The sequence below is a fragment of the Egretta garzetta genome, unplaced genomic scaffold, assembly GCF_000687185.1.
Source record: "Egretta garzetta isolate BGI_Z169 unplaced genomic scaffold, ASM68718v1 scaffold151, whole genome shotgun sequence".
Lineage (NCBI taxonomy): Eukaryota > Metazoa > Chordata > Aves > Pelecaniformes > Ardeidae > Egretta > Egretta garzetta.
In genome coordinates this window covers 5,735,297-5,799,230 of record NW_009258615.1, presented here as the reverse complement: position 1 = coordinate 5,799,230, position 63,934 = coordinate 5,735,297, and the positions used below count along the sequence as shown (strand labels likewise).

Below are 63,934 nucleotides of genomic sequence, written 5' to 3'. Positions count from 1 at the left end.
GTTCGGAGTGATGGTGTTTGTCTTCCCAAGTAAACACTGCGCCTGATGGAGCCCTGCTTTCCTGGGGCTGGCTGAGCACCTGCCTGCCCATGGGAAGCAGTGAACGAATTCCTTATTTTGCTTTGCTTGTGTGCATGGCTTTTGCTTTACCTGTTAAACTGTCTTTATCTCAACCCACGCGTTTTCTCAGTTTCTCAATTTTACCCTTCTCATTCTCTCCCCCAATCCCATGGGGGGAAGTAAGCGAGTGGTTGTATGGGCCTTGGTTGACGGCTGGGGTTAAACCATGACAGAGACCCATTTTTCCATAGCTGATACTTTTTTTATACAAATCAAAATACACAAACTAAGAGTGTCTTCAGATTCAAGGACTGTACTTACTTCCTCTTCCATTTCTCAGGATTTTTGTAAACAAGCCTCTTTTTTTTCCCCCCTCAGTCTAAATTGAATGGATGGTGAGCTAAACTGAGCGTTCCCAGTGGCTAAAGATGCCTATTCTCAAGAGGAAAATGAAGAAAGATAAAACTTAATGGCTTTGAGTAAGGATTACATGAAAGGAGAAGCCGTAATCTTTTTACTACAGCATCAGAGACAGAGTGGTAGAGAGTATAAAAAAAAGTTGGGATTTTTGGGGTTGGTTTTTGGTTGGTGTTCTTTTTTTTTTTTTTTCACAAAATGTCTTGCTTTTCCATTTAAAATATGACACAGACTGATCAAATCACACTTCATTCAGATGTGCATGTAGGTCAGCAGTTTGCTCGCCCTCTGACCATAGTTTTCCTTTCCATTTTTTCTATATGCATTATTTGTTTCTGTTGAACTCCTCCAGCTTTTTATGCACAATTCATCCCTGGCTTTTCTCTTATCAGTTACAGCCACATCATAGGAATGTGTGTCTTAAAGATACTCTGTGTAGGTGACATATAAAAGGACCCATTTCTAGCATTACCTTTATATTTTTTCCTCCTGCAATGCTTGTTAGGCTGCCTTCGGTACCTGCTAAAGAAAAACAAAAATGCAAAGGAAATGTCTGTGAATGATAAAGCTCCTGCTTTGCTTGCCTAATGGCAAATCATTCCTGGTAGGAGTTATTAGTCTGCATCTCTACCGATAATTATAGCGTGATGATTTTTCATTGGTCTCCACTCCCAGTTGTGTCCAAAAAGCACTAATTTTGAGCTAGTGAGATGTCAGTTGTCCACTGTACTGGGAGACAAGAAGAAAACGTCTTCATGAGCATCAGCAGGTAGCAAACATCAGGTAGGACTCATCCCCTATGGGGTAAACGCCATTTAATTGATTCCCTGCTGTTTTGGCAGTTATTAACAATTTTAAAAATATCTCCTGATAGAATGAAGAAATGCAACTTATATACCGAGTTTGATTTAAAACAGTGGACAAATCACTGCCTAGTTCCTGTGAATGTCATACAAATACCGGTGTTACGAAACAAGCATGAAGAACAGTCCCACGTACAGAACCTAAATCCATAGGAAAGAAAAGGGACTGCTCATGCTCTTGGCTGGCTGTCAGAGCCAATCTTTCTTTATTATTTTTAAATGGACAGTAGCTTAGGGCCTTGGTCTGAGAATATTTAGCAAGTGATAAGAGGCCTCATTCATGACCAAGTGAAGGATGACACACAGAGGTGAAACCACAGGGGCAACTGCAATAAACAGACAATATCCAAAAAACAACTGGCCTGTCAGCTAGGAACTCTGCATTGACTCTTACAAACCTGCTACGGGCCTTCTCACACCCAAGATCTTCAGGATTTCATAGCTAAACTGAAGGTAGATGCAGAGTAACCAGAGCTGCTTCCTTGCTGTGAAAGTGGCTCACAGCTCAGCCTCCATCCCTGTGGTGGCATTCTGGCAGCGTTGCTGTGACTGGCTTGCTATCATTGCAAAGGAATATAAGGGTGGTAACGTCACCCAAGACACTCTGTCTTTGGACTTGCTTTTTCTGGTAGCTTCCCAAGAGATGGTCCTGCCAGAGTCCACATGCAAGGAGGAAAAATCACGCTATGGTTATGGCACTGAAACTAATTCATGGTATCAGAGAGGGTGCAGCTGCTGCCTCTGCTGAAACCCAACCTCACGTCCCTTCCAGCTTCCCAGCATCCTACAATTAAATTAACGCACCCCTGATCACCTGATGGGGAAGGACGGAGGCCATCGCAGGACAAGGAGGCTGCCGCGTCTTGAAGACAAAGAGCTTTTTATTTGCAGTCCAGATGTGGTCAGCGTTCAACCGAGTTACAAGAAAATCAGTAGTGGCTAAAGCAAACTTGGGGCTGTAGGACAAGTTCTCGCAGCGGATTTCTAAGAAGAAAGTTCTGCTAATAGCGAAGTTCTCGCTTCACTGGGATTGCAGATCTAGGAAAAGGATCCAGAAAACCTATCTCAGTGCCCTTGTGTTTATTAAATAGGAAACCTGTTTAAATAGCCTCAACTGACTGAAGCAAAACAATATAGTCCAGGAGAGACTGTCAGGCATAGCAGCGTGTTCCCTGGTATTTTTCAAACTTTTTTTTTTTTCCCTCTTGTATTTATTTCCTTCCTTTTTTCAAGCAGCGAAAAGTAGAAGCTGGTGGAAATTCAAAGAACGTTCGTGGAAAGGCAGGGTTTTCCACAAGACACCAAATGTTTATTAACATCCAATGCGCTGCGTTAATTTGTCAAATATTTATTAAAACCAGCAGAGACTTTCTCTGCTAAACACTTTCCTTGCCTCCAATTACAGAGGCTGCGTAGAGAGGTGGGGGAGAGCACGGGCAAGCTGGAGGTGTACAGCTGTGTCCTGGGCTGCTGTTGTGAGGTTTGTACGAGATCAATGAGCCCGTCAGAAGAGCAAATATTCAGAAAGATGCAACCGAAGACAAAGCTGAATCTGATGCACTTTTCAGCTGGAAACGTGGTTCTGCAGAGCCCAAACATAGGGCTGTGGGAGGAATGGAAGGGAAGGTGAATGGGAAACATTTTGGCCTTGTAGAGTGGGGGGGAAAAAAAATTATAATACGGAGGAAAGGCCAATGTGATCTGATCTGTGGAGAGAGAAAAATCAGTGCAAACACTTTTGGTTTTGGATTGTCAAGACCCTCTTGAGAGCAAAAGAAAAGCACGTGGGGGGCAGACAAAACTTTCCCTAGGCAGCAAGATGGAAGGAAAATCAAACTTCATTTCGGGTGTGAAAGCACTCATTTTAGTCATGGTTGAAAGTAGAGATTTGTAAAGAAAACAACCATCCTGGAATGAATTTATTTTCTCCAGGCTCTGCATAGGGTTTTGCTGCTGAAGGGATTCCAACAGCAGGGCGGACCAGGCACGTGAAGCCAGGGATCTCTGCAGCATGCCCCAAGCGGAGAAGCCAGACGGAGAAGGGCTCGCAGGGCCATGGAGAACCTGCTGCATACTGAGTACAGCTAAGCAAGCAGAGCGTGCCGTATCACAGCCCTACAAGTTGGGCATCTCTCACGTGAGGAGTTTAAACTATGCTGCCACAGTGTATTTACATTAAAAGGGTTAAGAGAATACAATGCGGTGTTGCTCTGCCCCCAGAGCCAAACACCCCAGAACACGGCGCATCCATGGGACCTCCTGAGAGCTGCACCTCCACCTCTTGCCCGCCAGCCCAGCCCGCGCCGCGCCCGGTAGGAGAGCACCCAGAGGAACCCTATATTCCATCAGAGCGAGCCAGAAGAGACAAAGGTTTCAGAAACCACAAAACGCAGTTGCAGTCAGGGAAGTCCCAACCAACCAACCCCCCCGTTCCCCCCCTCCCCACATACACACAAAATGGTGCTTGCATTAATAGCCACCAGTAATTGAAACGGTCTGCTCTTCACTAGCATCCTGTAAATGAACTTAAAAAGAGTGGTACTCTCTGCCAGGAGGAAATCAGTGCTGCCCCTCCTGCCCCACCTCCAGCTCGCTTTTGCTACAGCTCTTATTCACCGCAGAGCTTCTGCCTCCCCCCCTCCCCACATACACACAAAATGGTGCTTGCATTAATAGCCACCAGTAATTGAAACGGTCTGCTCTTCACTAGCATCCTGTAAATGAACTTAAAAAGAGTGGTACTCTCTGCCAGGAGGAAATCAGTGCTGCCCCTCCTGCCCCACCTCCAGCTCGCTTTTGCTACAGCTCTTATTCACCGCAGAGCTTCTGCCTCCTCCGCCTGACGATGGACAGCAGCCGCCTGCTATGCATCTCAGTGCTACCAGTTGGCTTCGCTGATAGTAATTTCCAAATCTACGTGCCTGCTTAGACTACAATGCCTTGTACATCCAATTATTCTCCTAAATCTACCAAGAGCCAACAGGCTTCTAAATTAATATAAACTTACCTAAATGCAATTTCATAACTGATTCATGTTGCATCTGCGCTTCCTCCAAATTTAGTTTGAATAATGTTTTCTAATCTACTGCTACATAAAACAAACTGAAGAACTTTGATATTATTTCCATACGCCTGTGGGCTCAAATGTAGCCATCTGTGCAACTTCAGGCTCTGCTGCTGGGCCAAGAATTATTTACTTACATTTGTCCTTGGTCCTTTCTGGAGGAACATATTTGTGCAAGTGCTTTTGAACACTTGCCTTTGTCTGTGGGACTCCCTCCACCTGTGTGACCGGTTATCGCAGATAGCAGTCGGCAGGGCTTTTGAAGAAGGGGCACTTGGAAGCACCTGCTTTTTAGCTACATGAACAAATAACTTTATTTCCAAATTTTTTTTTTTTTTTTTTTTTTTTTTAATACTGCAAAATTTCATGTCTGGCCTGAGTTTGCTTTACTCTGTTTCATAGCTTTAATATGAACTTTTCTCTTTCACCTCCTGTGACTGATCTCTAATTCTGGCAATTCCCCTTTTCCATGTGGAGTATGCCAGGTCTAACGCTCTCCCACACAGGCCAACAAGACTATTGTTGTTTTGTATCCAGAAAATTAAAGCAATTTTTGATTGCTCCTCCTGATGCATTTTGGTTGGCTTCATCAAACTCTAAGCTTAGCTTTATTAGTATTTCAGGACTTCCGCGTCCCCTCTGACAAGTTACCTTTCAAAATTGTTGGACCAGCTTGCACTTTTTTTTCCTTGCATCTGGGCCCTTCAGCGCTTTCTGTGAAGTGAGATGTGACAACTAATTGACCTCTTACGGAGCAGCCTACCAACGGCTCTGCACAGATGCATTTTCTAGGTTTCACTCTTTGCCATACATTTTAAGGACCGACAGCACATATATATGCATTTTTAAGGGAGGCAGCGGTTTGGGCAGCAAGGTGAGAGTGGATTAAAATTTTTGGCACTTGGTGAGGTAGGAGCAGTGTTTTCATACCACTGAATGAGTACGTAGATTGTGTCTGTATTGTAATGAGGAAATTAGTTAAAAATGTAGACATTTAAATGTCTTTTGGCCTGGGTGAGCAGATGAGGTAGTTTACACCTGCAGCAGAAATCTTCACAAAGGGATAAATCCTGCAAGAAATGGCCTAAATAAAGGTGCGGAATACCTGAGATGCTGCCGGTGACTTGGAAACCTCAGATACTTCATCAGCTGGTTCTGCTTCAAACCCCATCTGGGGACAGTCCCATCTAATCTTTTTTGTCCCCAAACAGCAGCTGCTGCAAACAGTTTTGGGCTTACATTTGTGGATTCTGTTGTCATCAGTGAGAGTTTGTCTGGGTAAGCATGTCAGAGCTTGGACCTCTGTGGAAGGTGGCATGGGGCTGGGGAGGCCACTGAACCTGAGAGTCTCCATCCCGCCAGTTGAAGTACAGGCTGTCTTTTTTTTTTTCCCAGGTTATTTAGAGCAGATAGAACAGTTTTAGCGTTGCAGTAAGGTGCTAGAGGGTTTGTATCATTTACAAGAAAACAATTCTTCTTTCACCTTCCTAATGAATTGAAATTTTAGCTCTAAGCTGAGATTCCCGTGTCTCTCCACTTGAAAGCTCAGCTGATTACCAGGCTGACTTATTTAGGTGGCTTAGCAAGTAGAAACCCAGCACATTATTGGCATATTCCTCATCAAAAACCAGCCAGTGAGGGTTTTCTGGGCAGCAGCCACAGTTTGAAGTCCAGTAGCCCCATTTCCCTTGTACACAAATCCATTCTTACCCCTTGGATTTTTGTCTATGGTCTGCTGTGCCCAGATCCTTACCAAGGACCCAAAAGTACTGAAGGCAATGTTTCTTTAGCACCCTCAGCTAACACGACTTTGCTTTTCATTTGAGAGCATCAAATCACTCTTATTTCTCCATCTCAGGGATATAATTCACTCCTTGAAGAACTTTACAGTTCTACTTCAACTGGGAAGTTGAGAGTTCATCAGGAGCTTTCCTATTAAACTATCTAATAAAAATCTTTTTGATGGAGATGAGCCAGTCAGAGTGAACCCTTCTTGGCAGGGAGAAAGCTCCTCTAGTCCAAGACCGAATTTCTGATTTAAGATGAGAGAGAATCAGGATTTAGTTCTTCCTGCTTCAGAAAAGGGATTTAAACCTCAGATTGCTCCATTCCAGGTGAAATGGACCCACTAAACGGTTACCTGGAAGACAGACTTTACAGCCTCTCTGGTCTTCTGGGGTTTTATCAATGCCTATAAACTATTCTTAATTGGAAAAACAGGGAGAAGAGATTGTAAATCCCTAGAGAAACAATTACTGTACTTCAGTGGGATGCAAGAGAGCTACTCATGTCCCAACTTTGCAACCAAAGCAAGTATCTTGACCAGACTTCTTTTTTTCCACATTTTTCCACTTTTTTTTTTTTTTTAAACTTGCTCTATGTGGCCCTGTAACTTACATCAAATTGGATAAGATTAGGTAAATTCAAGATGATTTCAACTTGGATGGCACACATGCCTGAGTTTTCCTAGTAGATACCTTGTATGTGATTTGATATTTTATACCTGAGCTCTTGACTCTCTATCAATGAGAATTAATTAATTGCTGGAGAACAACAGATTGTAACTCAATTCTGCTAGAGTCTAGCAGATTACTGAATTGTCATTATCATTCGTTATTTGATTTTTCCCATTTTACATTGTTAGGTTTTAGAATAAAATTATTTGTTAAGTCCTGGCCATCAAAGCAACACCTTAACCTGTACTCGACAGAGGGACTGCATGCATGACCATTTCATCCTTCTGAGCCAACATCACTGTTGGCTGCTGGAAGAAAAGCCCTAACAAACAGCATAGCCTCCTGGCCTCGATGACAAGCAACGCTCAGACTTTAATGACTGCATCCATTACAGGACTCATAATTCCCATCAGCCCCCAAATTTCCAGCAGTCTGGCTTAAAAACTAGCGTTCACCTTTGCTGTTACCTCTCTCCTTCCATCTCATGTAGTAATTTGGCAGTACTTACGTTTAACTTAAGGTCGAAACTCATTTTTTCTGCCCCCACCTGGGACCTGGACAAGCGTCCTTTGCGTCAGGGTACTACTGTGCCGGGACCATGAACTCCCTGCCTCAGAACCTCAAACACAGTTCAATCCGCGCTGACAGGCCATTGTGCTTTTGCAGAGAACACTTCACAAGCTGACTAGCATTTAAACCTGATTTTTAAAAGAAAGGAATATTTTCATAGGCACATAAATAATTAATTGAAACCCAAGATAAATATAATTAACATTAAAAATTATTAGTGTTCACTCTAACATGACCAGCTGCAAAGAATTTACTTGCTAACACAGGATGAAAGTACAGAGTGAAGTCAGATTGTAATATAATGTGAAACTTTTCTCAGATCCCAGCAGACAAATGGCAAAATTCTACCCATATTTCGTAACTGTATTCCTCAAGGTAGCTGGAGAAACAAGCTGCAAACAGAGAGATTCACATATAATTTTTAAAAACCATGACTGCATGACATATTTTAATTTCTTTCTTGCTGTGAAGGTAATTCCAGGCAGTAAGCCTAGTTTATGGTTTTGCCATCCTACCATCCAGTGAGAGGAGATGGATTTTCTTGTTTTCAAATTTAACACATTCATATTTGCAGCTGATATCTATTTTCTATACACTTACCTGTAAGCTGACAGTAAAGAGTTGTGCAAAAGTATAATTTTATCAAAATTTACCATTTCAAGCTCTGAATTTTGAAGAAGTCCAGGATATAAAGACACCTAGATTGTAAGTTTTAGGATGAAACACACTTGGCTCATGACAGCTCAAGAGCCAAGGTATCTGAAGGTAGAAATACAAAACAATAAAAAAAAAAGGTCACATTACATGCTTCATTGAATGAATAGCATAAAATTAACTTGAAAAATGAACCGCTTGGTGGAAAGAGCAGATGTATTTGAAAGCTTAAACACTCACCGATGGCATTTATCCTCCCAAAATAAGGGATTTTCCTTATCAAGATTACTTGTAGATTAAATGAAGAATAAACCAATTTTTTCCAGACCATTGTTTGATTTGTATGCCTATTAAATCCCCAAGGTAAAACAGTTTACCGAAAATTGATTTAGAAGTCCAAAACTTTCTGAATGTGTGAAACTGGGAGGATGACATAAACATCAGTCTCATGACTGACGTCACCACATCACGCGGAGTCCAAAACCCAGATGGCTCCTTAAAGCCAGGCATGCTGTAAAAAGCAGTACGGAGCAGCAAAAGGACTGTCAAAACAGATACACATGCCCCCACAAATGTTAATCCACATCAGGCCCTTCAGAAATAATTGAATTTGCTTGGAACTCTAATTCTGAAATTTGTAATAACTAAGCAGTAATCTGCACAGCACTGCCACAAGACATTTGCGTTTGGAAAAAAAATAAATCAATCTTCTACTTCATCAAGAATTTTGTGTTAGTTGCCTACTATGTCAATACAAGATTTAACGCTTTTTTTTTTAATGGTTTCATACGGCATTCTGTTTGGTATTACTGCAGATTGCCAGACTGTGCCACCTTAGCAAATATTCTTAATTGCAATGCTTGAAAAATCAGGCTGCAACACCCATAAAACCTGAGCAGGATAAAGGAATGACAGCACTGCTTACTTTCTTCCCTCAAAAGAAGAAAGCAGATGCTGCATTAGAAACTGCACTGACATCAGGAGGCAAATCTGCAGTTGCCTTGTCTGCATGTTGAGGTGCTTGTTTTCTCAATCTTGCAAGCAAAGAATTCCACAGAATTATGTTAAACTGTGAAAGATTTACAGTTCTTGCTTTCAAAGGCAAAGCATAGAAACACCTCTCGTTAAGACCAAGATATGAACACTTCAAAAAAATCAGATATACCATTTCATATCCTAATGATTTCTTTAACGTCAAAATCCAATAATGTCGCTGAATCTGTGCTTTTGGGGTATTCCCAATTCTATTTTTTAAGGAGTAAATTCAACCACTATGAATTCTCTACCTGCCCTTTCCCAATTTCCACGAAGTAAAATTGTTGTCAGGGAGAGAACTGAAATGGAATTTGAAGCACACCTAACTGAGAACAAACAGAGAAAAGTACAAGAACAGGAAAAAGACATAATTTAAGACTTTATAGTAATAGATTACCGAGGTCAAAAGGGAACAACAGAAGCCAACAAGATACAAACCAACCATTCGTGTCTTTAGGGTTGTGTGTGTGTCTACATGGTGCTGTATGTGATGTGTTTGCACAGGTAAAGAAATATTTAGAGCTCACACTGAATTGAAGTCTGCAACTACATGCACACACAGACATATCACGCAAAGCGATCTTGGATAGAAACCAAAAAAGCCAAGTTTGAAGTCACTGCTGTCACATTTGCCATGTGTAAGGAACACACTGATGTGGATCTCAGGATCATATCCCATTGCACAGCACAGATCCCTTGGCTGGATTAGCTACCAACAGATTATGTACAATTCTATCAGAATTATGAAAATCAAGAAGAAACATTAGAGCAAACGTCTCAAGAAAAAAAAAAAAAAAGTCACTGGGCTCCAACCAGAATTAAACTCACTTGGAGATTTTAAGAACGAATTACACGTTTGTGAGCAGTTAGCTATTAAAACAGACAATTTCAAGACAGAAAATACCGTACATATAGATCTGTGCTTCCATCTTAAAAAGATTCTGATTATATGGTCTGTAAGGCTGCAGTTTCTGTAACAAAATCCTTCCTCTGTAAACGATGGCCAATGGATAACTATTTATTACAAATGCCTTAATGTACTGGTATAGCAATGAACGAATGCATGCAGTTGCTATTATTTATTTGTACGTCGAAGGCCTCAAAGTCCAGTCATTCAGGAGGAAGTAAGAGATGGAGGTAGGGCACACGAGTAGCTTGAATGGCACAAGGTCCCATCTTGCCTGTGGAACACATCTGTGAGGATTGCCATCGCAGAGGTGATGCGGTGAAGCGGATGAATTTCCCAGAGAACAGATCAGGTATTTTAGTTAAAATCAGAGATTTCAGGTCCTAATGAACATAGATGAGGGGGCAACATGACAGCCAATAGAACTACAAGATAAATGATAAGCAAAGAATTTCTAAATTCAGATAAAGATTCACAGGCACCTTTATACGGTTCCAAATTATGTGTGTCACCTCCAGATAAAGACCTACAGATCATCAAGGCCAGGTCTGTAGAAGCTTCCATTCAATGTACCTATAAGCAGCTTAAAAACCAACCAGCCAACGCGTCTTTCTTCCTCACCCCACAGCACAACGGTGGAAGCAGCAGAGAGACGACAGCACGTAGTCTCAGAAGTTACAGTTCACCTAACTTAACACTGACTCTTCTCTCCCAAATTATGCAGCAAAATTTACACGTTGTGAGAAAAAACTGCGAACTAATTAAGGATCTGGAAAAGCACAGATGAAAAGTAAGGGAACTGAGACTAGAATACAAAGGCAACAGTGCAAGGAAAAGACGACAGCATACTTTTAACCATCCTTTCCCATACTTGAAGGAGATGCAGAACCTGGAAGATGTCAAATTCAGGCAGCTTTATCAGATCTTTTACAGACAGCACTTAGCTCCCAAGTTTGCTTCTACAGAGAATCAAGGCCTCCTCAACTTTCTTCTGTTCAGCATACATAATTATTGTTGACATTCAATACAAAAGTATTTTTAAATAGATAACACGGGCTGTTCATGCTTTTGGCCTCACACTAAGCATGTGCTACTGTATATCAGAAATGAATATCCTTTATGGACACACTAACTGAGCACAGATGGGCTTTTTTGACCTTTCTCAGATGCACGCAACTCCAGTCTAAACAGGTAAACGACCTGTCCCAGTTCTGTAACAGTGAATGTTCTGAAATGGCATATACTGCATGTAACCCTCCAAATGAATCCCTTCCTCTAGCCAAATAATTTCACACCATTCTCCTTTTAATCCCCTACTCTGGATTTTAACCGGATTTATTATTGAGACTATTTATACAGCCAACTGCCAAGGTTTAGATTAAGAGATTTTTTTTTTTTATATCTGTACTTCCACATCTAAGATCAGCACCATCCCACGCAGTTTCTTCCAACAACCAGCACTAAAGTTTAGCAAGTGACTGTTCCCTTTGGCAAAACCTCAGATCTAATTTCTATTCTGTTCCAGAAGAATCAATTTATCATTCCAGAAACAGACTGCAAGAGTCTTTAAAATAATTTTGAAGTGTGATCTGCTCACACTGTCCCTGTTTTCAACCAGCAGAAGCTCTACCAGTATTGAGTTTCTGGCTATTTTACGTGTCATAGTAACAACAGCATTCACCTTTGCAGATGTTTCCATAAAAATCTGTAATGCTTCCTTATACTCAAATGATCTATTTTTTTCCAATCAAATATCTCTCTCTCTTGCTCTTACCACACCTTCTTAACAACCATGTCTGGTCCCTTCGCAGGCTTATGGATAAACTAGCAGTTCTTGTATTAGTTTAATACAAAACTAGTACTGGTAGGTTTCTGCCAATTCCAAGTTCTCTGCTTCCCAACTCAGAAAGTTTTTTTCAAGTGACGGTGGCGCTTGTGCTTGCAAACTTTTAAAAGAGCGCAAAATTTCTAATTGTTCCTTATGGCCCTATGAGAGTATTCTGTCAAAGCAAGAAACAAGCTAGCTTGCCACATTTCTAGTTCTAGTAACCAACTGAAAGAAGTCCCAGTCTGCAACTGAGAAGAGGATGAAAATAAGTCAGGTAGACTAGGTGCAATGATAAAGTTGCTAAAGTTAAACAACTAAACACAGTTCATTTTTTCTTATTTAATAAATAATATAAAAAGAGAACCTTTTTTTTTTTTTACATTATTGGAAAAAACAGTTTCTTATCTAACTCCAGCAATAATACAAGCAATAATGAAACCGATTTAGATTTTTGGTTGGACATTCCATATCCTGTTTAAGTGGAGTCCAGTGTGCATAGCCTCACAACTACTGATGATTTTTCCACTCCTGGGGTTGGTCTTCTTTTGTGTTGTTCTGGTTCCACAGATGACCTCACTGTTCATTCGCAAAAAAAAAAAAAAAAAAAAAAAAAAATCATATTCCTTTGTTAACATTGAAAAAAAATTCCACAAAAACTTGGCAAGTTTCAATACCTGATCAAATCGTAACTACTTTTATGATATCATCATACAGATGTCCAATTGTTTGTCACATGAACAGTAACATGGCATTTTATCTTTAGCCTTGTAGAAAAAATGAAACCCAATAGCATATGCACATACACACACAGAGTACACTTGACAAAAACACTTTTATGTGGTTTACATTTCACTTTTATTTAATCCTCAAAACTGCCCATATCGCAGGGTTTTTCTTGATGAAATATGGAACTGAGCAATTAATTCTACAAAATTATGGTAAAAACTTGCTCATTTTTCTACCTTATTGCTAAGAAACTTTACAGGTGCACAGTTTGTAAAAATAACCCTTTTAAGACTGAATGTATACACATGCTACAGGATTTTAAAAAAATGACATTAGCATAGCACCTCCAGATGGGGCAAACGCAGTGCTGAACACAGACAGAATGTTTACAAAGTTAGAACTGCTCATTTATTTTACAGCTTCTAAAGAAGAAATTGTTCAGTCCTAAAAGGGTTAAGTAGAAACCCTAATATACTTCTTTTTCTAACAAAGCTGCCACTCAATCCCACAGTACAGTGCTTGAAAACAAAGTCAAAAGTCTGGCACAGGAAAGTATACACAATTGTTCAGTACTCATAAACACAGCTGCTTTTGAAAGAAAGTAAATAATATGGTTAATAATTGAAGAGCATCTTGGTTTCAAGATGGACACCTCTCTGGAGTCATTTAATCTGCAAGTGGGTAGCTTGCTTCCAATACATAATTTCTTTCACTTGGCATTAATATTTTGTATATGGGGAATTCACTGATTTATGCCTTGGGTTCATGTCTTTTCAGGTAACCATTCTGATCTCATAAGTCTGTGCAATGAAAAGAAGTACAGAATACCATTATTAACACGGTTGTGGGATGCCCTCAGGGCAAATAATTAGGAAAAACATCAGCAGCAGATTATTAAAGACTACGCTAGTGTTGAATTCTGAAATGCAGTTCCAAACAAAAGAGAACAAGAAAAGGCATAGCTAGATTTGAGCACTTAAATTTGCTTTTTCTTCCTATAGTTGGAACTACAACAACATTCTGAACATAGACTCAATTTCTATGTATATAGAATTAACAGCAGACTTAACAGCTAGACTTGAACAGTTATAATAGTTTCATACTGAAACATTCTAAAAGTAGTTTTATCAAAATCTTGAGATATTGTTAATATAATGAAAATTGATTAACAGCTCACAAGGCTAATAAATGTAACAGTATCACCCCACAGGAAAGAGTTCAGGAAGATAATATATCTGAACAACTGGACATCTTAACAACAGTAAGGACCTGGAAGACCATTTCTGTACTACAGAGTAACTACTGGCAACAATGGAGCCAACAAGCCCAAGGGAAAAAATGGGGTTTAAAATGGTCTTGTAAGCAGAACTTAATAGTCTTTTTTTCACCCACTTGGCTGTAGTGTGTAGAACAGCAGAAATTAGGCTAAGTCATTAGGTTCTTTACAAGTCAAGGAATATTATATTGGGCAAAATTATTGCAAGTAAAGAAACAGAATATAAAAAGTATTGCATTTATATGTAAAATTTTTAAAATAATGAGTATAAAAGCAGGTGTCAAGTTCTGAAAAGCTATTTTAAATAGTCTTTGAAAGTTAAAAGGCTTGTTATGGTTTGCCTACTGTGAGTATACCATGGTTTGTTCTTGAATACCCTCTGAATCTGATATATGTATCGCTTATTTCAATTCTCAGTCTAATTAGTGATGAAAATCTGTGGCTCTTGAATTAAGCCGTACTGTCAGATACTTATGTGCTTCCAACAAAAACACTGTGAAATGATTCCTGCCACAACACAATTAAAATGAAATTTTATAGCACATACAAAGGTAAACAGATTTGCAAGTAAATGCCAGTAAACAGTTTAAAACAGAGATAAGGCCACAATGAATTCTGCCCTTGGTCACTGAAACGGAGATGAGGTGAGGCAGTATTCACTAGTGCTAACAACCAGCATTGCGACTATGTCATGGGAATAAGTTTCGTAATACAGAATAGCAAATATGAAGGCCTGTCGTAGAATATAAGCACATTTTTGACGGACAGTGGCACTGATTTTACTATTAGCTAAATATGCTTTGTAACCGGTTTCTTTCTTTAACCACACTGTTTTCACACATACAACGGAGCACTGAAGCAAACAAGTAGAACGGAGCATCAGAATACACAAACACGGTGCGGAGACAATGCTTCAAAACGGCCATGGGTGTTGAAACTGGAGTAAGTGGTCAGAAATAAAAACCCTATGAAAATGGTCAACAGATAAGCTTGTAAAGCAATGCACTGTAGGAAGCCACACGTTCACATTTATGTAGCAGTTGTGGCTCTTGCTTCAGGGTATAGAAAAGGCTGAACACACGGTAGAATTTGTGTTTTGGCTTTTAAAGAGGAAGATCACACTATCAGAACTTGTCCTACGAGTCTATGCCTAGTTCTGTGACTACAAATGAACTACTGGGGTATACTTTCAAATACAAATGAAGCAGGCAGGTCTACAAGGAAGGACAAAACATTGCAAAGTCAAAATGAAAAACAAATGCAACAACCAACAAAGTCAAAGTGCAAATGAGCCTTGAATTTATGATGGAGAGAAGACTTGAACGTTGCACAAGCTGTTGGCAGGGAAAGAGAAACCCACAGGAAATAAGGATGGGAGGAGTTGACATCTTCATAGTGCTTTTACAATTTTCTATTTGCCTGTTTCTAAGTAATAAAATTTACTTCTAGTTATTATGGTATGATCACTTCACAATGAAAGCACGTTCTCAATACAAGTGTTACACCGAAGTCTGGCCTAATTTACCGAACAGTATGAAGAAAAACATGCTGCTTGTGATTCTCAGGTGATGAAGGGCACCACCTACCAATCCCATTTGTAGCACATACTTCTCATGGTATTTTAGTTACATGCCAACAAGACAGAAGACATGCTGCCAAATGAAGTTATTGGGAACATTCCACTTTCGAAATAAAACATTTAACTTACACTTAATACAAATTATGTACAAGATTAGAAAAACCTGAACAGATCCTGAAACATTTTCAGATGCAGTATGACTGAGCAAGGAAGAGGGGGAGTAACCCAGTAACAACCCTTCAAAAACACCAACGTATGCCTGTGACATGAACAATCATTAACATGACTGCTTGAGATGCCACTTTAAAAAAAACTCATGTAATGTTAGAACCTCATGAATTATCACTATAAATACATATTTAAAAAAGGAAAACAGAAATAACTATTAACAATGACCGAAAACAGAGCACTAAAGTTAACATACATTGCATGTATTGCAGGCAAGGCAGAGGCATTTTTTAAAGCTTTTGCACAGACTTCATATAATCTTAAAAAAAATATGCTGGCCTTTACAAGGTTCTACTTGCTGAAATAAAAACAATTTCAGTTCATAAAAAGTCACAAGACTTCAGTTTAAAAAAAGGAACAGTTCCAGCCACAGACCAAAAATATATATATTTTTTTAAAACTGGAAGAGTATGGTAATTAGATTATACAAGCATGGTCAGGCTTGGAACCTGAATATACTTCAGAGCAAAAGCTCAGAGGAAAAAAAAATATAAACTATTTGGTAACAAAAGTGTACTATATGTTGTGATACAAAAAAGGTATGGTGAAAATGTACCTTTTATACTAAAGCTTATACAAGTTCCTTGGTCCATAAAAACTATGTTGTGTTCATGTTTTCTAGTTTGCTCAACATGTATCCCAGCCACATTTTTTGTTTCTTGCCCATTAAAAAAAACAGCTGAAAAATAGATTTTCAATAAAGTTCTTATGTTTCGGATGTATTTTTTTTTTTTTTATTGTGGCTTCTATATTTAAGATCAGCACTTGCAGGTAACAAGGTTCCAATAATATCACCTAAAATGGAAAGGTGTTTTCCCAGGAAACCACAAAAATTGTTCAGTTCTCTTGAATGTAGCACTTAAAAGTCAGTTAAAGTCCATACAAACAACAGTAGTTAGGAAACTACAGTTGCTGTAGATGATGTGACATTGGTTGGATTTGTGCTGACATTTGTGTAACTTCCCTCGCTGTTTGTATTTGTTTCACTGGAAGCCATGAGGCTTGAGTTGGCTCTGAGGATTGCTCCAGCAGCACTGCAGTGTGGTCGTGGCCCTGGTTCCGGTGTGTACGTAAAGGTAAGGCTGGTGGAGTAAATTATGCCATCGTTACGGACCAAAGTTACTGGAACCTGGACTGGCTGACGGACCCACCTCCAACCCTCTCGAAATGCAGAAATGTCTGGAACAACACATAGCATGCTCTCTGCACATCTGAAAAAAAGGAGAGTCAACTAAGACTAGTAAAACTTAAGCTTAAAGAACAGAATAGAACAGAACAGAATAGTTCAGTTGGAAGGGACCTACAACAATCATCTAGTCCAAATGCCTGACCACTTCAGGGCTGACCAAGTATCATTAAGGGCACTGTTCAAATGCCTCTTAAACACTGACAGGCCTGGGGCATCGACCCCCTCTCTAGGAAGCCTGTTCAGTGTTTGACCACCCTCTTGGTAAAGAATGCCTCCTAATGTCAAGTCTGAACATCCCCTGATGCAGCTCTGAACCATTCCCATGTGTCCTGTCACTGGATGCCAGGGAGAAGAGCTCAGCACCTCCCTCTCCACATCCCCTCCTCAGGAAGCTGTAGGGAGCAATGAGGTCACCCCTCAGCCTCCTTTTCTCCAAACTAGACAACCCCAGAGTCCTCAGCCGCTCCTCATAGGACATGCCTTCCAGCCCTTTCACCAGCTTTGCTGCTCTCCTCTGGACACATTCAAGTACCTTAACATCTTCTTAAATTGTGGGGCCCAGAACAGTATGCAGTACTCAAGGTGAGGCTGCACGCTTGCTAAATACAGTGGAATAATCACCTCTCTTGACCAGATGGATGCAGTTTGTCCTTCTGGCTGCCAGGGCTCACTGCTGACTCATATTGAGCCTGCTGTCAGCCAGCACTGCCAGATCCCTTTCTGAAGTGTAGAAAGTATACACTTGAGTATATGCTCTTTAAAGCATCCAGTAAAATGTAACCACCATACAAGTAATAGGAAACACTGTACCTGTACATGGTTTCAGCTTCCACATCCCCAAACCAGACACGTAAATTCGGAGTGAAATTCTGTCCTGTAAGTTCCAACATTGCTACATCCCCACCACCATTCAACTGGAAAGGCAGTGAATGGAAAAAAGAAAATCCACAAAAGAACATGCATTAATAAAAATAAACACCCCCCTCCCAGAAAAAAAAAAAACAACCAAACAAACCAGAAAAATGTTCTGTACATGCATACAGGAACTGTAAACAGTTCTGTTTCTATCAGCTGGATCAAAAAGAGAAACACACCTACACAACTGAACTCTAAAGAAGTAACACATCTAAAAGATACTGCCAATTAATTTGATATCCTGAAGGAACTTCTAAGTTTTGGTAGTGGCCACTTAGAATGGAAGTCACCAATGCTTTGAAAACAAAGAACAAAGAATCCTTCAGAGAATGTGTTAGGAGAGCTTCAAGTTTTTCCACAGGAAAATGTTGATTTTCTTAATAGGGTTTCAGTCTGGCTCTCTTTGATCTCTAATTGCCTGGTTTAAGAGCCAAAATCAATTTCTAAATAATCAAACAGAAGTAGAAGTCCTAACGATATCACTACCGTAGTATTTTAAGAAATAAAATTCTTAATGTATGGAACAATATTAATATTATTCCTGTGATAGGTAGACTCGTATTCTGAAATGGAGGTAAGAAAAAATATTGCAACATAAGTAATTTTCCTATTTATAAAGCTAGTAAGAATGTTTTCTTACAATATTCCACAAAGGTACCATGAAGGTTAAATCAGTATGACAAAAACAATCTCACATAAAAAAGTTTATTAAAAAAAAAAAAAAAAAACTTACTTGAAGACTTTCTACAACAGGCACAGGTGTCACTGGAGCATGGACCGGTCCCATCCCCTCATAAAATGTGTATTCTGCTTTATCTGTGCTAATGATTGTCCAAGAAGCTCCATCATTAATCATTTCTTTATTTGGTTCTTTTGGGCATGGAGTGGCCTTAGAAAGAAAGAAAAGTTTTAAATCCGACCTGTAGACTTGTTTGCCAAGTCACAAAGCTAAAAAACAACTCAGGCAGTAACAATGCTTATTATTTCAAAAACATGTTTCCTTATGTTTTCCCTCTTAACAAAATGAGCTAGAGAAACAGCCACATACATTTCAGCAAAACTAGTAGAAAACTAAAACTTGTGAGAACACTGTAACTCTTACCTATGATATTGTCACCTCTCCAACCTTCTGTTTATTATTTTAGTTCAGCTTTTGAAGTTTTTCATGTCATTCAATAGCCATTAACCAACAAATGACAGCAACTAGAAGTAGCTACTTTAAAATAGATCTTGGTTTATTAATGCAAAGTGACTAAAATATCTACAGACTGAAGTGGAATACTTTTAATTGGTTATGATTTACATGTGGCCAACATTTTTTTTTCCTTTTTAGAGAGTTCTTCGCCATCCACAAAATGATGGAAAACACAAGCTTGTATTTCAGGTTTTGTGCAAAGATATGGGAGAGAAGCTGAAATGACAATCTTGCAAATTAGTTAAGAAACTTTCACTCTCTCCTTGTAAATATTACTAAATATTAGTAAATTAGTATACATACATATATACATAGATAGAAAACACACTGACAACTAGTTTTTTATGGCAACAGAAGCCTCTCTGAACAATTTTGTCATCTAGAAACCAATAAGAAAACTGTGTATAGGTTAAATACAGGCACAGAAAAAAATGGGACTCAAAAATTCTAATTTTACTACCTAAATTTTGTTGTCTTCCATTAAGCTATAAGGATATCTAGGTATGTAACCATAACCTTCACTCTTCAAAACTGTTAGATAAACTTCAATTAGCATGAATTTACCAGTTCAGATGAAAGGAAGTTAAGATCAAAGCTGCATTCTCATGTGGACTCTTCATTCTGGTATGATCATGTAAAAAAAGCACTGAAAACAGCTTGCAAGGGAAGTGTGCAACAAGGATAGTAACTACAGATCTTCCCCAGCTGAAGACCCAATTAGTATTTTTATTAGAAACATATGGAGCTTCTAAATTACTAGCCCAACTTGAAAAGAGGAACTGTTGTATACCGTTTTGATGCATGACATTTTTCTTACTGGTTGACTACAATTCCTATTAGCATGGACTGTCATACTTCAACTCATGGCAAATAAACCCATGGATATCAAAAATGAATGACCCTGTACAAAACCCTTGACTGGCTTCTTCAGATCTGCTAAACCCCTGCCACAAAGTGTAAGGCAAATGCCACAGAACTTGTTCTGAAAGCCGTACTATGTCAAGAATCACTTCAGGAACACATTACTCCTTCTGTCACAGAAATCCTTGAATTATGATTCCTCTTCTAGAGAAGCATTCCTCCTTGTCACTTACAAATACAGCAATTTGCCTCCAGGCATTTTTCTCCCCCCCTCTTTCCTTTCCTTTTATAATTAAACTTTCTCAACAGGTAGCACTGGAACACCGAAATGCCTGAACACCATGCTTAGTATCTCATGTATGGCTTCACATAGAGACAGGAAAGGAAACAAACAATTGCATAAAATTAATGGATAAAGGACAAAATTCCCCAAGAACTGGTAAACACAAGGACACAGACAAAAGGAATCCAAGGAACATGATATATTTGGATTTAAAAACCAAAAAGAACCAAACACCACTAACCCTGCCCTTCCAAAAAACGTCAAGAAAGCTCTGTATCAAAGGATATTAAAGAAATTAAATTATAAAGAATTAGAAAAAGTTGTGTTTTTTTTTTTTAATAGAAAGCTAATTAAAGGAAAGCGAAAAGCAAAAGCTAGAAATTAAGTCATTCTCCTTTCAAAACGCACAAAAGCCAAGCGCAGTCCCCTCCCTGAGACTGGTGTTGCAATCAGTTTAGTCAACATCCCCACCAGTGTGCTGGTAAAGTCAAACCTTCAAACTTCTGCATGATCCTAAGTTTTTCAGGTAGTTAAATGCTGTTACAACTGCAAGGATTTTATGTCCAGAAGGACATCAAAATGAACATAGAGGGCAAAGAAGTGGTAGTAATCGTCAATTTAGATAGAAGTGAGGTTTCTAAAGAAAAAAATCTGTAAATGATGCCCACAAAATACTGAACTTGGAACTGGTAGTTACAACTCAGGATCCCGGAGTCACCACTGACAGTTTCCTGAAATCACTATCTTAATGTGCAGTGGCAGCCACAAGTGGCAACACAACGTTGGACACCGTCAGAAAAAAAATGCTGAGAACAAGGTATCAGGTATCATTTTGCCAGTGTAAAACCTTTGCTTACCTAATTCTGGAATACTGTGTGCAGTTCTGGTCTCCCCATCTAAGAAAGCCATGGTGAAAAAAGAGTAGGGGGCAACTAAAGTCACCAAGGAGCTGCTGACCTTATGAGAAGAAATTGAAAAGACTGTGACTCTCCAATTTGGAGAGAAGAAATTAAGATGTTGATGGGTAAGGTGAATGCAGAACTATTGCACGCTAAATCCTGCACAACTGGAACTAGGAATCACTCACAGAAACTATTAGATCATTCAAAACAAATAAAGCAAAAGTTTACTACACAGAGGGCAGGAAACATCTCAAACTTTCTGCCACAAAATACTGCAGAAAAAGAGCATCAACACATTCAAAAGGAATCAAACTCATCTACAAAATGATACTAAAAGATAAGAGTCAGGGATGCAGCCATTAACAACCCTTAATACAAGAAGTGTGGATGCTGGCAGAGTACAACTGCATTGGACTGCATAAAGTGACCAGGTCTGCCTGCTTCCTGTAGGCACCATGTCCTATTGCTGCTGTTAGACATAGATAGAGACTATGCTCTGATCCAGTAAGGCATTAATTATATTCTTTCTGTATTCTCCAGAATACACCAGCATCTTTAGAGAGAGATCTGTCTGGTATTTCAGCAAATGAATTTCAAGGGTTTTGTAGGTTCATGCTGACCTGCTGACTTTTCACAGCCTTTTTTCAGCATTGCTTTAAGCCTCTAAGGTCTCTATATTGGGCTATTTCCATTCACCCAAGAGAGACTTGTCACCCTAAAGCAAAGTTTGTGGGGGGGTTTTGTTTTTTTTTTTTTTGTTGTTGGGTGTTTTGTTTTGTTTTTACTGTGACCACAGTCTGTCTAGACTCCTACTATAGGAACTGTATTCAACATTAAATGCTTAAGAGTGGGCAGGTGAAAGACACTACACATGCCTGTTTATCTGGTCTTGGTCTTCTGGTCCAAAGGAAATGACAGATAAAATGGGATTTCTCTCCTGCCACTGGTAGAAAGTTTATTTTCCACAGTGATTTCACTCACCAAAGAGCAATAACAGCCTGATGTGCACATTAATACATTTTATTCCACAAGTAGAATCAGCAAGTCCCCTACTCCACTACAAGAATTCAGAATAGCAGGTTGTCCTTTTATCTAAGCCCTATCCATGTGGAAAGTTCAGAGTTCTTATCAGATTGGGTTCCACGGGTGCTCCAGAAACTGAAGAGTGGGAGGATGTCCTGGTAGCCCCACAGGCAATTCCAGGATGTTGAACTAGGGCAGCTGTCAGAAGAGAAGCAGGAATTGCTTCTTCATTCAGCCCTTCCCATAAAGTACTTTGAGAAAGATCAAATAGCAAGGCTGATCCTAAGTTATTGCAATTCCTGTTTCACAGCTTTCTCTTCTTGATGAAGGTCCACTCTCCTTTACAAGACAGTATATTGATAGATAGATCTCTGCTATAAGCTGTGGGTAGAACCAATAGATCTGGTCCCTTCTGAGCCACAAGTCATGAATGTGTTTCCTGAAATACGAGCAAAGCTTCTCATATTCTCTTTCTATTGTCCAAATTCAGGAGAGAAGTCAATTGAGCCTCTACAAATCCTTCTTGTCCTTTCCCTTAAAAATCCCCTTTAAAATCTAAAATTTAAAATCATAAAAATCTAAAAAGTTAGCTTCCCCCTTTCATACCTCTACCTTTCTTACTCAAGAAGTTACAGCTGTTCTCCTAAGGAAGTGCCGAGTCTTTGCTGAGTGTGGCCATCTTCCTGGATCACAGCATTATCTCTCAACACCCTTTGCTATTATTTGAGCTGCCCTGGATGTTCAAATAAAATTGCAATACTTGAGTAGGCCTGAACTTGGTCACAGTCTTATTACTCTGATGGGAATTACCATGCTGAAAGTCTGCTAAAGCCACAATTTGTTACCATATTGTAATAAGCTGTCAGAACAATTGTACACTGTGGTGGTTTTGGTTTTTTGGTTGGTTGGGGTTTTTTGTTTGGGTTTTTTTTGCTAGGGATATTTTTCTCCACCTGCTGGAGAAACAAATACTTGAAGACTGAGACAGCTATATTCTTTACAGACAAATCCCGTTTCTGTGGCTTTACAAATTACTGTGGCCAACTGCCATAGCTGTCTGTGTTTATGCTCTTAGCTGAGAGCAAGACTCTGCTAAGTTCACCATGAAGTAAGGTTATCGTGAACTGTATCATGTCCCATTTGTTGCAATCTAGAAATGGACACACAAGTAAGTGGTGCAACTCCACTGGCATATGTCAACATGTTAAGCCACAGTATCATGATCACACGCACAAGTTCCTTGTGTGTTTCTTTTTCTTCCAGTGGAGAAAACAGAATTCACTGTTGACAAAGACATGGAGGAAGGTTATGAGGAAAGAAAAACAGATTCAGAAACAGACAGATAAAGTTTGTTGCTTTCTTTCCTCTCTCTTTTCAAAACAAAACATTAGACTCGCATTCAAAACCAACTGCAAAATTGGCATTCACACATATTTTGGGAATATTTGGGAAAAATTTGCAACCACACTACTCATCTATTGAAATAGTTTTAAACAACTCACTTGAAATTGGATTATTCTCTCCTGGGAAAGGCACAAATACATTCTCTCAGTGTCTTTAAGGTAAAATGCACATTTATGGAGCTGCGATACTGGATCATCTGCATCCAATAGCGCTGTTTGTTTATCTACTTTTCGAATTATCTGTGAATGAAAATTGTACATACATATTTAGGACAATGTCTGTACTTCATTACATTAGAGATTAGGTATGTGCTGTTAGTAAAGGAAGTGAAAGGGTTGTTTTGGGTTTTTTTTAATTTCCATGCCTCCTGTTTTAATACCAGCATTAGATTCAAAATTCTTAATGCTTTTGAAACAAGAATACAACATTGAAGGCCTACTCAGTACTACAGCTTCAATGTGCTGCATGAATATATATTTTATCTTTTTTGCTGTAAGAGTGGGAAAAAAACATGAAGCTTCAACAAAATCTACTTTTATTCCATTTCCTGGTACAAAAGAGCAGTAGGTCAAGTATTAATAGGCTTCTACAGAAGCTTCCACCATTGGTAACATCAACAACATTCTGTTGCAGGCTGGTTGCTGAATGAGAACAGTTGAAAATAAGGCTTGACTTTAAAGGTATTGAGATGTCCTTAAGCACAGTTTTGCAAAACAATCACAGTGCATCTTAACAATAGTTGGTCATTAAATATTACTTAAAGACAACTGCAAAGAACAATTGTTCTTTACATCCGGCAGTTCAGTGAAAAAATATCTGCTGACTTAATTCAGAGCTGTTACACTAATTTATTTTTAAAAATTAAAAAAGTTATTCCCTTACAGACAGTGGAAATCTGTAGCTTGGAATTCTAACTCAACTTCTAGAAAAAAGTTTAATACTTCATTTTATGCAACATCAGCAGAAGCAGCAGCCAAAGAGCTTGAAGATTTCTAAGACGACAATCAGAAAGCCAACCATGTCCTCTGGGATTTCTAATGATAATAAATGGCATTATTAGCAATATAAGTTTCAAGGTTAACTTGTTTCTTCAAAGTTCTTTGCATTAACCTATAAAATGTCTGCAAGTTACCTTTTAATTGAACGACCTTCAATCATTCTTGTAAGACAGCACAACAAGTGTTCCCAATAGAAACAAAACAGGAACCTTTAGCCTAATTTGTTTTAATCTATTACCACCTACAAATAAGGTTTCTGGAATCATAAATGACGGAATCTCCTTTCAGCAGTAAGAAAATATTAATATGAAGCCCACATATAAAGTGGTACTTCCTCTTACTGAATTCCATGTGTACTGAACCACATCAGTAGTAATCCAGTCTGGATTTTTCTGTTAAATACTGTGATTTAGAAGAAAAAAACAAAACAAAAACCCAAAGTTCTATTTAAATGATCATTTTATACCATTTTCTCTGAGTAGGCTATCTTATTTTTTAGCTAAGTTTGATACCAGGAGAGAAATTCTCATTGCAGTCCTGGGAAAATATTCTGGGAAGGGGAGCGAAAACCTTCCTGCAGGAAAGGTTGGCTTTACATTGGTGCATTCTAAAAATTGTTTCTAGTTAAAAGTGGAATTAGCAAAGCTTTGTATGAAATTCTTAATGGGCTGACAAACCACAATTTCACAGAAGAGCTCATATGAAGCATTGTTTATTACCAGTCACATGAAATTCCACTTAGGTTGGCATTAAGTGCATAGAACAGGGAAAAAAATTATATAATGATACTTAAATTTATTTATAAAAAACATTACTGTGTATCCAGCAACAAAATAATATTTTTGGTTCATAAACCTTAACTGGTTATAATCAATTTTGTGTTTGTGGTCACAAAGACAAGGGCTGAAATTGTCTCTTTCTAAAAAAAGGTTATTCCAAAGGCACTTCCAATGTTCCATATTTAAAAAGACAGTATTAATCCAAATTAGTCCAAAATGCTTTTGCAAGCTGATATTGGTATAATGATTAATCTTTAGAAGTAGACAGAAGTATACATGAAGATTCAAATCTGTAGAGCAATTTTAAAGCTCTGCTGAACTCAGCAAATTGAATAGTCCTACTGGCTGCAAAGACTTTAGTAATCTATTCAATATCAATATTTAAAGTACTTTGCTACACCGGGACTTACATGACTGTTTTAAAATAGACATTTTCTTAAGGACAGCATGCAGATTAACCTACTTTGGCAGGTCTGAATTCTGGAAAATTCCCTATGCTTATTTTACAAGCTGTTCTTTTCTTATAGAATTAATCTGCAGATATAAAAATACGCTTTTATTAAAATGCATGCCATTTTCCATATAAAACATGTATTACCAAAAGGAAACATACAAAGCCAAAAATTGTACATAATGCAAACCCAGCTATCTAATTACACTAAGTAGCCATCTACAAGTTAATTACGGCATTGGAGAAATTGAACTGTACCAGTCTTGGGAGTGCCATGCCAGTAACTGAGCATACAAGTTTGACAGTCTGCCCATAATGAATGTAGCCGTCTCTCACTGTGAATTCTTCTCCTTCCGATTCATCATCATCCACTGCATGAAACAGGAATTTTCACATTATTTGTTTTAATCACTGTTTTCCTCAATAGAAGGAATATTTAGCATCACACTACTACACCAAATACACGCTCAGTAACGAAAGAAATCTGCATACGGGCAACTAATATGGAGGAAAAAATGCAGGACTTTTTTTGTGGGGATGGAGGGAGGGAGGGAGGTGAAAAAATATATTGCTTCATTTTTTACTTACAGAGGTGAATGTAAAATGCTCCCCACTGCTGTGAACTGGCATGGAAATTACCACCTTCTACGTGCAAATATCTGGTGCTAACTGTTTGGGATCGAAGTCTATTAAATAGTGCCACTTTTGTCCCTGATGCAATACATACTGCAAGGAACACATACAGACTTGAGATTATAAAATTACTTCATTATTACATAGAACAGTAACAAAAAGTCACATATACAGTAAAATAAACTGATGAATACTGGAAATCAAGAAATAATTCTCAACTATCGGTTAATTTGGAAAATATTCATATTTGTGACAGACCAAAAATAATCACAAAATTACAAGTGGGATAACATACATAGTGCCTGTTCTCCAAAGGCATGCTAGTTCACAGAATTTTGGCACTTAGCCAAATGGGCCAGTGCTTGCCAGCTGAAAACTTCTGGTGATAGTTCTCCAACAACCGATCACTTGAGCAGAAGCTTTAGCTTGCCCTTGTGAAGCACTCAGGCAACTTTCAAATGATCATTTGAAGTATATATGAAATATAAAGAAAATTACTATTACAAATCACAATCAATTGAAAGGAATACAGACATAACTATGTAAAATTGTAACCATGCAATTTGAAATTTTCTCAGATCTGAACTTACTTATCATTCAAGAGAGAGAAATGTTAAGTCTGCTCCCCTAAAAAAAGAATCAGCAACTAGCATTTTGCCATCAGAACGGGCATGGTTCATATTTACTATCGATGAATGCTTGGTTCATATTCACTCTCCATCAAAAACTATCTGTCTGAATACAAAGTCAGCAGTGCATACTCTGAGCCCGCGGGTGTGAACTGCACAGCAACAGATTGCCTTTAGTCATGTGGCAAGCTAGCGGCCCCGAGATCCACGTTCCGTAGGTGAATGGGTTCCAGCCCAACACAGATGGAAGAGCCTTTCAAAGCACCAGCGAAGAGAGAGAGAAAAAAAAAAAAAACACAAACAAAAAGGGTATCTCTTGAGGTGCTCCAGTGGTATTTAGGCAAAAACTTTGGAAAAAAAGCAAAAATGCTCCCAGTTACACATTAGCACCAGAGATACCTTTAGTTGAAAAACATGATAAGCAAATAAATCTGGGTGAAATATCACCATACAGATTTCTTAACCAATTACTTAAAAGGAACCAGGCAAAAGATATTAAAAACAACATGAAAATGGAATGAGACAATAAGAAGGTGGCTGTGATGTCACAAAGTGTCGTTTGGATAACACCATGCTACTCATTTATCACAATCGGAAAGCGATCTCTTTGATACTGATCAAAACGTCCGAAGCACCAGATCATGGCAGCTTAAGAGATCCAACAGCTTAGAAAGCTGAGGTAGAGTATTCTTTAGGCATTTGTCTACAAGGATTCACTCCTCAGAATTAAGTTTTTTTGGTGGATTTATTTAAGTGTGACTGCGTAACACTCCACACAGTGTAACCTATCCATACTGGAATACTTTAAAATACACTGATGTGTACGGTTCTGAAATACATTAGAAAAAACAGAAGTTGAAAATTTCTTTGCAGTCAGACCTCAGAACACATTAGGAAAAATTAGTAGGAGGCAAAACGAATTGCTACATAAAGAAAAGAACTGTAAAATACTTACAATCTGCATTTTTCAGTGACTGTTTCTTTTTAGAAGGTTTGGAGATGACTTTGATCCGTTTACTGAGGAACACACCAATGTCGTCACTATTGCCATAGAACATTTTTACTGATAACATGAAGTGCTTTCTCTTGTCTGAGTCTGATATGTATAATGTTTTGGCAGTGCAATAATTCTGTAGGTAAAAACATACTGTTGTTCCTTCTTTCAAGTCAACCCAGTTCAAGAAACTATGTATATTTAATTAGGAACAAAATAGGAAAAGTGATGCGATAGCTTCTAAAACAGACCAGAAGCTGCTTTTTCCATCCCTTCCATACACATATCATTTATGAGTACTGTTTAGCTTTAACATGCACATGACTTCAATAATTCAGTGTCTTTCTAAAGACCCCTACCAGGAGTGGAAATCAGATAATTAGAGACTATAGCTGTGTCAAAGCCATCTTTGAGTGGTTAAGAGCACTATGTAAAAGTTACATTTCAGTAGAGCTATACAGGCACTACACTGGGCACGCACATGCCTGTTGCAGAAAACCGTGTTGAGCCAAACTTTTCTTGAAAGGATGGGAGATGATTTGGTTTTGAAACACTAGAAAGTTACTTTTGGCTAAGTGTTTGTGCTACATGACAATAGAAGCTTATAAAAAAAAAACCTCAAAGAAAATTTTGATTATTCTTTTCCTATTCAATAACATACGAAGCATTTCTAAGTAGATTGTGCTGGAAATATTAGGTAGCTATAAAATACTGCATAATAAAACAACCAGCTAAAATGAGCACTCGTGCTGCCAGTTCTATTCCAACTGTTTAAGTCATCAGAAATATCTTTAAAAAAATCCTGTAGCAATTTATATCACTGTAAAAATAATCTAAATTTATTAAGATAGTATTTTAGTTGTATTTTTATACAAAGGGACTTAAAGACCATTTCTAGCAGCAGATGTTGTTCAGATACTTCCTTGATGAGATTATCCATTCATGCAAGCCAGGGAGAGGGGCACAGAGTTTGGACCAGAAACCTTACTTCACTTAACCTCTAATGCCTACCAAATAACCTAAAAATTTACTGCTCCAAATCAACAACCTACAAATGAAAGGTTAGTACGCTGCTACGATCCCATGAACCAAATCCACCTATTCAACCGTCCTACATATTTTTGAGGGATTGTTTTTTTAAACCACTTATGTAATATCCGCTACAGTGTAAGAAAAGTTATCAAAAATAAGCAAGGGTATTCCTTGAAATATGCACCATGTAGCTATAATATCCTTTGCAGTAATCCAAGTGTTTTATTACAATTCTACCTTTCCTTCCAAGTTCAGCTGCTGCATTTCTTGGTCACTGTTTCCTATCCCAATGAAGGCGCAAGGTTGTGACTCTTGCTCAGTGCAACCATCCCGTTCCATCTGCTCTTTTTTTTTCTTCCATCCACTGCCCATAAGATACACACATGGAGGAGGACAAAAGAACCTGAAAATGAAAAATGCATTATGAGATTACACACAGCTTTCAAGAAAATTCTCGAGACGGAAACTGTTGTGTACTCCAAGCTTTCTCAGCCCATTCACACTTTGCATTTGAGTTTATGCATGCACGCCCTTCATTTGCCATGAAGATTTTCTGAAATGAAAATTAAAAAAAAGAAAAATAAAAATGAGAAAAAGCAAGGAAAATCAGCATTAGATGCACTGTCACTGAGTATCTTTCCAGTTCACTATAGGTAACAGTCTGCATCTCTGTAAAACAAAAATGCTTTTTATCCTTACAAAGAAGAGATTCTCAAAGAAAGTAAAAAGGCCTTGAAAGTGATGACAGCATTTCACTTTTGTAGGTGCTTAACACGATGCAGCAACGAATACACACAGAACAGTTCCACAAACTAATTTAATGGACAACTACTACAATTCCTAAACATTAAGTGTTTCATCATTAGCAAGGAAGGAGTCTATTCCGTCCAAGCATAATTCTCTTTTCAGTTTTAAATGGAATACATGATTTTACATCTTCATCAGTAACTGTGAAAGATACGATCTAGTCTTCAGCAGCACTGACTGAAATCAGGCTAGATACTACTTACTGCAATATGTTCAAAATTAAACGCAGTGTTATCATACAATGTGTTGGGCTTGAAGTTTCTGCAAATTGTTAAAACACAAATCCTAATGACTTTTGGTTTTAGTTGAGCCAACAGCTGCAGTGTTTTTATCATCTATGTAGATCAAAGTTAAAAAAGCAGAATGAGTACATCCAGTGGTGAGGTAGCTAAGGGGCATGAAGGGAGAAGGTAACTGAAAAAGTTTTTAATTATTCTATTTATTTCAAATTGGATGGTAGTGCTTAACTTGGCACTTCTGAAATCCAGAGATGACTCCTACTGTACACAGGTAGGTAGGTAGGATTTTTTTTTTTTATTTGGCTTAGGACAACTGAGTTTCTAAGTAACAGAACTCTTAATACACGAAACCAAAGTCCTGAGTTAATAATCATATAATAAAGTGCAAATATTAAGAATTCATATAAATGAATCCGAAGATTTGTAATAATTTCGGTTAATGCACACAATTAATGTATATTCTTTGTTAAGAGAAACAAAAAACCAAATGTTAAGATTTACTGCAATTCAAAATGTCTCAGTGGTTATGATAATGAGCAAAAACTAACCCCTGCAGGCAAAAAAAAATAATCAAACTTTCTATCTTGCCAATAAATCCACAGTGAAAGTTTTTCACTTAATTTTGCTCTTTCTAAAACACAACAAAACTGATGATATACCAATATGCATACAGCTTAAATATCTATGACTGTCTTTCAAAAGTATCATGCTCTGGTTTGAAAAAAGACAGCCTACAAAAGCGAATTTGTACAAAGTGGCTCACTACATGACATCAAAAGATCTACATGTTTGAGAAGCCCATTAAATTAATTAGTGAAACTCCTTCTACAGATCTCTTTTTGAACTGAATAATTCTAAACAAATAGAAACAAATGCTGTATTTCCTCCATTGTGATAATCCATTTCAACAAAGACTTATCGTAACAGTTATTTGCTCCTTTTATTGCCTTCAGACTGTTCTGAAGCATAGAAATTTTGAGAAATATGGAATTATGAATTAACAGAAAGCAACCTGTAAAAGCAAACTATTCAAAGCTTAACAACTAATATTTTTTCATGCACTTATTGCATCAGTTTTAACTATTTGTATTTTATTCTTTGGGGTAATTATGGGTCATCTGAAGGCTTTGGAATTTTTTTCTTCCAATTGAAAATGCAGAACACAGAGAACCAAGGCAACAGGTAGAAACTTGCCAATTTGCAAAGCAGATGTTTCCTGATGGAACTGTCATCTTGTGAAATTACACAATAAACTACCTCAAAAATAAAATTTAACTCTTTTGCAGTAGCAGCACAAGAGAATACTTCCACTAGCCCAGCCATGAATCATAAAGCTGAAATTTGTATTTAGCTGACATTAGAATGGGTTATTGTGACTTTATTGCTGTAAGAAAAGAAGTTCTGGAATTTGAAAATCACCATGAATAGAAAGAGTAAGCAGTAATAAACGTTATCACACAGCACACACTGTGTATCCCCTTTTTGCTTGCTATTATGCCTTTTGCTTCTTATCTTCTGCTACCTGACCTCTGTTCCAGCTTTCTTCATGAAGATGCTGAATGATGCAGTAGGGGTGTATTTAAGAATACCATGAGTTTCTGTTACATGGCAATTACATCCTCCCCTCCTACTATAGATTTTTGACCTCAAAACTTCAAAAGGAACGCATTTCCTACTTTTCAATTGCATTTACTTCAAACATTAGATCAGCACCGATGATATGACCTCATTTCCCTCAAATGCTTCTCTACCCTAAAGGAAAAACGACCTTAAGAGACTTAGGTTTGAGAGAGAGAGAGAGTGCAATGGCAATGGTCAAAATGATAAAGTTTAATATTAAAGTACAAGGTGTATATTTACTTCTTACATGACCAATCTAATTTATATGTCCTATATTAACCCACATCGAGAAGTAAATACCATAACTGTTGTTAAAAATCTATTCACACACACAAAAATATATAAGTGGGTGGGAAGGAAGCAAGAGAATAAGAAAGAGTCACGTTTTTATTAGACTGGCAAGGGGTCAAGTGAGGGCAATGGTCATGCCCAGGTACTGTTCAGGAGGCCTACTCTACTTTGCCACCCCAGATAGAATATGACTGTTATGTTTCCCCTATGAACAGTACTTTTCAAACGGGGGCTATGAACTAACTCCAAGGTTAGGAAACACAATTTTCTGGGGAAGAAACTTTAACAGATGCATTTATGTCAGAGTTGGTTGTTTGGAAACAAACTCAGATTGCCAGAAAAAGCACACCACACATCTAGACAGCTTTTGAATTCTCAAACTTGAATGACAAAACGAGATCCTTTCAGAATTAACGGATGTATCCCACTGATTTTCTTCTCAACAATTATAAGCTATTACCAATAAAGAAATTATACACAGACTAAAAATGAATATCAACCTTTATTAATGGAGCAATACTTTGCAAAAAAGAAAACAAACCTCTTGTATTCCAAGTAGGTATAGCACCATAAAGCAAACATCACACCTTTACCTCTTCCTCGTGTACTTTTTTGTATTTATCTTGCTGGTTAGAACACAAGAAAAAAATCCCAAATTTTTTCATATCCTTTTTCATTTCAGCTTTATTCTAAACCAAGTACTTTGAATAACTATGGCCACTAGATGGCAATGAAGACCTATAAGAAACAAGTTTTAACCCCTTGGAGAGAAAACAAGCCACAACAATCAAAGCGGTCTTTTTTAAATCAGAACACAGAGAAAAACCTTGGAAAACTATGACTTACTGAACAAAGAAACTTTTGAAGCTGAGACAATTTTAAGTTTGGTTAAAACTACCAAGCAAGAAGAGTCTGGATATTCACAATTTGAATGGGTTTTCTTATGCATCGGCCTCTTGCTCACCCTTCACATATAGGCAAGTACAGCCTGGGGGCTTTTTACTTCACATTTACAATCCCAGGAACTCATGTATAGAAGAGATTAACTATAGATTTCCTATCCAATATAGTGAGAGTAAACCACGAGTATCCTCATATTTCTAACTTCCACAGAGGATTAAAGAAAGTGTGTTTGATATATGTAAAGTAACTGCTGGAAACAGGTTCTCTCTTATTAATAAAACATTTCTGATGTAAACAGGAATGTAAATGTTTATGTGAGAGACTGGCTTCCAGATAACTATGAAGAAGAAAAGAGAAAGAAAATCACCTCCCCAAAGCAATTTAGGTAAAGTAATTTCCAGTATTACTGATGGGAAATACGGTAGGACAATGTTTGGTGGAACAAATGAAAATACTCTTCCTTCGACCTTTGATTTACAGGGCCTCTTTTTTTTTTCCTTTAACCACAAAACTAAAGTAAGACTGAGTAGGAGGTAAAAATTCTTCTGAAGTATTAATCTGACCTATAGTAAAAAGCAAATTATGTTGGAGGGAAAGGCAGCTGCATCTGGTTCTTCTGAGCTTGTTCAGAATTTTCGGTACAAGAAGTAATGGTGGAAAATCATGTAGGATGTCATTTCCTCCCTGGAATTATAACATATTCTCTTAATACCTCTTCTCTATGCTATGAGCAGACTGGCAACTCCTTGCTGAATGAGCAGTAAAACAACACAGGACATTCTTCTGTGAGGTAAACACCTAACAGCTTGATCTAAAAAAAATACATGAGAACTGTTAGGGATCAACTCTGTGAGGTCTTTCATTACTGGAAGTATAACAACCAGGAATGTCTTTCCTGGACAAAACCTATTCCACGCTTGTTAGAGCTGCATGATGAGATGCAGATTCAGTGCTTCCTACTTGCTGATATAAAGTGCAGTGACTGAACAAGGGTAACATTTTGGGATACCAGGTCTCTGCAATTACTTCATGTATTTCACATATCTCTACAACACTTTGTTGCAGGCTCCTACTTTTTCAGAAGAGGCTCTCTGTGATGCTCCTCTTATGCACCTTCCAAGAATCTATGATCGGTGTAATTAAAGCAATGGGCAGTTTTAAATGAAGCTAACATTGGGACTGATATCAGCCAGGAAAGGTCAGAGGATCAATCTTTAAAAAGTAAAGGGCATCCCTGTAGTGCGTTCTTACACTATAATTTCATGGGCTGCTCAAAGTGAGGAAAGACCATAGTATTGCCAACCTCATGTTAGACTCCAGGCTCAGTAACCTAGTACAGCAAGCAGAAGCAAGCCATTACCCATCTGTTCTAACAGATCCATTCCATCAGACCAACTGAAAACTGAACATTTTTCCACGGCAAGAAAACCAAGCTGAGATTTGTTTAAGGATGCTCCCCTCTATTCCAAATGACTTGAAGGGAAGAACAAGATAATACCTAGTGGTTTCTAAGTCTTGACTGCAACAACAAAAAGTGGAATAGGTTCAGTCTTTGGCACTACCTGGAATATTGGATTAAATCAGACAATCACCGAAGGAGAAAATATTCCTTCAGTCAATTCATGCCAATCAATACAGCGTAAACACGGTATTTCAAGTAGAGAAGCTACTCTAACTGAACTTGCCAGGAAGCAAGGGGAAGAAAGTAAAATAAAATCAGCTCATGTCATTGCTACCTAGTCCTGATGCACTCAATAATGCTCTTTTCAAACCACGGGTTTCTGTTCACAAAGGTTTGCTTTTTCAAATCATCCCTGTGTTCATCTTACAGAAGTCTTTGCCTTCAGGAGGATTTAGAGGTGTCTACCAGCTGGTTTTCTTTATGTTCAGGGTGACATTAGCAGGGAAGTTTCCCCTTTGTACCTGTTGGTCAATTCCAAGTCAGTGAAGGCAGGAGGTATGCTTGTCAGTTACCTGCGTTGCTCTGAGCATGAAACTACTCAGCAGTCTTCTTCCCTTCTTAGGAGCTGAAAGAACTAACAACTTCCACTACAGAATTCAATACAACAACAAACAAATGAAAAATCATTAGGTACTAGACTGGTAAGGATGAAGTAGTGGCGTAGAGCCATGGGGTAAGCCCTGGAGAAGGCTTTGCTCTCAATAACAAGAGCATTAACCAGAGGGCAGGTACACTCAGTTCGGTGGAGGGAAGTATTTGAGCAGAAATTACAGGAGCTAACAGACGTAAACCAAGACACAGCTAGACCATTCTCAGGCTAATCAGTAGTGACAATGTTTGAACGCAGAACAGCATGTAATCCATAAATTCCAATCTGGCTCACAGTCTTTGATGAACTATGTTTTGGAATCCAAAACACTTTAGTCCTTTACACTACTGAATGTTCACACTGTTCAGACTTTGAAGAGAGAAGTCTCACTAAATGGTAAATATGGAAAAAATACAAGAAGCACAAGCCAAACACCCACACTCATCAGGACTAAACATCACCTGAGTCTCTATCAGCTGAATGCCTTAGAAAGATGACAGCCATCCAACAGGAAACATTATGCAAAAAGTCTTAAATTCAACTGAAGTTCATCCCCAAGCCTTTTTTACCTCCTGGCTTCTTTGTTAAACTAAACAACATTAACTTTGGGAAGAGCAAGGCTAATAAGAAGAGTCCACTCAAAAAAGAAAAAAGTCTCCTTTCGTTACTGTTATTTACAGACAAGTATCAAGAACACTCTCAAACCAGAAAGTCTCCATCCATGCGGCAACAACCTGGAATTGTGTTTCCGTGAGGCCTATTCAAACCAGACCACACTACGTGTGATCTGCGCCATCTACAGCAAACTTTCAACAGAATATTTCACCATCTAGTGATGGTGAGGCTACTAAGACTCATCAAAATACTGTAAGGTAGTTATTGTGCTAACCTTTTAATTATGCCATGCAAAGTTTATTAATAATAAATATTTTCCATGACCTCACAACAAACAAAGTTTAAAGACTGGAACAAAAGGAGGAAGCTTGTGGAAGGTTTTTTTTTTTAGGTTCTGTATTTACTTGAAAGACATGTCAAATTTAAGAAATAATTCTTTTTGTAACTTGAATTCTTACTTACAAAGACAGTGCTATTTAATTTATTCTATATGGATCAAAAATTAAACAGATTATATCCATGCCATAATTAAGTCCTGCAGAAAACATGAAATTTCTCCATAAAAAGAGGTATGAAATAGGTTTCTGTCTATAAAGCAGATGTATGCAAAACAACTCACTTCAGAAATGATATTTAATGCAAAAATTATGAAAACTTGATTGACCAGTTGCATAAAGCAGCCTTAAACCTTTACTAATTTTGCTGAGTCCAGCAATATGAGGAACCAAAGGGCATATTCTGCTATGAAGCAGTTAAAGAAGCAATTAAAAAAACTCAAAAAAACCCCCCAAAACAACCCAAAAAAAGAAAAAAGGAAGAAGCTAATTCATCATTTGGTTTCACTAGTACCTTGGGGCACACAAGGATCCAAGGATTTAATAACTGGCATTTTTTTGTATGCTGGTAACAACAGGACATCATTACTGATGCTAACGGTCTGGGAACTAGCAGAACAGTACCACAGACAGTCTAAATGATGTGTTAAAAACGTAAGAAAACCCAAAATATTTAAACCGAAAAATGAAATCAGCACGATTCCAAACTTTCATTTCCTTACCCATACCAGAATGGTAATCATTTCACCACTGTATTATTTTATAACAGATGTCCAACCATTTATATTCCTAGTCCTCTTTTGCAAAGCTCTGAAATTCTCTATACTCACTTGACACGTTTCCATTTTTAAAGAGGTGAATCTGAGATGCCTTTCATGAACAAATGCAGTTGTGCTGAGACAGACAACCGAACTGCACCTCACAAAATCTAAAGTGGTAAAAGAATGTCTAATTCCAGTTAGCAGTTGTTTCAAGCAGTGAGAAACCAATGACTAGTTTACTGAACATTACCAGTACTTGGGTAACGTGTGCCACAGTGACTTTAAAAGCATCAAGTGAAGTATACACATATATTCAAGGCAACAGGAATTTATGGCAATACTATGAAATGCACATAGAAGCCTTCAGAAACTGTTAGCAAATAACAATTTGAAGCTCTGCCCTGTATTCTTCAGAACACTTATGTAAGTTTTCCAAACAGTAATGGAACTTTTAATATTTGAAATTACATCTTTCAATTTTCTCCCTTCTTTTGATGCAATTTGTTCTCCAAAATAAAGATACACAGGACAGCTTTGCAAAATGTTCCTGCCCTCAAGAACTGCTATGGCCCCAGGAGAACAAACTGACTGCAGTTACAGATAGACTGTTTAGAAAGTCATTTTCTTATCTACAGACACACCCCTCATTTTTTAGGAGTAATATGCTTAATACATCTGCAGCGATAACTTAACTAAGCAACTCTTGAATGACAATACAATCTGAGAAGATAAGAGAGGTCCCTATCTTGTCATGGTAAATCTCTTGGCTGTTGGGTTTGCTGCTAGCATGGCCTTGCGTTGCAACCCTTTTGCATTTAAGCATGGCAGTGAGCAAGGGGGCTGTATAGTTATACAGCAGACACACAGCATAGTTGTCTGCTTCCATGCCCTTCCTCCTTTCTCTTTCAGTGACTTCTCATTTGATTCTCATGAAGAATTTCAGAAAGATCTAAAAAGCACTTGGAGTAAACAATTCCATGGAGCTGCAGAACCTGGACATGGCCCAAAAGAAAGGACGTGAGACACTGGCTAACAGAAAAGATGACACACATTGAAAGGCAAGTACTCAGGCACAGCATACTGAAGAACAGTTGAAAAATACAGTCTGCATTTCTGTGATTCACAGACATCAGGAAGTGTGATTTAGGTTGGTAGCAACAAACAGAGAAATTCGCAGGCTTAATTCTAACATTACTGTTTCCTAACACTTTCACACATATATATGTTAAAATCTCAAATCTCAGTAACTGTAAAAAATATAATGATGTAACAGGATTTACACAAAGTCGCAAAAGAAAGGTGAAAACTTCAAAACCATTAGTGTGCTGAATATGTGGTCTTTTGTAGTAAATAAATATTAATAATACAAAGTATCTGAAAACTAACCAAAGACTGCGCTATTTATTTTAAGGTAGGAAAATATCATTCATACTTAAAGAAAATTGTATTTCATCATGAGAGGACTAGAAATCTGCATATGAAGGAACATCCTATTTGCTTCTGCTAGTCATGCAATAAAAACATCAGATAGAGAGGATTGTAGGAATTTACCTTTGCCTAAAATCATTCATCCTCATATCTTCCTGTAGATTGTATCACTTCGAAAACTACCTATTATTGTAACTTGTACTGTATTGATTTTTGAGAGAATGCTTACCATAAACATGGTTAGGATTGACCTGTCATTCTTTTTAAAGCTATTACAGATCAGATTCAGAGAAGTATCTTACTGAGGCTAGCAATTTTCCTTTCATATTAATTTGAAATTACTCAGGAAAAAACACCTCTACAAATAGTCACCATTAATCACCTTGTTTACTCCAGTTTTAAAATGGAAGGTTTAAAATTAGAGCCATTTTAGTTCAATGGCAGAAAAAGTTCACGCACAGACAGAGAACCTGTTGGTGGAAACAGGCATCACTACACTGAATGCCAAGGTTTGCAGCATTTGTTATATAATTTAATGATTTATGAGAACACATTTTGGGTCATGTTTCTTCAGACTACAGTACAATATGAGGAATTATGCGATGTACTACACACCAGACTACACACTATAGCTTCCCTAGCTGGGAGCTGTAGAGGGAAGCCAGGAAAGAATAGACACTTACCTTTTTTCATTTCCATATGATTTCTGCGCAACTTTCGCATGGAGTATTAGCACTGTTTGATCACCTCGTTCCTTTAGGTAATTTCGCATTGCTTCCCTAAAAATTAAAAGACAAAATAAGCCTTGAAAGTTTTTTTGGCTTTGTTTATAACTATAATAATCCAAAAACAGCTTTAGGACAAAAAAAACCTGAAACCAACCCCCCCCCCTCCCCCAAGCACCTGAAATTCAAAAAAGGTAACCACTAATAGGGTCAAGATGAGTTTGGTTTGTTTTTTAAGACAATTACACAGCAAAAAGAAGCAACTACCTTGCATGAAGCTAGCAGCAGGGGGCTGTGGTCATTTATAATTACCACATTTCCCAGAAAAAAAAAGGTGCTTGTGATGTAAAATCATACCAATGCCAATCACTGTAAAATTGGGCTTTGAACATGATGTAAAGTATCAAGCCACAAATATTTGATTAGAACACACTTTATTAATTCAGTATTGTCTCCTTAACCAATTTAGTCTCTCATGATAATGACAAATTGTTCTGAAATTTTGTTTAAGCTATTAACTAAAACAATGCAATGTTTATATATAAGTTTTCCTTTGGTTGTGAAGATACTACAAACAAGTGTAATTCTTCAGCTTATTGTTTCATCTAGTTTTCTAGAGACAACTTCTACTTCCTGCATACAATCAGGCATAAATTAAAAAAATTAGATTTTTTATCGTTCATCATCACTGTAATGACAAGACGTCATATAAAAGCTGTAATTACCTCAAACACACCAACAGCAATTCCTTGAGAGAAGTAAGAGAACAATATACCCTATCATTCTTCTGTATAATAATCTAACTGTTCATTAAGCAGCATGCCAAATTCAACACCCTAGGGTTTAGCTGTGCCGGAGTGCTGACAGGAACACTTTTAAGTCCCTGGAGGAGCTTTTGCAGGTCGAATGCCCACCAATGCACTCATCTTCAAAGTCATCAACCAGAGAAACAAATTATGAATGGAACAGGAAGTTATATGAAGAGATTAAACCCTACAGAAGAGGGATTTTTTTGTTGGTTTTTGGTTTTTTGGGTTTGGTTTTTTTTGGGGGGGTGTGAGGGTGAGCTGCACCCAACTGTTGAATTCCCTTTGGAATCAGATCTAGAAAACCAAATGTTTCCAGTGAAAGAAGATGGACGATAAAAAGCAGTATTTTGTTGACAAGACCTTTTCTAAAAAAAATCCCCACATACAGTTTCACAGAGGAAAGCAAGTAGATTGGGGGTATGGGTTGGACAACAACAACACAACTTTGCTAATGATGTTTTGTAAATTCTTGCACTTGTCATGCCTACACAGGACAGCAATCAGTGTGCTAGATTTTCTGTTAACTAGCAGGATATAAGAGCAGAGGAAAGACTTGAATTCCTGTTTTAAATCTGAACTAACTTGATCAATTTACATTTGACTTCAGTAACTGATGTTTATCCACGAAAGCACAGATGTAAGAACTGTCTCAAAGCACACAGACTTATTTTATTTGCAACCATTGCTTAAGAATATATTTTAAACCACAAAACATAATTCACTGTGAAATTATTGTTATACATTTCATTATGATATATATTAGCTGCATTGAAGTGGTTTAAAAAATTTTTATCTGGCAATTTGAAATTCTCCATTAAGAGTACTGTCATACTAAATTACGAACATCTGTCATACTAAAAACTTTTGACTTGACTACCATTAAAAAAACCCCACTCAAACCCAACAACCCATGTGCAAAAACACTAGGTGCTATCTAATGTTTATTTAATACTGTATAAGGAAGAAATTCTGCCTTTTCTACTGGTCTGTTGCCACAGTGGACTTGTACAATCCAAGCTCCTAGGAGAAGTAGGAATGCTCCCCTCCAACCCCTCCCACTGATAAAGAAAACACATAAGCATTGCAATTCTTACATGACATTTTTCATTATTAGTTCTTAGAACTCTCCATGAAGGTAATAGTGCTATAGTTTACATCTAAAACCAACTAGCACAGTATGAACAGAGTACTGTTGTTCCACGGGAGCTTGCCTGACGATGAACAGATTATTAGACAAACAGGACTGCCTTCACACAAAAAAGCAGAATAATTTTCCAATAACTGAACTAAATGCCTTTAAATGTTTACAGATACTTTTTTTAGCACTACATAAACAAATCATACTCTTAAAAATTTGTGTGACAGTTTTTCCATTTCAGCATTTTTCTCTTCAGAGGAAAAAAGTTAGGTTGCTTGTTTCCAGCCTCTATCAGTACAGAAAAGGTTAACGAGCTACTGCTTTGAAGGATGGCTAGCAGTTCCCAGATGCCCACCCCTGTACTCACAGGAAAGAGTACCTGGGACATCTAGTAGCTAAAATCCTGCACATGAAATTTAGAGTCGCTATAGTTAACAGATATCTTAGTTAAAATACCTTATACTCAATAGTCATTATTTTTGTTCTTTCTGTTTTTAAAATCATAGACAATATATTCTATTTTTGTTGTTCTTTGTAAATCATAGAAGATAAATCCTATCAGCAATTCGGGGTGATACTAACAGGTGTTATTGCTCAAGATGGAAAACAGTTCATTACTTAAAACTTCATATCCTTAAATATTCCTGAAAACACATAGGCCCACAGGAAAACAGCACTGTTTGTTTAATTACTTATAAGTCAGTATAGATCAATTTTGCATTGATATTCAACAATGACAAAAGCTAACCTGAAGCTTATGCAGAAATGCAATGAGACAGATCTCCCCGACACAAAATGTGAATGTTCTCCTCCACCCTGTGCTTTACAGGAGGCATCATTATTTCATTCAAAACATAAGTAAGCCAGCGTGACAATGAGTTTCCAGGTCTTTATACAGCACTATTACTACACAAAACTGTAAAAAAATGTGTGCATCTTTTATACTTTGAGCAAAGAGTGGATTTTAAACTCAGTAGCTACTTATAATCACCACAGTTTATGGCATAGAATAATAAATATTTGCATAGACTGTGTTATAACAGTTTGCAAAAATGGTGACTACTTAACAGCTTCTAGTGTACAACCAGGCAGACCAGGAGCAAATCAGGCACAGTGCTCCAGTCACTCTAAACACTTTTCAGAATGGATTGGCTTGATGGTACTATTTAATGCGATCTCTGACTGTTTAGGTTTCACCAAAAACTGATTAAGATCACTCCTTCACAGCACTGTGTTCATTTTGCTCTTACCGGTTGCATGACAGCAGTAATGTAATAGCTGAATTTTGGCACTAAAAAGTATTACTATACATGACCTCACAGGACACTTTTACCCAAGAAAAGAAATCCGGCTCATTCCTGGTGGTTTAAAACTATGCAGATTCGTATCCTACGGAATCATCTACAATAACCGATATGTGAAGTCAATAGCATTTCTAAAAAGGCATTTTGAGTATCATATTAAAAACAAGACATTCATTGTTCAAAATTTTACTTCTGGCTGCTGACTGCATAAAATAATTGAAAAGCTTTGATATTTAAAATTCTAGGATTAGCAAGCCACAATTTTTTAACTTAGAAATCCTTCTGAGAATGGAAAGGGTACCTTTGGAAAACTTAAAAACCCACTTTCTTTAATGCTTACCTGGTGAGCCGTTTTGGTTGAGGTCGCTCTCCAAATTTCCTGAAAAAAGAAAAAGTTTTTAACTTAAAACAAGTGTTTAGTCATAAGTTTACAGTGAAACACTATCCCAATTTTACAATTTTTGAACATGTATTGGAATTTCGTGTCTTTTCTTTGTGATTTCCTAGATCGATTACTATTAGCATATCAATCACCTCCTTGCAACAGCCTTTCCTACAACAGCCTTTCCTCCTAGCAGAGGCTTTTTTTATTTGGAACACCAGATAACTTTCTTTGCTAAAGTCACATTTACTTTCTCTCTGAATCATTTTTGAGAAGTTCAGATATCACAAGTATGTAAATAACCAGGAGATCTTTGCCATAGCATTGACCAGAAGTGACAACAAAAAGCAATTATTAATATACAGAAATTAACAGAAATTAATCTCTTGAGATGACAAATCACAGTGAATGCTTCCCATCAAGACAATTTCTCAGAAATCTGGGTTTCCTTAAGGAATTCTTACAAAAAGGATGACAATGTATTTCACAGGTGCCAGTACAGAATTGTAAGAAAAATCTTTCTTGTGGAATGTAGCCAAGCATGATCCAGAATTATCCTGCCATACACTTAATGGTTTTTAGCCATTAAGTGTTTTGAGAGAGCTGTATTTCTTTCAGTGCTCTGGGTACACTCTTCACACTAGATGAAGACTTTCCACATAAGTCTTTATTTACATAAGACACTGAATTTACATAGGACAAACATTTTCATTAACAAAAACATCCTTAGATTGAACCAAAATGGTCAGGTAAAATACCTGAAAAAAGGAAGGCTGTACCCAGCAGTATACATTTGCTCAGCCCGGTAGGGAAGTAAAAGCACAAACTAAAATGAGGACAAAGAGGAAAGAGGGGGTAAAAGAGGAAGGGGAAAATAAAAAACCAACAGGCTTAGCTTAACACCTTTCTGTCTAAAAATAAACCGAGGCATAAGAGACTGTGCTTCTGCTGCCAGTGTTCATAAATATCTCTACAACTTGCCAAACTCTTTGATAAGCAGGCATATCTTTCTCTTTATGCTTCCTGGATAGTGAAAAAACCTTTCCTCTAATATTGCCCTACAACAGCGCTGGGGGCTCCCTACAACAAGAAGAACTTGATCATTAAATGATGTGACAAGAAAGTCCCCTGTTAATGCAGTGGATCTGCCCTGAACTCTACAGCAACTGGTGGTGGAATGATTTGATACATTCCAATTTTATTTGAGTAATTCTAGAAATGTACAAAGTAAAAATACATAGGTATTGTAATTTATATAGTTGAGCAGAACAGCACACTCCTGAAAAGACAGTGACAAGAACATTCAGCAAGTTTTGAAGTTATTTTTCATGACCTGAATAATTAGACTTCTAAAGTACTGGTAGTCCATTCTACGTAGAGAAATTGAATAAACAAGACAAAGCTAAATTATTTTTTTCAGTTTAAACAATGAAATGAAAATTTATTTTTCCGACACTACGTAAGTTCCTTCCATGTTTTACTTCGTTGTTGTTAGTATACTCTTCACTTGTCTGGCTTTATTTTAACTTTAAATGAAACAACTAAAGTAAAATTCTTGCTACAAGATTTGGTTTTATATGTTTTAAATTTCAAGGTCTATTGGACATGTACTTAATTTATATTTTTCTTTATGGTGTGTATCACTATATTGTCATTTTTAAAGTAGAAAGGTAACTAGAAAACACAAACAGCTTTGCAGTTTGGCAGCAGGAAATTTATATCCCAAAGCCTTTCTGCTTTTACCACTTATCTTTTCAGGATCTGCCTCGCTTCATCTCCTGAGCACACCCTGTGCCTCTGATTTCCTCTGGATAACAGAGAGAGTAGGTGTGCATGTCCCACCCCCCCCAGTACTATCAGTGTAGTTACTGTTCTCCCTGAAGACCTAGGATCATTACATCTCGCAGAGGATTCACCTGTCTGTGACTCACTGACTAGACAACAGATTACCTTTAAGCAATACTCACAGACAAAACACCATCCATACAGATTAGCTCCCTGATTTTGAGGAGAACGACAGTCTTTGTCCCAATCTCTCTGCACATTTTAATTCACATGAAAAAAATTAAGAGGTGCCTATTTTGGAGCAAAGGAGGAATACGCACACCATGCTTGCTTGTACTTTGGCCAACAGATCCAATCCAAGATGAAGACACTAGTCCATCAGAAACTGCATTAACACAAAAAAACCTCCCGGACAAAATCTCACACTCCTAAGGCAACATCTACCCATGCAGAACTCTTGAGCACAGCAGATACATCCCCCTTGCACGTTAGCTTATTGCTGGCTAAAAAGAGCTTTATTAACAAGGCATCTACACAAAGCATTTACTTAAAGAAATAAACCCAATCTTTTTCTTTAGTCAAATCCTGAATATACAGCACAGGAAAAAGTACCAAAATCCCCATTCTTCAGAGGCAGAGCTAAAGAACTGAGTCATCCTGGGTAAACTCTCATCATCTGATGCTCAGTGCAGTACCTTTATAAATCACATGCCAGCTTTCCCTAGCCTCCTCCATCCAAACTAAAGTTACTGATGTCACTGTAATCAACTTGTGAACCCATATAAACGCTACCCTTAGCAACATGAACCTTCCAAAGAGATGATACAAAATAATTTGGTAGATCTCTTATTATTCTTCCAATATACATTAGAGGGAGATGTAGAATAGGAAGAAATTACATATTTGTATGTAGAATAGGAAGAAATTACATATTTGTATTTACTTAAGTCCAATTTTTTACATTCTCTAAATTAAATTCAGCTACTTTTTCCTCAATAATGTCCCCCTGACAAATGACTGATGGTCATGTGCCTTGGTGTCAATGAACAGCACTTCCTGCACCACCTCAAAGTCATTTCAAAGATCCCATAAATGTTCTTCAGAACTAAGAATTCTAAGACTTGCCCTACAAACCACTTAGATTAGTAGACATCTGCATAAGGATAACTATATTTTAGGAAAAATCAATGAGACTTGTACAGGAATGCTATAAATCAAATTATTTAAATAAGTGACCAATATGTATATGAATAAGGTTGACTGACATTGCATTCTTACACATCCAGTAAAAAACCTCTCTAGCGCAATAGCAATAGTCAAAGAAGTTAGAATTCAAGAATGATTAAGAATGGAATAAGAAACACAAACATTACCATGTCATAGCATTATTCTGCCACAGCCACACAATTCTGAAAACTGCCTGAAGTTCACTGAAAATGTAGTGGAAGAAAGTTATCTCAGAGTAATAAAATATACCACAAAAGTCAATATGGATGCAATTGGCTAAAACTCTTTAGCCTTTAGTGAGAGCACAAGAGAAAAGTCACAGAGGCAAAGACCTGAGAGACTAATAAAAGATATGCAAAATGTTGAAAAGGAGATGGTTATTATCCATCTCTCACAAACACAGAAATTAGGAAATATATCTAATACATGAAAATTTCATTTTAGAATAATTTTTTTTTTCCTAGCTCTACAACCACTGTTACAAGTAAGTTGTGAAACATACTGCTACAGGATATTGTGGAGGCTGAAAGCACAAATGGACTCAAAAGATAAACAAAAGTCTGATACAGAACTCCATTAGCTTCTGTTAAGCATAATGACCTATTTTTTACAACCTTGTTCTCAGGAAAACCTACCAAACCAGCCTGTCTTCTGTATTCTTTCCTTAATAGTCTATTACTGATGACTAGCAGGCACAATCCAGTATGCATACTCCTACGAACCTGATATATTCCACAGCAGCAATTGCATCCAGCATGCCAGATTATCAGTCACGTTGCAAAACTCAGGATATACAAACAAGACATGAAAAGTAAAAAAAAAACTCAACGTAGATACCTATATTGACAATGCAACCTGAAGTACAAAAACTACCACATAAAGACTAGGAGGCTTTTTAATTTTTCTGATGTTAAGATAGCCCATTTGAAAGTGCAAGAGACACTACCTGTGGTTTTGTACTAAATGACGGACATTGTACAAACTATGATTGCCATTATTTCAAACTTTTGTATTTGACTGGCATGTTGAAAAGTGAGCCAGTTCAGACATTTCAAGGTTATCTGTCACAGATGACAGAGACTGCAACATTTTTCTTGTGCAGGTTTTCCCTGGATTTCACTGTTCTGGATTTTCTTTTTACATTTCGAATTGCTATTCCTCCTCTTTGTTTACATCTTGAAAACATGCAGATTGATGGCTAACAAAAATATACAGGAGAGGAAGCCAAAAAAAAAAAGTATCAGAGTTCCATTCCTATAGTGGTTATTAAACAAGCTAAATATATATAATTTTAAATCCTAATTATAAGTTATATATCATTATATCTGAATGCTCACCAAGTTCCTTTCCTTTCCCATTTCTGTTATTTTACCATCCAAGACTAAGCACTGTTTCAGCTATTGGAATTCAATCAAGTTACCATTTCAATTCACAAAACTAATTCAGTGCAAACTGTTTTTTATTAGCATTTCCCTAACACACTGCACTGCAAACGTGAGTGTGAGCATTAGCCACATCGTAATCACTTGCTGTTGCAACAAGTTATACTTGTTCTAATAATTCTTTCCCCAGTCCTCTTCTCCAACCACTATTTTGTATTCTATTATTTCATGTATTTTATTTGCCTTCTGATGCTTTGCATAAATTAATTTCACTTCCACATTTTGCGCTGTAGGAATAACTTTTCTCCCACCTCGTGTCCCAAATCTTTCTTTAAGTCCATCCTTTTCATTTAGCAAGTCCCAGTTTGCCATTCAAACTTTTATTCAAACTTCACAGAATGGGAAGTGAACTTACTGTTTTTTCTTTTTACCTCTTTACTGCCCCTCAAGTAACTATGGAAATTAACAAGTGCACTAACATCAACCTTACAAGTACACTATCTAGTTTTGCTCAAACTTTTAATATTCTCAGGTTAGGTAAAAACATGACACAACATACAGGGTAAGTTTCAAATGTTTTCATAAAACAGCAGAATGCCACACGCTATTTGGAATTCCTAACTCAGATACAACACGTACTATACTATAGTTTTCTATGGCTGCAGGAGTATGAATTTCCATTGTTTCCAGCATCTACAAAGGAGCACAAAGACAAAGAAAATCTGTCAATTACTATATGCTTCGACTAAAAGTACCAAACTTTTTCTGTTATACAGTCTTACTTTCTGGAGATAAACTTAACTGTTTTGGCTGATTTTTTTTTTTTTTTCCAATGCTTCTATGTGTCAAGTCAACTTTGGAAGGAAAAAATGACTAAATTAAAATTAACCAGGACAGTTTTACCATTTGCAAGAAACAAAATTATTAAAAGAAAAAAATAAAAAATCCCGTTGTCCCATCCTCAACTTTGACTGAAAAATCTGTGGTCACTAAACTGCTCTAGCATCCTCCTGCCTGGAATATGAACTTCAAATTTTTCCGGTATTGGCCTTCAGCCAAGAACATCCTTTTTACAGTCCCTGAGAAAGTCCATTCACCTTTATTTACTGAGCACAGAAGCCTTAAAAAAATATTTCCACAACATTCAAAGAGAGGCAATAGCAATTTGCCTTAAGAATTCTATCTTCACTTGGCTTATAGACTGACACAATTTTTGGCACCTAGTAGGACTAGCATGGATCTTTCTGTAAATAATGCTCTCCAGAGAGGCAAAAAGCAAAAGGGAGTTGTCGAATTTGAATAACAGTAGGAATAACAGCTGAGCAGAAAGCAAGCATATTGGAGAGGCCAACACCGGGGGAATAGCAGGAAGTGTGAGGACTGAGAATGTGAAGACACGAGTGGCAAACTAAGACTTGCTAGCTAAGAATGGGTCCAAGAACATTATGGGAGATGAGGTACCAGAAAAGCCTGTGGCAAGGCAAAACATTCAGACTTAAAGCCAGAATATACAAAGACTAGTAAAAATACACTACAGTTACTGTTTTCTCCATCGACTTTTTTTGTGACAGAAGTTTTCATGGTGTCCTAAAAATTTCAACATTGAAAATAAAAGCAAGATACTTGTCCTACCCTGAGGAATCCAAAAACATATCATAGCAGATATCCATATGCCGAGATTCGACTTGAGATCTCTTTGTCTTTTTGCGTTACACAAGCATGAAGAGATCATCATAGGTGTTGGGGGCTCACCCCTCTTCCCCTGCCTTTGGACGGGTGAAAAGAACAGCATGAGCAAAAAAGCAAGAAAACTTGTAGGTTGAGATAAAATTGTTTAGCAAACAAAGGAGACCTGGAAGAAGAGAGAAACAAAACAAAACAAGCCAATCACTCACCACCTCCCACGGGGTAGACTGATGCCCAGTCAGTTCCCAAGCAAAAGCTGGGTAACCTCTCTAAACCCCCCTCCTCTCCATTTTACTGCTGAGCATGACGTTATATGGCATGGGAATACCTCTGGTTAGTTTGGGTAATCTGCCTGATTGTGGTACCCCCTTCCCAACGTCTTGTGCACCCCCTAATCACTATGGGGGGACGGACATGGGACGAATGAGAAACAGAGAAGGCCTTGACACTGTGCAAACACTGTTCAGCAAGAGCTAAAACATTAGTGCATTATCAACAGTGTTTTGGTCACAAAGTACGCAGCACCATACCAGCTGCTATGAAGAAAATTAACTCCATCTCAGCCAGACCCAGTACAATGAGAAAACTAAAGAAAAACAGATGCTTTCTACATGGGAAACAAGTGCCAGATTTTGAAAAGGCACAGAGTGCCTGTTCACTGGAAAAGTTTCGCTCCCAAACATCCAACTGTCAAATCACTTCCAACTAGACCTACATACTCGTTGGTACTTTTGACTGACCTAGCAAGGGCCTAACGTTTTTCCTGAATAGCAAAACCAATTCTTTATTAGTCCAGTTATATGATAGCACATATCACAGTACTTGCTGCAGAACATGTTAGAGGAACTCTTTAATAAGCTACAAGAGATGACTGTAATACCTCAGTATGGATTCTGGAAACAATCCCCAGGCAAGTGCACAGAAGGAAACTTCCCCGGAAGGAAGTTACCCCATAACTGTTCAGTGCAATCGTTCCAGCTCCTTCTGAAGCACAAACCTCTCAACGTTGTCAGAAATAAGATACGGCAGTCACTAATCCAGGGCAGCATACAGCCCAGAGCCTGATTGAGTGGCAAGTCCCACTTGCCTTAAACAAAGCTGTCAAATAAATGGGGTTTGAGACAAATACCGTGTGCTTCACATAGGCTTACTAGGGGATAGAGATGATTAAGAATACTAAATTAAATACAGAATAGAGTGACTAAAGAAAGTTTTTACTTCCTCAGAGGAGGTCTGAGGGAAACAATGCTTGAAACAGGAAGAGTCTAATGAGATGAATTTCAGATTTTTATATAATCTCTTGAGAAGTTTCAGAATACACTATGCAATTCAGAAAGAAAGAATGTAAGAAATTCCAACCTCTGCTCTCCACCAATACAAAGTGACAACGGAGTTCGGTGAGAGGCTGAAGTTAAGTTCCAGTATTTCTAACATCTACCAAATAGCTGTTATCCCAAAAATCATTAACAGGTGACAGGGTTGGCAAGAAATACTGCCATTTCAATAGGTACATTGTAATTAGGAGTGCAGCAAAAGAAACCTCTGTGCTTTGCTTAATGCCAGTTCTAAAACCAGAGTTAACTATCAGATGCAACCTTCTCCTAAACCTCTTATATAGCCATGAAACATGTGAAAGAATGTGAAGCGTTTGGGGTTGGACAGCATGACAAAAGCCTTTTAAAGGAAGAAAATAAGGTAAGTCCTTTACAGGTATTTTTTAATCACTCTCCTTCAACTTTAAAATAACTGCCACATATCTGGAAAGCTAGAAAGTCGTTCAAATGTACATTCAGCCTGTAGCAAAAAATGACCCTCATCATAACAGGGCCTGTTGCTTCTACCATAAGAAACAAAAATACTTTTCAAAGAATTCATTTCAAGTTGCTATGTGGTCAGTTATCACAAGCCTATTAAATGTGGTGTACTACAAGCCCACCAGTATGTGAGCTCACTAGGTTTGCCTACTGAGGTTATCTAAGATCTAGGAAAGTGAAATACTAGGTTTTCTAGTATTTAAAGTTTGAGGATTAATATTAAAGTATTCCTTTTCAGCCATCAACAGGCACATCATCTGAGAAAACCTGAGAGAGGTGGATTCAAGTAGCCATGCTGGGACTCTATTTTTTTCTTTTAATCCTCTGTCCATTTCCAGCTTCAACTTGCTTACCACAGACAAATTAGTGAGGAACTGAAGAAGCACTGAGGAAAGTTCATACTCATGGACTTTAAAAATGCTTAAAATTATCAAAGCTAACGTATATACAACAGTGCCCATGTACAGGACACAGTGAATAGTTCCCAGGAGCTATCCCTTAATCTCCCATTTGTTAGAAATGTTTCATACAGGTCAAGCAGTATACTGCAACCTACGTGGTGAGACTTAGCTACTCCATATCAGCCTTGTTTTGTTTTTGCAGATTTCTACATTTAGAATAACACGTTACATCAACAGTAAAAGCAAAGCAGCAGATGTACTTTTTAGAGCACAGGAATTTACAGTTAATGTAAGTATATTTCCCTGCACAGATTTCTGTGAAGACAAGATGCAAATACCGAAAATATTTCTCTGCATTCACCTACACAACCATATTCTCTTACAAACATTTTAGAACACAACTGCCAAGGGAAAAGATCATCTATCACTAGGAAACATTATCCCATCTGGTGGTTTCACAGACACAAAGACAATTCCTACGTTATTAAAAAAAATGGCCATTTATGATCTGGCATGAGCTGGCACATAAAGAAGACCACAAAATTTCATAGAGCGGTTTCTGCTATGATTGGTCTATGAAATACACATTAAATATAGCTGCTGATTCACATCACTTTTAATATTTGTTTGCTGTTGGAGATTTGATTCCTGTAAGTGCACCTCATTCCACACTGATATCTCTTATGTTTTAAATGAAGCTGAAAATAGGGCACTGTTATGATTTGCCAATAGTAAAAATGCACAGCTCAAAAAGGTGCTGTTCTACAGGTTTAACACGATTAAAACCAAAACACCTGAAGGACACAATTTCTAAGAGATTAATGCAAAAGGCATATAATTGGATATATGAATTCAGCTGAGATGGAAGTAAACACAAGCAATTAATATTACTTATGCTCAAATAGAACATTTGACATTTATCTTTTCCATGGATGAGGATATTGAATAAATGAACCATACAAATGGCTAAAACAAAATTTTCCTTCTGAAGGTTGTTATCTTCTCCAAAACAAAAATGGGTACAATATCCACCTCTGAGCATTAAAGGAAACAGAGACAGTTGTACTACCCCTAACATCCAGCACTAAACACACACCACACTGGAAACACAAACTAAAAGGAAAGAACTAAAATAAACAAACTGATATTGTGAAAAGAAAGGACAGGTGAGGAAGTAATTCCTCTCTCAGCCGCTCTACACTCCCACAGCCTATGATTCCACACAACCTGAATTCTTCACAAAGTTCTAAGCAGATTTACTTTTCTCAGGCTACCTGCCTCCATGTCCTGCACATATTTTTTCTTTGCCCTCCACTGATCTTTACAGTTACAACTTAATGCCATACAGCCCAATATGACTCAACCCACACCATGAGTGTCCCTAACTACTGTGGCTTTACCTGCATAGCATCGTAGAGAAAGGAGTTTTTAAATCCTTAGACTACTCATACCCTAAACATTTTAAGGTCTTCTATTTCCTTTCTCTTAGCAGAACCACACAAGTTGTTGCTGTGCTATTTCCTCAATAAAAATACCGCTGTGGCCGTTACTCCGTTCTATGAAAGGTGCAGAAAACACTGAAGATTATGTAGATCCATTACTTTGCTGTGATATATGTATCTTAGGAGTGGTGGTTTTTTTTTGGTTTTTTTTTTTTTAAGCTATAAACATACGTTTATGTAATATGACACATGCAACTAAATACACAGACAAGTGATGCTTTTCAGGGGCTCTTATTCTTTCTGTAATATCCCACACCTGAAATTACACCTATCTCCCCTGTTGCTCCCTCCAGGTGCAACTGTGTCGTAAGCGGAATCCTCTGTAGCTGATGAAGTCTGCAAAATGACAGTTTCCAGATCACCCATCATGCTGCAGGCTGGTTCATCGTTCAGGATGAACAAACACACTAACAGAGACACACGTGGTCTTCAACCCACTCTCACTTTTGCCTGCCAGTGGCACTTAGGCCCTGATTCTCATCAGGGTGTCTACTGTAATAGATACTGCTATAAAGGTTTTGTCCTGAACATTAGGAGCTCAACGAAAAGCTAAGGCATTTTAAAAAATAAATGTAGTTTTCACATCCACACATAATGTACAAAGAGCCAACCTCAGCCAATATGCTCTGCAATACTACTGACCCAATATACCCTCTTTCTTAGCCATCCTACAAAGGAGATGACATTAATTAAAACCTCACCAATCAAGAATGTCTCAGGGACATGAACAGTGCTAGCATTTCTCCTGCTCCTAAAAAGTCCTTTTCTCCCCTGTAAAGAGCAAATGATGGGTGGTCCAACTGCACTGTGACTCCTAAGAAGTAGGGGGCACAGCAGCCCCTGAAATCACAAAACCAGAAAGTTTTTGATCGATACACAAAACACTCCCCCTCTTCAAGAGAAAAAAAAAAAAAAAAAAAAAAAGGACCCACCTGCTCCAGGGTGAATGCCACCAACCATGCACTATCATCACATCTTTGTACTGCATGATCCCGTACTGCTCCGGCCTATGCTTAAAGAATTTAAGTCCTGAAGCACAGGGGACATGTTACGTGTTTGAAACAAGTCTTCTACTGTACAGCACTATATACACTTTTGGCACCATATCAAATAATACTGACATAAATACAATAGAAAAAGCTCTGCTCCATTTAGTCACGCCCTCTCACTGGAAGTCACTGGTTCAATTAGAAACTCCCTCTCCCTCTTCTGACCCGCTTTCATCCTCCCACATTGCTTTCATTATTGTCCTCTCTCTTTTCCAATCCCCATAAAAAGAAAATCACATAACCACAACTGCAACTTAAATACAGCTTGCACCATATCAGTAAATAGGCTCACTTTTAAACAACGTACAGAAGTAAACAAATTCACTTATTTATACTAGTCTACCTACATTTGGAAAAAAAAAAAAACCTTCATCCAGTAAATCACTATACTTGTACATGATTCTAAAAATCAAAGGTCTGGTCCAAAATGGACATAATTTTAATCCAGACTGAACTCTCATAATTCTGCCACACTAAGTGAGGCAAGAAACTCAGCAATGGCAGCTTGTTTAAGAACAAGAAAGTGCCTAAACATACACCTGGAGACGTGTTTTCCCTGCTTTTGCTTTTTGCTGTAGGTACCTGCTGCAAGAAGCTACAGTAACACAGATCTCAAGTATACTGAAGAACTTGGGTATCAACTTAAAGCATGCCATTAAAATATTAGAATGGTGCAGAATGTGAGAAACATAAACAAAAATTACTCCATTTATTAAGATTTCTTTACATTTACATGCTATTATTTCTTTTTGATTGACTCCCTAATAACGTTGGCTGAAATGTTCAGTGGAAACTGCAGATTTGCACACACTTACCTTAGCAACTGAAAGTTATCAGCTTGAAAAATCAGCATGCCAACAGAACCTCAGTCCCTAAAACACAATATATTTTTGGCTCAGCTATATTATAACCGCATAGGGAATGTGCAATATAAGGCTCATTAGTTTTACCTTCATCCATGTACACCAAAAAAGAGTGACTGCTAGGAAAAAGGAAAACAACTGCACGTAGTTCACAAAATTGGCTACTAAAATAATGGTAAACTGCTAATACATAAAGACAGCCTGAAGCATGCTTCCACATGTAATGTCCCACACTCACAGCTTTCAGTGACAACTACTTTGCTCAGCGTATGGTTATTAGGATTCTTCTTGTCCATCCAGCACAGTAAATTTCCCTCAGGATCTCATCTTGCACATCAACTGTGAACTTGACCTTTACTTCCTAAGAAAGTGATTTTGTGTCCCCTACTAAACCGTAACTTAAGTACCAGCGAGCCTTGAAAAAACAAGCAGCTACCTTTAAAGAAATTTAATTTCTCAACATGGTAAGAACAGAGCTATTGAGTAGTAAGACTGCTTTTTACAGTTAGCATCTACCCATAACTGCCAATAAGATTTAGTCTGAAGAAGGATTTTTTTTTTTAGATGCATGAGGAATCAACTTTAATAAACCTACCGATTGTTGCCTCCATTGTCTGATTACTTGACAAAAGCCACAAATTAGACACAAAATGAGACTTTTTAGACCGCTTTCCTGCCAACATAGGAACCCTCTACTATAAAACAGTACTTGAGGATTTGCTCAACCTCGCTTTCAATGATCGAATGCCTACAGTGTTCAGAGAACAGCTTCCCCTCTTTAAATATACTTTCCATCCTTAACTGGAAGATAAGTATTCATTTTCTGTGCCAAAGGTAACTTAAAAAAAAAAGCGAATAAAAAAGAAGCACAGAAACTTAAAGTTCATGGTTTTCTTTGAATTGCCACCATTCACTGTAATGGCAAAAATACATACTAGAAGCAGAAATTGTGAATGATTTTGCGAGGAAGTGGTAAAGAACCATACTGAACTTGCACGGGAGGAAGATTCTCAAAAAGCCAGCCTAACCTCACTAACCATAAATGCAAATATATATTTCTTTGGAACACATCTTAAAGAGGTAACAGGTTCTTGACAGGGACAGTCATTGGTCAGCTCAAAATTTCTAACCACTGCTCTACTGAAGTAGTAGGTTAATCGCTCTCCCATGTGCTTACTGTTATACCCACGTAAACAAAGGCACCTCATTACTACAGCAACTGTTTCCTATCAGCAGAAAAAAAGGGAACATACTAATTAATCTGTCTCTAAGGAGCTTACTGTCCTGCTCCAAGCTCCTCAACCAGCTTCCCCAGCACCACCTGTAGAGCTCAGACCTTCAGAGGGAGCCAGCTCAGCCCATCAATCTGTCACATCACTGACACACTGGGAAGCAGGAGACAGAGGGAAACCAGTGGTTTTGGTTGCAGAAAGCTGTTTGGTCACCTCAGCAAATTCAACTTTAACAGAAGCCAAAAAAGATTACACAGGAGCTGCTAAGCTTGTTTTCTCTTACATTCTAGCAAGCCTGTAACTCTCATGGAAGGGAATTACACGTAAGAAAATAAAACACAGAAGAATTCTGTAACCTAGAAAGTTAAAAAAGCGTATGCACTATACTATTTTAATTTTTCATGACTTAAGTCAATTTTTTCCTTTTGTGTAAGGAAAATGACTTGCAAAAAACAAGTCTTTATAAGCATAATTAGGAGATCTTACCAGCAGACTAACATCCTTAGTCAAAGTTTAGCTTAGGACAGTTTTAAGACTGTCACCCCAAATGCATTCAGAACTTAATGCAAAATGGCAGCTAAGTATACTAACATCTCTAAGGTTTAAGCAGACCAACTCTGACAAGCCGTGCTGTGACAGTTTAAGTCACCACTGTCTCAAATGCCTCTCCCACCTCGCTGCTAGGTCAGGGTAAGCAAACCTGTCTGTGTCCCAGCTGCTCCAGTTCACAGTTGGACTGCGGCTTCGCAGGCCACTGAGCTGATCCGTCACCACCAAACACAGGTCTTGCCTGCCAGCTTCCCCCTGGCTACACTGACCTACCCTTACACCCCAAACTCCAGCACTTGTCAGACCTTTCCATAGATTGATTCAAATCGGTAATCCGGAACAAAAAAAATATCTTTTTGGGGAGGAGGGAGCTGAAAGGAAGAAAGGGAAGGGAATTTGATTGATTCAGTCACAAACCCAGCGAGTGCCAGCACCACCACAATGCAACCCACAGGAACACTCAGAGAAGAACGTGACCACCCACTTCGACAGCAGTGTGCTACTAGAAACCTGGTGTATCCATAGCTTCAGTTTACACCCACTTTATTGTATTCTCAATAATGTAAGAAACCCCAAAAAACCAAAAGCAATTCATACATTCCCTTTTCTGATCTTTTTTAGGAACTGTAAGCTCTGACAAAAATAGTATGTACAGCGCTTAACCCACCAAAGCAAAAGTTTCTACAGCCATTTTTAAATGCTTTCTTATATTTTTATACTTTTAAACAACATCTTTAGGAAATGGGGACAATTCCCTATCATTTCCTTCCTCCAGCAACTCACTCAGTAACTGAGTCAACTTTTTAATATTTCAGATTTTTTAGTTTTGAAACACAGTATTATTACAGCCTGTACCCTCTCCTTTCCTTCCCTTTCTCCAACTTCCATACCGCTGTCATCCTTCAAAATGCAAAATGGCAGCAGCTCCTTATATTCATTAAAAGGAAACTGCTAGAGTTATACAAGCTTACTTCTATGCGACTACGTCTCATCCACTGTCCCTGGACTTGTAAAACAATTCACAAACAATAGCAGTATCTAAGCAGAGAACAGGTTATCAGCTCATAAACAGGCTTCCATGCACACAGCAATTTCCAAGCTGGCAAATAAAATTCATCTCTTCAGTAGATTAAAACGATGACACAAAACCTGTGAATACATATACTTTTTAACAAAGCCGTATTTGACACCAATCTGTTTTACAAAATTACAGGTTTTCCTAGATTTCAGATGTTTTCTTATTGCATCACACAGGAATTATGTGGTTGCACTAACATTAACTGGACACAGTTGCAAAATGAGCTGTCAGTATCCTAGAATTAATCAATCTCAAGTACATTGTTTCATAATTAAGCTTATGAATACATCATCCCATGAATATAAAAGCAGCAGCAATAAACACACATCCCAGAAAAGAGGGAGAATTAGAAGGCTCTTTTTCAACTTTCTCAGACAGCTAAATCATTTGGAGGCCATTCTTCATCGTCAGTCTTTTTCACTGTGGTTGTGCTAACGGTCTCCAACTGGGGACCATTTTATATAAGAAAATTATCCTTACATCTTTAAGGTCACATAACCTGGCAGCAAAATTAGGTGATATTCCCTCTGCAGTTTACATACCTGTGTTTTAATAAAAACATAATATTTTAAAAGATTTAAAAGCTTTGGATGTTGTTGTTGAATTGATTCATAGGTAAATTATTTCTGTGCTTTTAAAATATTAATTTATACTTCAGCTGCAGCCCCTGCAATAATTAATAGAGCATTCCCACATAGGAAAGACACGGAAATTCATATTCCTATTTAACAAATACTTGACTATTGAAAGAGGAAGAGGAAAATAGGGTATGCATAACAACGAGTGTATTTCTGTTTAAATGATACAAGCTAGAAGTTCCTTTCAATTACTGCTATTTTTAATTGCAAAACTCAAATATTTAGAAATAAATTGATAAAGAAATATAATCTCCACAATGCCTATCATCAAGTACAATAATACTTTCAATAACTGTTGTGGTAAATGGGTCAATGATTGCTGAAAAAGATAATTAAACAGACACTCCAAAAATACACTGTTACTCCTCCTTATCACAATACTTTTACAACAACCATACGAAAAGATAAGATTACATGTCTGGATGTCAGCAGGCTAACACCTTATCATCCTGTCTTCTGGTATTACAGTATTAGAGTTCTCTTGCACAGTTACACATGCTCCTATTGTGCCCAGAAAGCTTTTACGGCGCCTTTTTCATATGAAAAAAAAAATCTGCAGAGTACAAATGCAAAGCAGTTATTATTGTCCATTTTTTTAAATGGAAATTGTGTGAATCATACGTAATTCAAGTAGGCTTGCTTTTCAGGTTTGTCAAGTTTAAACTCCACACAGATGCAAATTACTGGTAAAACTTCTCCCTGCATCTTAACGAGGTACACTATAAACTATGAAGCCAACTTGAAAACAAGAATGTTTCTGAGACAAATTTTACTTGACCTAGGCATTCTAAGTGTTTAAGGAACTAGGATTTTTAAAATAAAGTTTTACCCAACAGCACTTAACTTCTGCATGATCTTGAACTTGTGATTGCTACAGCACTAGTTTCCCAGAATAATGCCTGGGCTGGCACAAATTTTTGTGTAAGGATTTTACTGCATGATAAGCGTGCCTAAGCAGTGTTGCGAAGGCTCCCAACTGCTGAGCTCTGAACCCAACCTCTTTTCAAAACATTGTCTCATCCTTTCAAGTACATTCAGGCCAGAAGGGAAAGTAAATTGTCAAAACAGTTTTGAAGAACTAAACAACCAAATTTAGGAAGTAATTTCAGTTAGCAGCTACCACCATCTCACTCTTACCTCGATCAGTTTAAAAATGATTGCCAGCACAGAACTGCTGAGCACGTAGTACATGGAACACGGTAATCCATAGGGAGATTTCCTTCTCGCAATTCCTGCCTACTGCTGCTTCAAACAGGGCAGACTGAGCTCTCCAAGAAAAAATGGGAAAATCATGGACAAATTAAGGTTCAGCAACCAAACAGATAAGCTGAACTCCTGAATTAAAATATGCAGATGACTGTGCAGCCAAGATAAATGAACAAAAAGTAGTCTCATCTTAAAGAAAACCAGGGGATGACCCATATTAAAAGCTACAGCTCAGAATTCAGCATTTTAGAGAGATGGTTATCTTTTCTTCCAAGGCATTCTGGAAAATACGGACATGCTACTGTGCCCACAGAGCAGGCTACGGCTTCATTGCTTTAGTTTTGCACTTTACTAAAAAATGAAGCTTATGCTATAAAACTTAGCCACCCTTGCAATAACTTTGGAACCCATTAATCAGTTCTAAGTAAGTTTAAAAAGAAGAAAAGATATTTTAAAGACAATTAAGTTGCTATGCGTTTTATGAAAACTGGAGGCTGGATGGACATTTCCAAAATACTGATGTCATTGAAAAAGCCAAGCAGAACTTGGAAATCACATACTGTTTCACAGCTGGTCACTTTGCATATGCCATTTGGATAGATAGTAAGCATATGTCTTAGCTATACTACAGCTACACTTTGCCCATTAGGGATGAAGGAAGTCATGGTATTGTCCTGCAAACTTTCCTCACCATAGAGCACAAACGTATAGGAAGCAAAAGTTCTTTAGTCCTGGTGTTTATAGGACAACTTGGAGACCAAAATCCCCTATTACTCGCCAACAGCATATGCAAAATGCAGTCTAAACAAATTAAAATTGGCATTCTGAATTTTCTTAAAGTGCTTAAATTATCTTATATGTTTATAGGCAAGTTTAAATATTGTCAAAACAGCATTCACACATATAGAATACCATACCAGCATTTCATCTTACAAGCCTTTTCAATCCGTTATCTACATGCTGTTCACCCAGGCATAAGAAATACAGAAACCAACTGTTTGCTCTACAGTCAAGATTGTAAGCAGAGGGTCTCCAGAATTTCTAATGACAATAATAAATTATGAAATGCAACTTAACTGTTGAGTTACATACAATTTTAGGGCCCCCGCCTTAAGTGGATTTTTAGACAAAAACCCCATGAGTTGCATACTAAATTTATTTATGACTATAAACCTCTTGGAACAGGTATCAAATTATGTTATGTTTACTAGCCTGAAGAAAGCCTAATAAAACATTCTGGCAATTTAAAGATAAACACCAGAAAAGTATTTCACTGTGTAACTTAATTTTTTTTTTATTTCCCCAGTGGTTCACAGGTTGTTGTAACAATTTTGTGTGCCAAGTTACCTACCATATAAGCTATGACAGTGTCTAGCTCTTTAAATAGATGGTATTGCTGTGGGGACAGAGGAAGAACTGCTGGACTGTTTCTATGACGAGAAGGGTAGTGGGAGAAGTGAAATGTGAGCAGGTTTGGAAGCCTGAGGTATTTTTCACTTCTGTTTTGTATTTTTTCCATATACACAGGAAACTCCCTTGGGGGGAGAAAGACCAACTTCCCTACAGCTAAATACAAGAAAATGTGTAAAACAGAAAAGCCATAAAGTCTTCAATGTTTCCATACCTTAACAAAAAAAAAATGTTAAAGAATCAGACAAAAACCTTCAACACTGAGATAGCAAAATCTAATTTTTCCACCTCCAGAATTTCTTCAGACAACATAGTCTTTACAGGAGTAGAAAATTCAAGAGACAAAAGAAGATTAGGGTGCCTCCATGCACACAGCCCCATGTCATCATCTACCTTTGTATTTAGAGAGTTCATTCTCTTCCCCAACCCCAGACTACAGTCCATCCATCCCCCTCCACTCCCTTTCGCTGCTGCAAAGCAAGTGAGGCAACGATGAGGAAGAAGGGCAGAGTTAAGACAGTCCACCCAGAGGCGCAGCGCCTTCTGCTCCCACTGCTAGTGGACGCAGGGGTTATTCTTATTCAGGCCAAGGCTCCAGCAATCCATTTGTCCATCTCTAACAGCAGGATTAATGGATAGCTGAAGAAGAGTAAGAACCAGACAAGACTAAATGGTACCTCCCCTGGACACCCTCCTGTCTATGGCTATTTTCAGTTCAGGGGATTTCTGAGTCCAATGTCGATGCCAGGAATGAACACAGCTTTTATTAATAACTGGACCTCACATGGTCCAAGCATTCTGTAGACAGTAAAGGACACACACTATGTGCTTCAGAGACCCGTGGGGCAGAGAAGAGACCAAGGGAGAGCTCTGCTATAGAACAAGGCTACACTAGGTATACAAGGGAATACCAAGGCAACTTAGCATCATGAGTATGATCAGCCTCAAAGGGTCACCCTGCCCCAGAACTAAAATTCAGTTTTAACACGTCAGCAAAGCCAGTTGCATATTGGAGTGACTCCTGAAAAGCCTGCACGTCGCGTGGCTCAAGCCGCAGAGGCTCACAGACTGCCACAGCTGTTTCAGGGTAAGCACAGAAAGCCAGCTGTCAACCGCCGTAGGATAATACAAGTGTTTATTAATAAAATTAACTACAAACAGTAAGGGAAAGCATAATGAATCTCTACTAATTATGTATTTGCTTTTCAGAAAGGTAATTTAAATAAATAAGAAAACACAGCTTCTACACATTTGAGGGTCCCAACCAGTTTTGCTTTGGTACCATGCAATACAGCCCTGCAATCAGATGTTTCTAACTTTTGAGAACAAAATAGGACTTTTTTTTTTTTTTTTTTTTTTTAAAGATGATGCTGTGGGGAGGGGGGGGAAGTTGTTTTGTTTGGTTTGGTTTCTTCCCCACACAAAGGATTTTTCCAGTTTTCCCAAGAGACCGGCAACTACAAAGTGCAAGGTCCATTAGGAAAAATGTATCTTCGTTAACTACGCAAACAACGCCATGACGGGCACCCAACAGCTGCTCAACTATGTTACTTTTCACAGTTACAAGATCTGGTCAACCACACTACTGACACCTTGGGACAAACCTAAAGTATATTGACCATCAGGGCACCACTCTTCACAATACACAAGGAGTATAGAGAGGTCCCGAGACCTCCAGTTATCCAGACTGGTTTTGTAATGAAAACCAACACAGTCCATCCTTCCAAGTATACTAGAGCCCCTGTTAAAGGGGCTCCCTGACGCAACAGATAGTTTGCAAGCAGTACGAGTTATAGGTGAATACAGGCCACTTACAGGAATGGTACTGTGCCAAGAGCTAGAGCACTTTGAACTCCGAGTCCTCAAGAAGATATTTCTAACTGCTACCACTAGTTGTAGACACTGTAGAAAATGGACAGAATAAGGAATCAAGACGGCTGAGACAGAAAGACAAAAGCAAGTGGACAACGCAATAAATGGCCTCAGGCAGAAGAAAATGTAGTGGATTCCATTACAGATTATTTGGCAAAGGAGACGCTGATAAATGACTCAACTCTTAGGAGAACAGCATGAAGTTAATTTCTGTCTTGGAAGCCAAAAGTAAGAAAGCAGCTGAAAAAAGGAAGAGGCCACAGACAGAAGGAGCAATGAAGATCTGGGACAAAGCTTAAGTGCTTGCTTCCTGTTTCTCCAGTGTTGCGAGACTGAATGTTCGAAGGCTCCTTTTACCAAAGGAGAAAGGTTGCGCACATACAGCCTTGCTGGCTGGAATTATTATTCAATTCTGATATCCAAAGGAAATGCCTATACGACTTCTTAAATTTTCTTGCAAAATAAAGGAGGGGGGGAGGGAGTGTGCTTTAGCCAAAGGGCCACACGAGCAGCTTAATGACTGAGAGCAAACTGAGACTCACTGTTGAAAGCAAAAGTGCACCAGTGTTACACATCTACTTCAGGAATATTTTGATGTTAACATTTCAAATATGTATTTTTTAGTGAGGCAACAACAGCAGTCAAGTTCATGACAAGTGTAACACAAAACCTACAAACTACTAAAGATTCCTTCTCAGATGAGAACAACAAATGCAGGAGAGAACTATTTCAACCAAACTGGTAGCTTTTAACCTATATTAACACACCCCTGTATAAATATTATTTCTCTCAGGTTCTGAGAAGGTATTAAGAAAAGCAAATCTAATGTTTGTATTCAACTACTGAACCAGGCAAAAAGATAAGTTACAATTTTATGCAGAAAGTTACACATGCTCTTTTAACCCACCTTACGTTAGGAGAAACTTTCTGTATAGTAAATATTAATTCAAATTGTATAAGGAAGATGTAGAACAAACAACCTGAAGTTTATCTGTATAAACACACACCCCCCTTTTTGGGCAATGCTTATTTACAGAATTTAGCTTTCAAAAGCTGGTCTCAGCTTTCCTTTGTTTGCTTTCATCACTTCAAAAACAATCCTTTCTCCCAGTTCTGCTGCTTTAGAAATGAACCATGTTAGTAAGAACAAAGTGTCCTGTTTCTTCACAGCTTTCAATATACTCCCTACAAAGCCACGAGCAACAGATTGCAGTCTCTGAATGCATTCAAAGTTCTATTTTATCCATCCCTCCTGGAGTAGCAAAAGGATAACAAAATAGTAATAGCTCCCCATCTAAGGTGATGAAGAGGACTGAAACATGTCAAAAGAAAGAAGGGCAGTGAAAGGAAGTAACAAAATCCCTCCCAAATAAAGTGATACTCCATTATGTCTTCTCCCTACCCCTCCCAAAATACATTTCCTGCCTTCACAATATTAACACTTAGGATCTTTCTTTGGCTCTCCCCATATAACTTAGTTTTCTTCATCTCTCTGTATCAACATTTTATCTTCTGTTACACAGGATATCTGGGCTTCTTGTTCTTTAGATTCTATTTTCTCTCCAGTCCTCACCAGTTCTTTACCTGGGAGACAAGCAGCATACCAGTGCTCATTTAGACATCCCTTCTCACAATCAAAGACACCAATATGGCCAAGCTCCAAGTTGTTAGATTATCACATTGGTTGAGCAGTAACAGTGACTTCCCCATTCTGTAGATAATGGTGGTGATGCTCCAAGCACACCACAAGCCTTACAAGGGCTGGTAACAGCAAAAATTGCGGGGAAAAAAAGGAGCATGGCAGATCCAGAGTAAGGAGCAACACTGTTAGAAGTACTCTGGAAGTACTGCTCTGGACAAAGGTAAGTGAACACAGACTGC

At 37.9% G+C, this 63,934-nt stretch overlaps 1 protein-coding gene across 3 annotated transcripts; it reads right to left on the bottom strand.

Annotated features, from left to right (window-relative positions):
* Positions 1 to 12,265: 12,265 nt before the first annotated feature.
* On the bottom strand, positions 12,266 to 54,071 carry RBPJ (recombination signal binding protein for immunoglobulin kappa J region). Of its 3 annotated transcripts, XM_009648045.2 has the most exons (11): positions 54,021 to 54,068; positions 42,318 to 42,356; positions 38,685 to 38,780; positions 29,189 to 29,354; positions 27,881 to 28,055; positions 26,252 to 26,389; positions 25,922 to 26,034; positions 23,534 to 23,674; positions 18,501 to 18,656; positions 17,663 to 17,766; positions 12,266 to 16,874 (listed from the first exon to the last, which is right to left on the bottom strand). In XM_009648045.2, the coding sequence occupies exons 1-11, from the start codon at positions 54,056 to 54,058 to the stop codon at positions 16,559 to 16,561; spliced, it is 1,482 nt and encodes a 493-aa protein (XP_009646340.2). In that variant the 5' UTR covers positions 54,059 to 54,068; the 3' UTR covers positions 12,266 to 16,558. The 3 variants fall into 3 exon arrangements, with proteins under 3 accessions (XP_009646340.2, XP_035759348.1, XP_035759347.1); XM_035903455.1 differs by lacking the exon at positions 23,534 to 23,674 and having other exon boundaries at positions 54,021 to 54,071; XM_035903454.1 differs by lacking the exon at positions 26,252 to 26,389 and having other exon boundaries at positions 54,021 to 54,069.
* Positions 54,072 to 63,934: the final 9,863 nt, after the last annotated feature.

Excerpts from the sequence above, each read along its gene's own strand:
- RBPJ (XM_009648045.2), bottom strand. The coding sequence starts at position 54,058 with ATGCTGATTTTTCAAGCTGATAACTTTCAGTTGCTAAG. Across the intron at positions 26,035-26,251 it reads AGCATTTTACATTCACCTCT|TGGATGATGATGAATCGGAA; the intron begins GTAAGTAAAAAA and ends TGTTTCATGCAG. Across the intron at positions 23,675-25,921 it reads GCATGGCACTCCCAAGACTG|ATAATTCGAAAAGTAGATAA; the intron begins GTACAGTTCAAT and ends TTTCATTCACAG.